Below are 72089 nucleotides of genomic sequence, written 5' to 3'. Positions count from 1 at the left end.
GCCGAGGAATCCCAATACCAGCAGGTTGGGGTGTTGGACAAGTAACTGAAGGAACGCAGAAGAGGAAGATGCAGAGCAGAAGGTTAAAGATGCAGTTCCTCTGATCATGGCCAAGCAACAGCTGCTGAACGGCCTTGACAGCAATGAGGAGATGAAAGAGCTTGTGAAGATAATGGGCAAAATCGATGTGCTCTGTAGGATGATTGTCTCTTTATTTGCAGTGTATGTAGCACTCGTGATGTATTCAGTGGCTACGACATGAGCACTTTGCTGAAACTAGTAATGAATGAAACCTGTGTAGCAGGCTGGGCGTAGTGTTGTGAACATCTAATGATTTCTATTAACGGAAATCAGGGGGTATCCCCTTTTGCTCATATAAATAAATAAATAGCAGAGGCCCTGTCGGGTCAGCTTTGTTCTCATTCGAAGACGTCGAGCAAATTGCAGTCCAACAGCAAACTATGTCATCAAATTCAAGTTTCACAGCCAAATATGAGTACAACTAAACAACAATGTCATCATGTTTTAGTTGTCATACAATCACCAAACACAAATCAGCATACATAACAAGTGATGTTCTCACAGCAAAATACTAAACAACATGTTCATCAGGTTTCAGTTGTCATAGCAAACACAATTTCACATAGTAGATAAAAAACGTCTTCTGACAGGCAAATACGACAAAAGCAATGTAATCATCATCCGCAGCAGCAGCGTCAACATCTTCGCCATGTGTATCAGTCTGAATCGTAATTCCCCACGGTGTCATCTTCTTCTTCGTCCTCAACGTCCTCGAACGTTGGCTTCTTCTTGATCAACTCTTGTATGTCCACAGCACGACAGGCAATCTTTTCGCCGGCGTCATTGACGTGATGGTTCTCAAAGATATTAGGAACATCTGTGTTATCTTGTACATCAGGAGCAGTGTAAGCATCATCTTGTTGTGCAACTTCATTAAACGAATTCCTCTGCTCAAACCTTTGCAATACTCTCCAGTCATCGCTACGTGCAAATGTGTCTTCCAAGAAAAATATCTGTGTTGCTTGATTTGCCAAAATAAAAGGCTCGTTGGTCTGGTACGCCGCCTTGACATTGATGGATTTGAAATAATCATCAGCTCTGGGTTTTGCGATCCTGGAAAACAGGTTATACCAACGACAGCACAACAGAACCACACACCGATGATCCTCGAAACTGGAGATATACTGCAACTGAATAATGTCTGTTATGTTAGCATACATTTCAGTTGTCTCTTTGTCATACGTATCCGTGCTCATGATGGCACTGTTTTGTGTCTTCCTGCCTTCGTCTCGTGCAAGGGTGTTGTAGCGCACATCTCCAACAACGCAAGATTCATAATGTCTTACCCGAGTATCAGGACCCATTGCTAGTGAGTAAAGGGCATCATCAACTGCCTGCCCATCCTCCCGCATCTTCTTAACCTATGGTTAGAAAATAGACAAGCTGATCATCTTATGTACTCAATATATTAAAAAAACTGACAGTGCACTTCAAAAGCTTACATGGTTCTTGAACCATTTCGCAAATCCTGCCATAACCAGTTTGTCAATGTTTCTTGGATTTTGCGGCAGTAACTCCTCTTTGTAGATGCTGCACAACATAGTGATCGCGTCAAACATCTAAATATATAAGAATGTGCTGCAAGTTTAGTAGATTACGATGTATAAGCTGCAGTACTGCACTTACTTGATATAAGGTAGTATCTCAGGACAGTTATTCAACACATACCAAACCATTTTGTCCAAATCTTTAGGTTTGTCCTCTTGTCGACTCTTCCCTGTAACTCGAACAGAATAATCGAAAACATTGAGCCCGGGATTGTCTTCACCCACCTCTTTGCTAAGCTGATCAGCTGTTTCAATGTATTTTGAGCAGAATGTCAACGCTTCTGTAGCAATGTAGGCCTCTGCAATGGAACCCTCGGGTCTAGCTCTGTTCCTAACATAGCCCTTGAAAGTGCCTAGCCACCTTTCAATAGGGTACATCCAGCCATACTGTACTGGACCTCTAAGTAGTGCCTCATCAGGTAGATGAACAGCCAAATGCACCATCACATCAAAGAAGGCTGGAGGATATATCTTCTCAAGGTCGCATAGGATAGTTGGTATCTTGTCTCTAAGACGCTCCAAAGCATCTATCCTAATATTCCTACTACAGAGTTCCCTGAAGAATTGTCCCAACTCTGGAACTGCTCTGTATAAGTCAGGGCGACCCAATCCTCTAAGGATAACAGGTAAGACCCTTTGAAGTAGGACGTGGCAGTCATGAGTTTTCAACCCTTGTACCTTGTTTCCATCTGCGCTGACTCTCCTTTCAGGGTTGGAAGCAAATCCATGTGGGAATCTCACACGTGACAGGACCTCGCAGAATTCTTTTCTTTTTACCTTGTCCAAGACGTAAACAGCTGGTGCCATATCCCATGGTTTACCTTCATCTTGCACCTGCAAATCCTTTCTGATACCCAGGTGTGTCAAATCAATCCTAGATTTTAAGGTATCTTTCGTCTTGCCTTCAATATTAAGAAGTGTGCGATAATGCTGTCACATATATTTTTCTCGATGTGCATCACATCAAGATTATGCCGCAGATCCAAATCTTTCCAATACTCCAAGTCCCACAAAGTGGACCTGCGGGTAAACAATAATCTCTCTTCTACCCTGCCACGCTTCCTTTTCCTGCTACCATTACCAGGATGGTTTCCTGGTGTAATATGCCTGACCTTCTCTAATTCCACTTGCAACTCATCGGCGGTGAGCCTCTTTGGCGCATCACGGTTTTCATGCTTTGCATTGAACACATGTCTTCGGTATTTTCTAGGATGCGGCTTGTCCTTGGCAAGGAAACGGCGGTGTCCAATGTAACAGATCTTGCTAAGTATTGCGTATGACAGCGGATTCCTGTCACAGCGAACACATGCATTGTAACCATGTGTCGTTCGCCCTGACATAGTGCCCAAAGCCGGATAATCATGGATGCACCAAATTATAATAGCACGCAGAAAGAAATCAGCTGGTGGGCTGCTATATAGGTCTCGAGTGAGAACACCCTTCCATAGCTGTTGAAGTTCCTCCACAAGAGGCTCCATGAACAAATCAAAATCCTTTCCAGGACTTTTTGGACCTGGGATGAGCAAGGCCATCATGTAGTTTGATTCTTTGGTGCAGACATTTGGAGGCATGTTGTAAGGGATAACAAGCACTGGCCACATGCTATATGTGGCGCTCTGGTGGCCAAATGGGTTAAATCCATCTGAAGCTAAGCCAAGTCTAATGTTTCTCGGGTCAGCAGCAAACTCTTTGTGTTTATCATTGAAGCTTTTCCACTCACTACCATGAGATGGATGGCTCATTACATTCTGATCTCTGTACTCCTGGTTCCTAGAATGCCACAGTACATCCTCTCTTGTTTCAGCATCATGAAACAACCTCTGCAATCTTGGTGTAATTGGAAAATGTCTCAGAACATTATGAGGAATCCTCTTCACAGCATCGCCATCTTTCCATCTTGATGATTTGCATTTCGGGCATTCACTTAAGTTGGCATAATCCTTCCGGAACAGAACACAATTATTCTTACAAACATGGATCATATCATATCCAATTCCAACTGCACGAAGGAAATTCTTCATTTTACTGTAGGTGTGTGGCAGCTCAGACGCATCTGGGAAAGATTCGCGGAAAGCAGCCAACATCGCATCGAATGATTTGTTGGTCATCCGCTCAGATGTCTTCACCTGAAGAAAGGTGACCATAGCTGAGAATACTGACAGCTTATTTCCTGGGGTGACAACAACGTTGCATTGTTCCAACATGCGGGCCCACCGTTTTTCTTCTGCAGGTGAAAGTTCACGGAATGCACGAGCATTTCGTAGCATTGTTTCAATGTTGGTCAAACTCACTGGCTCCGCCACCACCACCTCCTCCTCCTCTTCCACCTGAGCATCAGGCAGATCAAGATGGTGATCTGCTGCTTCCACGTAGTCAATAACATTGACGTTCACAGCTTCACCATGATGAACCCACCTAGTATATGTGACCGACATCCCATACAAGTGTAGATGATTTTGCACAGTTGACTGGGGTCTTGTAACTGAATTCATACAACTGCTACACGGGCAGAGCACATCTGATTTCGGACCACCGTACTCAGCTCTGATAAAGTTCATGAAGTTTTCAACCCCTCGACATATGCAGCGGAGAATCTTCGAGCAGAAGTTATCCAAGTCCTGTCCATCTGTTAGACATACAAATTAGTTCTTCTACTAGATATTACAGGAAAAACATATATGCTTTTTTATGAAGTCCAGAAAAAAATACCTAGGTCGATGTCTAAAGCTATGGCAAGATATTTGGACGAGCAGATCTAAGTAACGAAATATATGTAAAGCTAATTCAGCAAACAGATTTGAGTGCCAAATTATGGCAGGCTGTTTCAGCAGTCAATGAGGCCGAGCACACAGCCATCAAACTATCGAAGGCCATCGCAGCAACAAAGATCGAGTATAAAATGGTGTAGAGCTATTTCAGCTAACAGATTGGCTACTAGACCATGGCAATCTACGTCACAATAAATATATGGCAGGATATTTTAGCAACTAATCGGCCTTGGCATGCCATCTCAGCTAAGCAGATTGAGTGCAGAACAGGGCAAGGAAGCTTCTTAAGCAGAGCATATTGACAGTAAACTACTTCGGCAAACAGTGAGATTAACAGCGTCTATCAGCTAACATTCAGCGCTACACCGACATGAACGGGGCCTCAGTCTAGAATGCGCGTACCGTGGGAGAAGCTGACCGCCGTGCGTCTCCACACGAACATCGCCAGCGGTGGCGGCGCTGACCGCCGTGCGCCTCCACAAGAACGTAGCCAGAGGTGGCGGCGCGGCTAGAGGACGGCAGTCTACGAGAGCGTACTGTGGGAGCGAGAGGATCGCCGAACCGCGGCGCCGACGTATCGCGCGGCGGGGAGGGCGGCTTTGGCGGAGCGAATGGAGTGGAGGGGGACAGGGGGAGGGGGGTTTGGGGAATATTATTGGCTAGTTGGCCGAAGGGCGGTTGAATCGGATTTGGGGGAATTTTTGGGTGTGGGGGGGGGAGGATTTTCGCGCGGTGGGCGGGGGGAGTTTGGCGCATGGTCGGTTTCTCCAAGTGCAGTCCCACGTGTCAGTGAAGAGGCAAGCCGAAGCGCGTTCCGTTTGCGTGAGCCGTGTGCAGGACCGAACGTGTGTGGGGTGCAATGCGACCGCGACAGGAGTGCTGTGAGTGTACCGTATTTTTTCATTTTAAACTAGGTGCTTCGCCCCCTCAAAAAAACCTGTTGCTTCACGCGATCCATCGATACTACTACTAGTAATCCGGTAATCCCGACTAAAACGGCGCGGCCGGGTCTTTTCCCGCGCGATATGCTGGGAGGTTGGCTTAGTTGGGTTTTTTAGGACGAGTAATGCTACACCTACGTAATCCCAGTTACGTAATTAACGTAATGTGAAACGTGTGAGCTGTTGATTGTAGATTGGGGGGAGGGAGGGGCCCACCACCATGAAAATCAGGGGAGGAGAGAGAGAGGCAATTTACGTTAACCCTTTCGTAGGTTCCCGTAGATGTAGAAAGATGTGTCCGATCCTGCAATATAGGCCGTCCGATCTATATCTAACGGATAGGAAGGAAACTATGACAATTTACCCGCACTCCTCTCCACATTTGCAGATAAGGCTTTCCCTCGTTCATCCTTTTCTCCCACAAGATCTTGATCTTCCGTGCAACGCACGGGCATCTTGCTAGTACTCCTACAATATGTATATTATTGTGAAAGTTCATATACACCGGCCGAGATTAATGCAAACACGCAGATTTTCATTACATTTCGAACTTTTATAGGACAAAAAAATAAAAGAAACCCGACCCTAAACCTATTCTACGGCGGCGACCGACGTCCTCCATCTGTGATCTCCATGTACGGGGGCGGGGTTCAAGACCCGTGAAGTGAAGGTGCGGTCTCCGGCGAGGAAAAGTAGAACACGGGAGACGGACCGGCCAGTTGGCACACCATGCCCTGCCGCCTCCCATGCCCTACTCATCCTCGAGGAGTCCCCGACCTCGGCGGTGCCGGACGTTGGACGGCGGCAAGTAGGACGCGTGGCTGACGGTGCTCCCGTCGTCGGCCGCCAGCGTGGCCACCGCTTGTGCGGCGACTTGAGCGAGGGCGGCGACCTCGAGCTCCATCCCCGAAGACAAGCTCTCCCGCAGAGCGTTCGCGCTTGCGGTCATGGCGGATGTGGTTCCAGGTAGGAGGACGATGTGCTATGGTGTGGAGGTTAGCTGGGCGTTGCCGCTTTAAGTAGCGCATTCCGGTGAGGCCAAGCGTCCGGGTGCGTCATTAAGTCGCCGGAGTTGGTTCCGCGGGCACCGAGCCTCTTAATGACGACATACGAACGGACGACATGAATGCGGGCAGCTGGCGCCGGCTGGGAACGCACCGCGCGACGGCGCGAGGGATGAGGGTTTTGGTGTGCCAGGGTAGTCAGCTGCGGTCGTGGCAACGTTGGAGATGCCCTTTGCTCACATGCGATCCCCGCATGTCATTGAAAAAGCAAGACGACCCGGCATGGTCTCAGGTCCAGAGGATGCAGTTGGCCGCGCTACACCACTCCGCGGACGCGTCGCGGCGCCCCGTGCATCCTCGACGAGCCGGGTGTTGGGGTGTGTTTGGATTGTGGCCAAAGTGCACCTTGCCAAAATTTTGGTCATGACCAAAAGATTGGTCTTTGTTTGGATGGTTGCCATTTTTTTGGCACGCCAATGAACTCTAGCCAACTCTAGTTCATTTTTCTTGCCAATGTCGACCAAATCATGGGCAACCAATACCTCAACCAAAATTTTGGTCATGACCCAAAGATTGGTCTTTGTTTGGATGGTTGCCATTTCTTTGGCATGCCAATGAACTCTAGCCAACTCAAGTTCATTTTTCTTGCCAATGTCGGCCAAATCATGGGCAACCAATACCTCAACCAAAATTTTGGCTACCCAATGCTTTGATGGGGCAACCTTGGGCACAAACCAAACATACCGTTGGTCGTGCCACAACACTAACGCCACCCTCGGCAAACTGAAACCGACCGTGTCTAGCGACGATATGAGCGTGTCGCTCACCGCGGTCGCCGTGTCCAGAGGCGGTGCTGGAGCTGCGCCCCGTTGTTGGCCCCAACGACCCACATGAACGGTTGTCGGTGGCGAGGAGGTCGTGGGCCAGCTCCTCCATTGGACTAGTCTGCGCTACGTCGTCCCGACGGGTGTGCCCCACATGTCTGTTTCCCTGTTTTCCCGGCCATATTCGAGCGTCAGTGCTCCGCGTTGCGCATTAGGCCTTTCACTATGTAGGCCAAGCGAGACAACTTATTGTTTATTTGAGCCGTTCAAGTATAATCATGTGGCGTTTGCTTATTTCTCATTCCTCTCCAACCCTCTTCTCCATCGATCATGTCGCCCTCCAGTCGAGTCCATCCTCCCGCATGCCTCATTTGAACATTCCGCCGAGTATCATTCGCATGTACCCACCCTAGTCCTCTTTCAATAGATCTCCGGACCCCGAGATGAAATCGAGAGGGAACGAGTGGGGGCACGTGATACCTAAGGCGGATTCAAAATTTTGAACCGGTGATCATAGCATCCGCAAATCATATATAAAGGGTATTCAATGTTCGTTTCGTTTTTGAACGTACAATATACTCCCTCCTATCCTTTCTAGTTTACATATAAGTTTTATGTGTAGTCAAAGTATATCTACTTTGATCAAAAAGGTATCAACATTCAACAACGCCCAATCAATATTGTTAGATTCGTACGTACTCCTAGATTTGTACTCGAGATGGTTTCCAATTTGACTATTGACAAGATTAATAGTACATGAGATGTATAATGTGAAAATTATATCATTGGAAACTCCTTTCACATACGAATTTGACCGTATGCTTTGTGTAAGTTGCATGTCATATATTATTACTCTAACATTTGGTCAAAGTTAGCCTCGAAAAACGCATTAGACCCTGTATGCTTTGTGTAAGTTGCATGTCATATATTATTACTCTAACATTTGTGTAAGTTGCATGTCATATATTATTACTCTAACATTTGGTCAAAGTAGTATAGTGGAAGTGGATCCTCTGACGTAGGTATCCCTGCCTTACCCTCCCTTTCGGTCACTTACTGGCGGACCCCATGCTTGCTAGGCCCCGCATGTCAGTTACTCAATGGGTTCGGCCACGTCAGGGGATCCTCATCCGTAGTATACTCCCTCTGTTTTTATTTACTCCGCATAAAACGGAGGGAGTGGTGGTATAATAAATGACGCGGGCGGGGGAGGGGGAGGGACGTCGGTTTGCTCTCAACTGCGGTCCCACAAGCGAGCGAAAACGCAAGACGAAGCGCGTTCCATTCGGTGAGCGACATGGAGGGTCCAGCGTGCCGGGCTGCAACACGAACGCGACAAGAGCGATGTACAGTCAAAACCGATTGACCGGTCGTCACCGGAACCACTATTCACACCAGAACCTTCGCTGCTCGGCCTACGCCAGCCACTGCCCTAAAACCACACCAAATCTCCAGCCCATTCCCCCACCTTTCGATCCCCTAGCCCGCATCAAGCGTCCCCTAGTTCGCCGGAAAGCCATGGTGCGCCGCAAGATCACTTACTACAAGATGCTGACGCCGGAGCGCCGCGCAGAAATCGCGGCGGCGGTCGGCGCCACAGACCTCCGTTCCCAAGCTCGCTTTGCGGCGGGCCAATCCCCGAGTTCTCTGGAGCCAAGCTACGAGGAGGAGGAAGCCGATCCAATGTTCATGGCGGAGGTCGCGGCGCAGAAGGCCCCCGATGGGTATGAGACGATGGACGTCGACTTCGTGCCGGCGTCCGAGTCCCCCATGGTGCAGGCGGACCAGCGGTTCAACATGGCGATACTAAAGGAGGACCGGGAGGCAGAGGCTCAACTCGACGCGGAGCGCGCGCATGCCGCTGCCATCGAGGCTCTCCTGCAGGCGGAACCGGATGTCGTGGATGTGAACCGGGCGGCGGAGGCTCAACTTGAGGCGGAGCGCGCGGATGCCGCTGCCATCGAGGCCCTCCTGCAGGCGGAACCGGACGTCCTGGACTTGAACCGGGCGGCAGAGGCTCGACTCGACGCAGAGCGCGCGGATGCCGCTCTCATCGACGCCCTCCTGCAGGCGGAACCGGACGTCCTGGACTTGAACCGGGCGGCGGAGGCTCGACTCGACGCGGAGCGCGCGGATGCCGCTGCCATCGAGGCCCTCCTGCAGGCGGAACCGGACGTCCTCGACTTGAACCGGGCTGTGCTCTCGTCCGTGCAGAGCGCCCGCACGCTCCGCTTGAACGAGTAGCTGGAGGCCGAGGACAACCACGGTGCGGAGACACACGTCGGCAGCGACGGCTGGTTCGCGCCGGCAGCCAAAGACGACGAGGTCGTCTCTTTCCGCGAGCAGTGATAGTTTTTCTTTATGTTGTTGTTTTTATGGATCTTTTGCTGTGTAAAAACATATATTTGTTATGCAAGTCGCCTGACTTGGGTCAGTCTACCATTTCAGGCGGTTGGATGAATATCCTACGTCTCCTAACCCTTCTTTCCTTCTTCCTCACCTCTTCTTCTTCCCCAACAGACCACCGCACGGGCCGTACGGATACTCCCCAACATGCGGTTGGATAAACATACTCTATGAACGAAAATTATGTGTCAGCGATAGGATGGCTGAGTTTGGTGTGTTCACATGCGACAGCACGTGTCAGTGAGGGTGCGTTCCCTTGGTTGGGTTTGCGGCGTGCAGGAGCGACTGTGTGAGGGTGCGGTGCGACCGCGGCGTGCAGGAGCGACCGTGTGAGGGTGCGGTGCGACCGCGATAGCCGTGCGCAAGTGTACCTCCTTCTCATTTTGAAAACTTTAGGCAAGCTTGGCAAAAATGTGTGGCGAAGTTTGGCAATGCAAGGCCTAGACCCAAACAGGATAAGTACGTACGTACTAGGAGTACTAGTGTTAAAAAAGAAAGGCTGGGTTTTCCTTCGCGGGATTTAATCGATACAAATCCTCGTTTCACGTGTCAATTAATGCGTATTTTTTTCTCCAAAGACCAAAGAGCTAACCATCTCACTCCTCATCGCTTGATTAATGCAGCGCCATGCAAACCAACCTTCTCACTTCCGCATGCATGCAGGGGATATTAATGTCCTTGGTTGCTAACCCCATCAATTTTGCCTCGATTAGTGTTAGTGGCCCTTTGCAAATTGTAATTTTGATATACTGGCCTTGTGTACAAAAAAATGGAGGTAGTAACTATATTTGACTTCCTTCCCCATTGCGGTGACGTCGACGATATTTTTTTGGTGGTTTGGCGAAGTGCGTTCGACGGAGAACACCATTGAGGGAGACCACGGTAAGTCGTTCGCAAGTGCCGCCTGCAAGCCGAGACAACCGCCTTATTTGCATCCAGGAAGTCCTTTACTAGTACTACTAGGAGTAACTAATGCGGTGAGATGGCTTCTCGAAGAAGACGATGGAGAAGCGGAGTCAGCGAAGAGTGAAATGATGGTTGCTTCGTCCGTGCTTTTGTGATTTGACGCCTCACTGCTTTGTGATTTGTGATAGAAGGGACAGGGGAGTAGACTCTGTGCTCTATACTGTACTACATGCGTCCAAGCATGGGAGAAAGAGGAGAGACGTTGCATTTTTCTATTCCTTCAATCAATCAATCAGGGAGCTTCGGTTCCATCTTTTTGGCTTTGGCAACACCGTCCACAATGGTTCCCACGATGCCAAAAGCTATTTTCACATTTGGCTACACATTGTGGATGCCCTTAACCGTACCACTTGGTTTTGCTCCTGTGTGCTATCTATACAAATCTCAATTATATTGATCTAAAAAATTATAGAATCGAGATTAGTAAAAAGGAGGTGATTTTGCCGCGCGGATGGCGGGGGAGGTTTCTTATTTGAGCAATGCTACATCCACGTAATGGTTTACGTAAAGTTACGAACTGATGTGATGTGGGACTATTTGATTGGATTAAAGGAGAGGATTAGGCCCACCCCACCTGAAAATCAGGGGGGCATATATAGATTAGATGGAAAGTATACGTAGCAGCTACGTAGCCCTTTGTAAGTCTAGGATTAGGCTTCTTATTTTCGGAGGACGTTGTCCTGGCGGTTTGCTAACATGCGGTCCCACGTGTCAGTGCTTTACCAAGCCGATCCGCGTCCCACATGAGGCAGAACAACGGCAGAAGCAACACGTGGTTAAGTTGAAGAAGATGAGGGAGAAGCGGATTCAGCAACGAGTGAAATGATGGTTGCTTCGTCCCTCCAACTTAACTGCGGGAAAGGTGCAGCTTTGTGATTTGACGCCTCATTGCTCATTACTACGCCGGCGCCATGACTGGGGTGCTTCACCCCGGCTGCTCTGCACTGTATTCCGGTATGGCACGTGGACCCGGTAGCTTGATGTCCCACATGTCGGCGAAAGGGACTAGAAGATTTATGAAAGCGAGCGCTCCACTCTTACGACGGAGGAGTAGACGACACGACGGCCCAGTGAACTGTCACTTGTACTGTATAGTACTATAGTTTTGCTGTTTCGCACGATCCATCGATACAAACCCGATTAAACAGGAAAGGGCGGGATTTTTCCCGCGCGGTAGATGATACTGGCCATACATTTCAAAGGCAATTTTAATGTATGCAAACTGAATAATTATAAGTAACAATATGATATCTAGTAAAACTAAAAACACATATGATTTATTGTGTTAGAGTGTAGTAGTAGTGCTGTATTGCATAGTTGTTAGATGTAACATGCGAGAACGTGTAGAGATGTAGTTTTGGAGGGCCTACAGAGAGAAAAGCGTAATACGGTCACCGAACTTCAGAATAAGCTGATTACGGTCACTATATACGTTTTGCGGTGATTATACGGTCACTTGCTCACAGCTCAGCATCGGATTGCACTCTGTTGACCGGCCAAATAGTCTGCGTGGCGCCATGTTGACTAGTTAAATTGACCACGTTCGTTGTGGGTCCCACCTGTCAGTTCGCATAGGCAAAAGGTCAGATAAACACAAATTTACGCAGGCGCGACAAGGCTCCAACCCGTGCGCGGGAATCACCTGGTTGTGTATGTGTCTGTCAGGGCCTGATGTGTGCGCATGCACGTGTAGGTTGAGCACTTGAGCGTGAGAGTGTGTGTTGGTCGTGTGGTGTACTGGTGTGTGCATGCATGCGTGCGTGTGTGCGTGTGAGTGTTGCGTGCGTGCGTGGCTGCGTGTGTACGTGTGAGTGTTGCGTGCGTGCGTGGGTGCATGTGTTTGTGTGAGTGTTGCGTGGATGCAGTTTGTGTGCATACGTGAAAGGGGCGTACAGGGGGGTATGCGATGGAGAGAGAGATGCTCTTCGTTTCTCTTTATTATGACTAACTTTGTATATAGTATAAAAATATACAAATTCACAGTGCGGAATAAATATCATTGTGGGCACCATGCAATGCAAATTAGCGTTCGTACTCCTCCATATAACTTTGTAATGTTGTATATATGTAGAAACTCTAAAATAATTTTTTGGCCACACTTTATTCAAAAGGAATGTTGTATGCGAAATAAACGTGAAGAGAGGGCTTTTTAGATCAATGGGGTACGTGATGTAACATGTGTGAATGTGTAGTTGATGCATTTGGCGGGGCCTAGAGAGGTATGTGTGTGTATTACGTATTCGAGAGAGGCATGGATAGAGGGGCCGACGGGGGGGGGCGTGGGAGAGATAGCACGAGAAATGAGAGTGGTCTAGAGAGAGAGACGAATATGACGTCACGACAAGAGATTCCATTCCCTTGAGTGTGTATATGCAAGGGGGAGGGAATAGAGGCACCAGGAGAAATTTTCTGTGTGTGTGGTGTTTGTGTTGGTATGTGTGGGTGTGAGAAGATAATGAGACGTGGGGGCAGAGGGTGTGTCACCGCGTGAGGTCCGGTGGGTCGAGGTGAGGCCCTTCGTTCTGTTCCGTCCTGCGCCACATTGGTCGGCCCGTGACGCATTTAGGAAGACCCATGGATGACTAGTCGTACAAGACAAAGATAGCAGAATTGTGAAGGACTCTGTGTCCACTGACAAAGCCGGCTAGGATTTGTAACCCTAGGTTCTCGGACTAAGGTAACCCCTTTATCTCTGATATTACTATTCATCCAACCTAACTTTAAGGGGCATCCTACAGAATGCTCTGCTAGAATCATACTCGTCGATTAGGAAGAGAGGTGTGAGACAATGCGTGAGAGACAGGCGTAAAGATAATGTGCGTACATGAGACACGTAGGCAGGTCCATGTATATAGAAAGGGTCGATGAGGATTGTGCGTGTGTATGTTTGCGAGAGGAAGAGTGCTTGTGATAAAGGTTAGTGAAAACAGTTGTAAATGGTTACGAGAGGGAGGGAGGGTTATATCTAGAGCATGTGTGCGAGAAAGACACCTCGGGAGAGAGTGTGTGAGCATGTGTGAGAGACCACCGATGGAGAGTGAAACTACACGTAAAAGACTGCTCTACACATTGATTAAAGATATAAATTGTATCCAAATATTAGGATGGGATCATGATATTTGCAATTCGCGTAAGGAGCGGTCATTGATCCATCAGACATCTAGATTCTATCGAATTTGAGCATGTCTATGTTATTATTCGACACAATTGATCCACATAGTTAGTATTTTGAACTCCAGACAATGCATCGCTTTAGCAATCGAATATAAACGTGAGTATAGTTCATGTTGTGTGTGTAAAGCACATTATACATACGAAAGTTACACAATGGACATTATAAATAGCTACTACCTATGAACTAGCATACATTTGAATTCAACTTAAGGTGGTTTAAAAAATCGAATTCAACATGAAGTCCATTCAATTATTTGAATTTGATATCATGGCATTTGTAAACCATACCTAAATTATGGGGGCACCAATCTTTGCTCTGATTTTGTACATAATAGCATATGTAGTCGTGTACAAAATAGATTCAAATTTAGCTCCTCCATTCCAAAATAATCGTAGTTATAGGATTTTCAAGTGTCAAAATTTCAAAAAGAAGCGGATAATTTAATGAGGTTTTCAAACATACAAGGTCAAATATAACGTTGTATATTTAGGTCAATCCTCATAGTTCAAGAGTACTCTAAACGTGAATGCTTGTGTTTCAAAATTTCGAACGAAGCGCCAAAAGAGCCTCTACTCGCCCGAAACCGCGTGAGACCAATGTTTGGTAGTACAAGGAAATTACTTTTCTAATAACTCCGACCCGTGAAACCTACCGGCCCGACGTCCAAAGGTCTAAACCGGGGTAGGTTTGTAGCTTCATCTAGACGCCACGCAACCGCATCCGAAAAACATTCATACACAATGGCCGCCTAAGCACACATGCGCGCGGCCGAAATCGCTCCCGCCCACTATTTGGGACACCTGGGATTACCATCCTACCCCCGACCCGCAGTAGGTCCGAAATTTAAGAGGGGGGCAAAGTTTGTACTTTCCCCAAATTTCAAACAAGCGCGTCCCATCTTCTGTTCAAAAAAGCCAAAAACAAGCGCGTCCCAGACCGAAACATGGTTCCCCCCACCCGTCCGATTCCCCATTCGTACTCCGTGGGCGCCAAAACTACCTCTCCACCAGCCGCGAAACCCCGGCGTCCTCCGTCCGCCACCCCATCCCACCCATCAACCGCCGCCCTCCTCCATCACGCCGGAGCCGATACCCCGACGTCGTCGTCCACCGCAACCTCAACCGCAACGCCCTCCACGGCTAGTAGTTGAAGCCGAGGCCGAGCCGTCCGTACCCGAGCCAGTTCAACCACGCCGTCCTGCGCCTCACCGCTGCCGCTCCAACTTCGCCACCCTCCACCGCACCGGAGCTGTTCCTGCTACGCCGTCCTTCGCCGCCTCGGATCTGCTTCCCCTCCGCCGACATACGGCCATGGCAACACAGTCAACAATTTGGCCATGGGTTCGTCCAAGCCTGCACCCTCCAGAACATCGGTTTCCCCGGTAAAAAGAAGAAAATCGGCGCGACTTGTGGAGGTGACCACACCGGCAACCGAAAAAGGTACTCCTCTTCCCTTATTCGTGCAAATCTTACGTCTCTGCTTGCACGGTATTCATCCCACAGAAGACACTAGTTGACCGCTTCTTCTTGATACTAGATGTTCCTAGTAACTCGCGATGCACAAGGTTTCTCCTCATATACTATTTCACCTTAGCTAGAGGTCCGTCGCCCCCCTGAATTTCAATTTCTGGCCACTTGATTCCCAATTAACGGAAGCATTCCCCGGCGTAACAGGCGCTAGTACGCCTATTACGCCGGGGAAGCAGCGCCTTGGTGTTTATCTTAGGGGCGTGTGCGGCCTAGAGCTACTGGCGCCCGATCTGGAGGTCGGCCGGGATTAAAGGGATGGCCTGGGGGCGCTGCCAAGCACGGCGGTGGTGTGAGGTCGATGGGAGGGCGGGGCGGCGGAGGCAGGGGTCTGGGCCGGTGGTCGCTGGCGGTTCGAGAAAGATCGTCAACAGTGACTGGCGGGAGGTAGACGAAGGCCATCTGCCCGTTCCTTATAGATCGGACGGTTCATTAAAAAAATCGACTGACCTATTTATTTTCAGTCGACTGTTATCTTAGATATGACCACATGTGGTGGTGTGCTGGAGGAGTACCTGCATTTCCTGTGCTCATATATTACAAAATCATACAGAGTAGAATCTAATTTTGTTTGCCATGCAATGTTGTAGAGCTATCATATGTCTCCTGTCATTTATTTTTCAGCCACCTGCTATCTGCTACTTTTACAGTGCACTAGTTCTGCACACACTTCACCCTTACTCTCACTGTTGTGTTTTTATGCAAGGGTATTTCAGACTCTGCTGCCATGAGAGAAGCCAAAAAGAAAAGAGAGAAGTCGCTCCAGTTTGGTGTGCGGCTAGGCAAGACACGTTTCAACGCTTTAAAGGGTGTAGTGTCAGCAGATGGAGACGGGGAACGTAGCTCTGGAGTTGATGACCTCGCTCGCAATGAACCACCATCCCAGGTGCTTGCTTTAACTTCGCGGTGTCATATGTGGTTGCATGTTCCATATGGTGTCTAGCTTGTATTCGAAAGGCCGAAGTCGGTAAGATAAGGAAAGATATTTTTTACATGAACCACCATCCCGTGAGCACCAGAAGACAAATAGCTAGTCAGGGCACTGGCCGAGCCAGTGACAAGCCCAGCAAAGATAGGCATCACCTGGAAGCCAACTAAAAAGCTGCGATGGTGGCGAAGCAGCCCGCCTCCCACCAGGCTCTCAGGTCCTAGATGATCATGCTCACCACTCCAGCCGGATGTCTAGCTTGTATTGCTTCCAATTTGGTTAAATTGCATCTGCTTAGCTTACACATTATACCTTTGAATATGACATGCCTTTCTGTTTTTGGTACATACTAGTACATCTGTGTATTAACCATGTTCTTACATCAAACTAATGTTCTTGTGTATCCCTCATCAATCACTTATGACGAGGCAGGCAGGCAAGGGGACTACTCCTCATTTAAAGAATGCAGCGTCAGCCTCCCGACATGATTCTCAAGAAACAGAAATGCTAGATGAAGATAGTGAACGTAGCTCTGTAGTTGATTACAGCATTTCCCCTACACTAGCATCGCAGGTGCTTGCTCTAACTTGGCAGCGTGATATGTGGTTGCATGTTGCATATGGTGTCTAGATTGTAATTCTTCCAATCTGGTTAAACTGCATGTGCTAGTCTGCTTAGCTTATACATTATACCTGTTAATGTGACATGCCTTCCTGTATTTAGTACATAGTACATCTGTCTATTAAGCATGTCCTTACATAAAACTATTGTTTTTTGTATCCCGCATCAATCAACATGACGAGACACCTTTAGTATATGCAGTGCGATATTAGTTGCATCTTTCATATGATTTATAGCATGCGCTGCTTCTAATTTGTTGAAATTCCATTTATGATGGGACGCTTTTAACTTGGCAGAGTCATATTGGTTGCATCTTTCATGTGGTGTCTAGCTTGCATTGCTTCTTATTTGCTGGAATGGTTTCTGCTTAGTTTACACAAACAGTTGTGAACATGCCATGCCGTCCTGTTTTTCGTACATATTCCATCCTGGTATCATGTGTTTGCCTTACATCAAAGTAGTGATTGTCAGTATCATGCATGAATGAGTTCTGAAGAGAGAATTTTATTGCTTTTTCTTGTCGGTTTTACTTGACAATTCAAAATCAATAAAGCGGAAGGAAGTTAGCAAGGCAGCGGATAAAGGTGCTCCTTCCGAACGGAGGGCCTCTACAGTTTCTACTCCTCCACACCCCCAAGATGATTTCCAAGACAACACATGCATAGACACTCAACAAAGCTGTGTTTATGATGAGCACGTCTCCCCTAGTGCAGCATCACCGGTGCTCCCTCTAACTTGGCACTGTTATATGTGGTTGCATGTTATGTGTGATGTCTAGCTTGTATTGCTTCTAATTTTGTTGAATTCCATCTGCTTACTTTACACATTATACTTGAATAAGACACGTGTTCCTGTTTCTAGAACATACAATATCTGTCTATCACACCATGTTCTTACATCAAATTACTACTGTTGTGTAACCTGCAACAATCACTTATCATAAGACACGTTTGACTTCGGAGTGTGATATAGGTTACATCTCACATTCTTTTCTAGCTTGTATTACTAATTTGTTGAAATGGCACTTATGACGAGACAGTTTTAACTTGGTAGAGTGATATTCGTTGCATCTTTCATATGGTGTCTAGCTTTCATTGCTTCTAATTTGTTGAAATGCCTTCTCCTTAGTTTACACATCATAAGCTGTGAATATGCAATGCTGTGAATATGCAATGGCACTAATGACGAGAGACCTCTAACATGGTAGTGTGATGTTGTTTGCATCTTGCATATGATTTATTTCTTGTACTGCTTCACATTTGTTTAAACGCCATTTATGATGAGACACTGTTAACTTGGCAGAGCGATATTTGTAGCATCTTTCATATGGTGTCTACCTTCCATTGCATTGCTTCTAATTTGGTGAAATGTCTTCTTCTTAGTTTACACATCATAGTTCTGGTTATCTCTTCCGTCCTGTTTTTCATACATATTACATCCTCCTATCATGTGGTTGTCTAACATCAAAGTTCAGTTCGTCTGCATCACGCATCAATTTGTTCTGAAGAACTAAATTGTTATTCATTTTTCTTGTCGGCTTGACTTAACATGGCACAGAGAAAGAGGAAGAAACACAGAATGGCAGGGAATGAGAAGCGGATGAATCCTGCAGATTCTGCTGGTACTGATGGTGCAATAGAAGGTCAAAGTCCAGCAGAAAATTCTACAAACACGGCATCCCATGCTACACGAGTTGCAAAAAAAGACAAACAGAAACAAATAGCTGCCACCAAACAAGCAGAGACAACCCTAGTTCTTGCAACACCTACCACAGTACTACCAGCTGCACGACGTACTCGTGCGTCAACTGAGCTAGCAGCACGTTCCCAAGCTCCCTTGCCACCTGACACTACTTCCCAAGCACTCTTGACACAAGACGAGTTGGCAATATCAGATGAACCTTGTGAGCTTCAACAGCAAGAAGGTAGTTGCTGGAGTCAAGTTACAGTTGCATGCTTCTTTATATGTAGTCTCACAGTTTGATGTACACTAACACTTCCTATGTTTGTTGTTGGACTAGCACCTAGGCGCAAGAGGAAACAAACATCAGGGATAATGCTCGATAGGTTAACTAAATCTAGAGGAGGAAGAATGGAGATCCGTTTTGAGGCAGGTTTAAAAAGGCCACGTGATGCTACAGAGTCAGCCAAGTTAGTATCAGAGGCAGCGGTTGCTGTTAGGTGTCATGTACGTATCCTCCCAACATGGATTCAGTACAGGAATGACAAAGACGAAACCCAGTTCAACATCTTCCTCGACCATTTATCTGTAAGTATGGTTATGTATGGAAACTAGTAATATCGTCTTGCTCTGTCCAATACTTTCTAGGTTGCTGATAATGAGACTCCCATAATTTTCAACAGATGAGGTTCAAGTTGGATAGCCAAGATGATGCAACCAGACAAGCTTGCACCCATGTTTTCAAGTCTGCTCTGCGACAGTATCGGTATAACTTGAGGAAAACTCACTTTGAAGGCAAGGCTAACAGTGAACTTGCCCAAACATCTCCAGTGGAAAATATATCTGATGAAGACTGGAGAGGCCTCGTTAAACACTGGTCCGATCCGAAGTATCAGGTACATTATATATATGTCATCAGATCACATGTTGAAGTCCTATTTACGCATGTGCCACACAAATCTATCTTCTTGTAGGTGAACTGTTCAAAGAACAAGGCCAACCGTACGAAAGTGAAATTCCAACAGACGACAGGATCTCGTAGCTATATTGCACACTGCGAGGCTCTTGTAATTAGCTGCTGTTTCACTCTTTTCGCTGTACCATATTATCAGATCTATATTGACTTGTTCCAAATGCAGAGGAAAGCCCGCAAGGACCAAAAAGTACCTGAACCAAATGATGTGGAAATCTTCAAGGACTGTCACACCAGCAAGAAGAAGGGCATGACTACACCAGTCAAAGCCGCTGTTGTAAGTCCTTAATCCTCATGCCTTTTAACTACTACTTACTCTGACTTGTGCCTTGAACTGCATGGTTTGCAGCCAATGTCTATTACTCTTTTCAATTTTATACACAATTGTCTTAGCATATCATTGCACCTTACAAGGTTTAAAAGAGAGGAGTGATGTTCCTTTGATCTTGACCCGTAATCTAGTTCCGTGCTGGACTTGCCCACACAACATTACAATTGCCTGTTTGTCTGTTCTCAGTTGTTTTGTGATATGAATGACGTCATACTATGCTTACCGTATTATAAACTTCGTCTCTTTATCCTTAGCCCTCAATACAATGTGAAGAAATAGACAATACATTAGCGATGGTACATGGTCATATGTTTGGAACCTGGTTTTATTATGTACTTTGCAATAAAATACAACTAATATTTTACATGGGTTCACCAGAATAAGTTCTGTATATAGACCAAAGCTATTTTGTTTGGTTTTGCTGCCTCCTTAATATCTTCTGTTCTGGTACTACTAATGTAAAACCTCAACTTTTCAGCGAGCTATGGAAAAAATGGTGGAACCGCCACCTTCTGAAGGTGGCGAGGCAACTATAACCGCAATGTCAGCTCTTGCTGCAGTGGGTCAGTACCTGTCCACTAACAGTGCCAAAAGCACGTTCCTGCGTAATACTGGGTTGGTTGTTAAGGCAATATCGTCCAAACTGCCTCATGATCAAGATATGCAAGCTCAAAGCAATGTTGTATCTGCGCTCCAGACACAAGTCCATTCCCTAACAGAGACCCTTTGTGAAACAAGGAGAAACATTGCTCAATGTCGTCAAGATATGCATGGTTTTGAAACCAGACTATCAGACATTTGCTATGTTGTTCAGGAGCCTAGGGGAAATGAAGGCGAGGGTTATGGTGCTCCATCGGACAATACAGCATGAAAACGTAACAGTCAGGTCAAATGAACTGAGCTTCTGAACTTCTGGTGGTGCATTTATCTGCTAGACTGTTAAGTTTTATGCCAACCTTCCTTTTGTTATATAGTTGTAATTTGTTTTGGTGTGATACAAAATTTATTCTTAACGTGTAGCCACCGCCTGAAGAAAACAGCAAGCCATTTTTGTATAGTGTAGGGTGTTCCCTATATTTGCACTGGTGGCGATCTTTGATGCCGAGTGGATGTAATCTATGCAATCGCCTTAATAGCCTAGCGAGTTTCGGCCTTATTTATTTCCTAGTCTTATTTTTCCCTGGTTTGCTAGTGGCCGCAACTACCATGGGCCATATACGGGCCGTAGGATCCATGGGTCTCCTATGGGCCGTCGATAAATGGGCCTGTAATCGGTGGGCCTCGGGCCGTCGGATAAATGGGTCTACATGGGCCATAATCGGGCGTAATTGATATCGGCCCAGCATGGTAAGAGGCCGTTAACAGGTCGTAGGACAACAAAGGCTTAATTCTGTCACAAGCATAACGGGTCGTTAATGGGCCAGAATATAGGACGGGCCAGAAATGGCGTAACGGGTTAACAGGCCAGAAACGGGCCGACTCTTGCCATGGGCCGAATTTGGCCCATTAGGGTAACAGGCCAGTAACGGACCGACTCTTGCCATGGGCCGAATTTGGCCCATTAGTGTCACAGGCCAGTAACGGGCCGACTCTTGCCATGGGCCGAATTTGGCCCATTAGTGTCACAGGCCAGTAACGGGCCAGAAGTAATCGAGGGCCGAAAAGGAGCCCAAGAACGTATGGGCCGTCAATAGGCCGAAAGCTAACACGGGCTGGAAATGGCCCATGTAAATCACGAGCCGTTAATGGGTATAAAGAAAATTACTGTTCATTATGGGCTAGAGTCACCGTGGGCCTGTAATGGGCTGAAAGATACGAAGGCCTCATATAGGCCGAAAGACGTCGTGGGCCATACATGGGCCGAAAGTGAAATGGGCTGGTATTATATTCGACGGCCCACATGACGTTGTTGGGCCGATTTCCTTTAGGGCCTAACGGGCCATGAGTTAACGGGCCGTAAAATGGGCTATTTGCGAAGAGACCGTTAACAGGCTTTTCATGGGCCAGCCCGTTAACTTTTGACCAAGTCAAACGGGACGGCTTTGTAAGCTAAATGGGCCACTGTTGGGACGTGCCACATGCCGACATATCATAGGCGCCTATCTGACCCACTGACGAGCTGACACATGTTTCCTCTAGCCAATGATGATTTTACACATGGAAAATCCCCATTGGTCGGGGCTGTTAACGGGTTATCGGATCCAAAACCCGACCCGATAGCTTAACGACGTTCCGTTACGGTGGATGCCACGTGTCGGTCACCCTTGACGAAAGCACTTCTGTGACGCGCGATTTATCGTCATGGAAGTGGACACTTCCGTGATGATAAATTTGGTAATGTCATGGAACACTTCTACGACAACACATGTATGACTATCTTGATTCTGTCATAAATTTGTCATGGATGTACATGCATGACAAAAGAGTGACCTACTGTGACAAACACGTATCATCACGGAAGTGTATTTTTTTTGTAGTGTTACATCGAATAGATCTCCACAAGAGAGGGGGAGAACATTGTATTGAGATCCAAAAAGAGAGAAGAAGCCATCTAGCTACTAAGTATGGACCCGTAGGTCTGAAATAAACTACTCACACTTCATCGGAGGGGCTTGGATGATGATGTAAAAGCCCTCCGTGATCGATGCCCCCTCCGGCGGAGCTCCGGAACAGGCCCCAAGATGGGATCTCGTGGATACAGAAAGTTGCGACGGTTGAATTAGGTTTTTGGCTCCGTCCCTGATCGTTTGGGGGTACGTAGGTATATATAGGAGGAAGGAGTACGTCGATGGAGCTTCGAGGGGCCCATGAGGCAGGGGGCGCGCCCTCCACCCTCGTGACGGCCTCGTGGCTTTCTTAATGGAGGGTCCATGTCTCCTGGATCTTATCTGATGAGAAAATCACATTTCCGAAGGTTTCATTCCGTTTGGACTCCGTTTGATATTCTGTTTTCCGAAACACTAAAATAGGCAAAAAACAGCAATTCTGGGCTAGGCCTCCGGTTAATAGGTTAGTCCCAAAAATAATATAAAAGTGGAAAATAAAGCCCAATATAGTCCAAATCAGTAGATAATATAGCATGGAGCAATAAAAAATTATAGATACGTTGGAGACGTATCAAGCATCCCCAAGCTTAATTCCTGCTCGTCCTCGAGTAGGTAAATGGTAAAAACAGAATTTTTGATGCGGAATGCTACTTGGCATAATTTTAATGTAATTCTTCTTAATTGTGGTATGAATATTCAGATCCGAAAGATTCAAGAGAAAATTTCATATTGACATAAAAATGATAATACTTCAAGCATACTAACTAAGCAATTATGTCTTCTCAAAATAACATGGCCAAAGAAAGTTCATCCCTACAAAATCATATAGTTTAGTCATGTTTCATTTTCCTCACACAAGAATGCTCTCATCATGCACAACCCCGATGACAAGCCAAGCATGTTTCATACTTTACTAATCTCAAACTTATAAACTTTCACGCAATATATGAGCGCGAGCCATGGACATAATACTATGGGTGGAATAGAATACAATGAGGGGGTTATGTGGAGAAGACAAAAAAGGAGAAAGTCTCACATCAACGAGGCTAATCAATGAGCTATGGAGATGCCCACCGATTGATGTTAATGCAAGGAGTAGGGATTGCCATGCAATGGATGCACTAGAGCTATAAATGTATGAAAGATCAACAAAAGAAACTAGTGGGTGTGCATCCAACTTGCTTGCTCACGAAGACCTAGGGCACTTGAGGAGGCCCATTGTTGGAATATACAAGCCAAGTTCTATAATGAAAAATTCCCACTAGTATATGAAAGTGATAACATGAGAGACTCTCTACTATGAAGATCATGGTGCTACTTTGAAGCACAAGTGTGGTAAAAGGATAGTAACATTGTCCCTTCTCTCTTTTTCTCTCATTTTTTGGGCCTTTTCTTTTTTTATGGCCTTTCTTTTTTTTGGGCCTTCTTTTTTTATGGCCTTTCTCTTTTTTTATTCCTCACTTGGGACAATGCTCTAATAATGATGATCATCACACTTCTATTTATTTACAACTCAATGATTACAACTCGATACTAGAACAAAGATGACTCTATATGAATGCCTCCAGCGGTGTACCGGGATATGCAATGAACCAAGAGTGACATGTATGAAAGAATTATGAACAGTGGCTTTGCCACAAATACTATGTCAACTACATGATCATGCTAAGCAATATGACAATGATGAATGTGTCATGATGAACGGAATGATGGAAAGTTGCATGGCAATATATCTCGGAATGGCTATGGAAATGCCATAATAGGTAGGTATGGTGGCTGTTTTGAGGAAGATATAAGGAGGTTTATGTGTGAAAGAGCGTATCATATCACGGGGTTTGGATGCACAGGCGAAGTTTGCACCAACCCTCAATGTGAGAAAGGGCAATGCACGGTACCGAAGAGGCTAGCAAAGATGGAAGGGTGAGAGTGCGTATAATCCATGGAATCAACATTAGTCATAAAGAACTCACATACTTATTGCAAAAATATACAAGTCATCAAGAACCTCGGTACTATGCGCATGCTCCTAGGGGGATAGATTGGTAGGAAAAGACCATCGCTCGTCCCCGACCGCCACTCATAAGGAAGACAATCAAATAACACCTCATGTTTCAAATTTGTTGCATAACATTTACCATACGTGCATGCTACGGGACTTGCAAACCTCAACACAAGTATTTCTCAATTTCACAACTACTCAACTAACACGACTTTGATATTATTACCTCCATATCTCAAAACAATCATCAAGCATCAAACTTCTCTTAGTTTCAACACACTCATAAGAAAGTTTTATTATTAATCTTGCATACCAAGCATATTAGGATTTTAAGCAAATTAACATGATATTTAAGACTCTCAAAATAATCTAAGTGAATCATGAGAGATCAATAGTTTCTATAAAACAAATCCACCACCATGCTCTAAAGGATATAAGTGAAGCACTAGAGCAAAATTATATAACTCAAAAGATATAAGCGAAGCACATAGAGTATTATAACAAATTCCAATTCATGTATGGCTCTCTCAAAAGGTGTGTACAGCAAGTATGATTGTGGTAAACTAACAAGCAAAGACTCAAATCATAAAAGACGCTCCAAGTAAAACACATATCATGTGGTAAATAAAAATATAGCTCCAAGTAAAGTTACCGATAGAAGTAGGCGAAAGAGGGGATGCCTTCCGGGGCATCCCCAAGCTTTGGATTTCAGGTGTCCTTAGATTATCTTGGGGGTGCCATGGGCATACCCAAGCTTAGGCTCTTGCCACTCCTTGTTCCATAATCCAACAAATCTTTACCCAAAACTTGAAAACTTCACAACACAAAACTTAAAGTAGAAAATCTCATGAGCTCCGTTAGTGAAAGAAAACAAAAGACCACTTCAAAGTACTATAATGAACTCATTATTTATTTATATTGGTGTTAAAACTACTGTATTCCAACTTCTCTATGGATTATAAACTATTTTACTAGCCATAGATTCATCAAAATAAGCAAACAACACACGAAAAACAGAATCTGTCAAAAACAGAACAGTCTGTAGTAATCTGTAGCTAGCGCAAGATACGGAACCCCAAAAATTCTAAAATAAATTTCTGGACGTGAGTAATTTATATATTAATCATATGAAAAAAGAATTAACGAAATATCACTTTCCAAATAGAAATGAAAGCAGTTCTCGCGAGCGCTAAAGTTTCTGTTTTTTACAGCAAGTTCAACAAGACTTTCCCCAAGTCTTCCCAACGGTTCTACTTGGCACAAACATTAATTAAACACAAAAAAAACAACCAAAACAGAGGATAAATAAATTATTTATTTAATAACATCAAGGAAAAATATTGGGTTGTCTCCCAACAAGCGCTTTTCTTTAAAGCCTTTTTAGCTAGGCATTGATAATTTTAATGATGCTCACATGAAAGACAAGAATTGAAGCACAAAGAGAGCATCATAAAACATGTGACAAACACATCTAAGTCTAACATACTTCCTATGCATAGGCATCTTAAAGGCAAACAAATTATCATAGTAAGCAAAAACTAGCATATGCAAGGAAGCGGAAAGAAACAATAGCAATCTCAACATAACGAGAGGTAATGTAGTAACATGAAAATTTCTAAAACCATATTTTCCTCTCTCATAGTAATTACATGTAGGATCATAAGCAAATTCAACAATATAGGTATCACAAAACATATTCTTAACATGATCCACATGTATGCAAAGTTGACACTCTTCCAAAATAGTGGGATTAACATTAACTAAAGTCATGACCTTTCCGAACCCACTTTTAATATTATTGCAAACATTATAATCAATCTCATATTCATCATGGGGTTTAAATAAATTTTCAAGATCAAAAGAAGAATCACCCCAATCATGATCATTTCAAAAAGTAGAGGACATAGTAAAACTAGCATCCCCAAGCTTAGGGTTTTGCATATTATTAGCACAATTGACATTCATAGAATTGATACTATCATCATTGCAATCATGCTTTCTATTCAAAGATCTATCGTGAATCGCTTCATAAAGTAATTCATCACACTTTTCAGATTCACGAATTTCAAGCAAAACCTCATAAAGATAATCTAGTGCACAAAACTCACTAGCAATTGGTTCATCATAATTGGATCTCTTAAAAAGATTAGCAAGTGGATGAGGATCCATAGATCTTAGGTTCTCTGTTTAGTAATAAATAATAAACTATTCCAACCATACGAACAAACAAGAAACAGGCAAAAAGAGGCAAATAGAGAAAGAGAGGGAGGATAGAGAGAGAGGGCGAATAAAACGGCAAGGGTGAAGTGGGGGAGAGGAACATGAGAGGCAAATGGCAAATAATGTAATGCGGGAGATAGGGATTGTGATGGGTACTTGGTATGTTGACTTTTGCGCGGACTCCCCGGCAACGGCGCCAGAAATTCTTCTTGCTACCTCTTGAGCACTGTGTTGGATTTCCCCGAAGAGGAGAGGATGATGCAGCAAAGTAGCGTAAGTATTTCCCTTAGTTTTTGAGAACCAAGGTATCATTCTAGTAGGAGGCTACGCACGAGTCCCTTGTACCTACACAAAAACAATAGCTCAATGCAACCAACGCGCTTAGGGGTTGTCAATCCCTTCACGGTCACCTACGGAAGTGAGATCTGATAGAGATGATAAATAATATTTTTGGTATAGAGATGCAAAGTAAAAAGTAAAAGCAAAGTAAAAGCAAAGAAATAATAAAGTGATGGAGATTGATATGATGAGAAATAGACCCGGGGGCCATAGGTTTCATTAGTGGCTTCTCTCGAGAGCGTAAGTATTCTACGGCGGGTGAACAAATTACTGTTGAGCAATTGACAGAATTGAGCATAATTATGAGAATATCTAGGTATGATCATGTATATAGGCATCATGTCCGAGACAAGTAGACCGACTCCTGCCTGCATCTACTACTATTACTCCACTCATCGACTGCTATCCAGCATGCATCTAGAGTATTAAGTTAAAAATAGAGTAACACCTTAAGCAAGATGACATGATGTAGAGGGATAGTTTCATGCAATATGATAAAAACCCCATCTTGTTATCCTCGATGGCAACGATATAATACGTGCCTTGCTGCCCCTTCTGTCACTGGGAAAGGACACCGCAAGATCAAACCCAAAGCTAAGCACTTCTCCCATGGCAAGAAAAACCAATCTAGTAGGCCAAACAAAACTGATAATTCGAAGGGACTTGCAAAGGTAACCAATCATACATAAAAGAATTCAGAGAAGATTCAAATATTATTCATAGATAGACTTGATCATAAACCCACAATTCATCGATCTCAACAAACACACCGCAAAAAGAAGATTACATCGAATATATCTCCACAAGAGAGGGGGAGAACATGTTGAGATCCAAAAAGAGAGAATAAGCCATCTAGCTACTAACTATGGACCCGTAGGTCTGAAATAAACTACTCACACTTCATCGGAGGGGCTTGGATGATGATGTAGAAGCCCTCCGTGATAGATGACCCCTCCGGCGGAGCTCCGAAATAGGCCCCAATATGGGATCTCGTGGATACAGAGAGTTGCGGCAGTGGAATTAGGTTTTTGGCTCCGTCCCCAATCGTTTGGGGGTACGTAGGTATATATAGGAGGAAGGAGTACGTCGGTGGAGCTTCGAGGGGCCCACGAGGCAGGGGGGTGCGCCCTCCACCCTCGTGACCGCCTCGTGGCTTTCTTGATGGAGGGTCCAAGTCTCCTGGTTCTTATCTGATGAGAAAATCACATTTCCGAAGGTTTCATTCCATTTGGACTCCGTTTGATATTCTGTTTCCCCGAAACACTGAAATAGGCAAAAAAAAACAGCAAGTCTGGGCTAGGCCTCCGGTTAATAGGTTAGTCCCAAAAATAATATAAAAGTGGAAAATAAAGCCCAATATAGTCCAAAATAGTAGATAATATAGCATGGAGCAATCAAAAATTATAGATACGTTGGAGACGTATCAATGAGATACTTAAGATACTCCAAGTACTAGATACTCAAGATGTCCATAACCGGGGACACGGCTAACCATGATTAGTTTGTACACTCTGCAGAGGTTTGCGCACTTTTCAACACAAGACTCAATCGCCTCCGTTGAATTTCTCGCACTACATGATGTTTGAGAAACGGATGACCGAGACACAGTCTTTCAGAAACATTAACTCTCTACTCCGGGCAGACCATACCAAACCTACAACCCACTACCTACTGATCCACCTCTTCAAGAGCTTCACGTAACTTACTCAACTATGCTAGAGCCCATAATAGCTTGTGGCTGCAGACGGAAGTTTCTAGCATGAATCATCTCAGTTCCCTTTGAGCCTGGATGGCGGTCCATAAGAAGATCACACGGGTACTCCGGGATTTCAAAAAATACAGGCAACACTGGGTATTCCAGGTGCCTCAATCCACCCAGATTTGTATTTAAGTTGCCACCTTAAGTTGAACCATTAATTAACACTCTCACATCTGTCATGGATTTCACTCACCCAAACCACGTCTATGAGCATAGCATAGCAATATAAGCAATTGTATAAGTAACTCCCAAGGGTTTGAATGTAACAGGGCAATAGGTTCTACCTCATCAACTACTTTCCAACCCACAAGTTAATGACATCCTAACCATGCAATGTTTGAGGATTGAAACTAATGCATAAAAACTGGGTGATGAAGGGGTATGATCAAAGTGTTACTTGCCTTGCTGACGATCTGCGAAACCTAGAGACCCCAAATAACACTCTTCGCACTCCAGGTATTCTATCGCAAACAAACAATAGCATACATAAGCAATCAAGCAAAGAAACACGGGTAAAACTCAAATAAGAAGGTCTAACCAGAAAGCTCAACTTAAGAACTCCGGTTAGCAAAAAGAATCAAATCAAACGGAGCAACGAAACTCAAACGGTGAAAGAAACAAGATCCGTTTACTAATATGGACCTAGGTCAAATTTTACAGTACCAAAATCTCTTTCAAGTTGGTTAAGCGGAAAGAGGGTCTCGAGACGAAGATCTAGGCGCTTGAATCGTCTGATTTCGACAAACAGATCAGAAATCGCGTTCATAAATAACCGCGGAAAAATTCGATAAAAGAAAACTGACGAATAGGCTAACGAACGAGCGTTCGTTGTGTGTAACTAACGAGTGAAAACCGTTCATTAAAACGAACGTACGGACGAATGTCCGCTAAAAAGAAAAACCGGGAAAAACCTGCGAACCGAAAAAACGAACTAGGGTTTTTCTTTAAAAAAATCGGATCGGTTTTCTTAAAAAACCGGCGGCTACCTCGTCGGTCCGGCGAGACTCGGTGGCGACGGCGGGGCGAGGCGGTGGTGGTGTGGCACGGCAGCGGCGGCGGGGCACGGCGCGAGCGGCGGCTACGGGCGGGGTGGGGTGGTGGTGGCGGTGGCGGGGTGGTGTATATAAAGGGGAAGGGGGTGCCTTGGGGAGTGGGCAATAGGCGGCGGGGAGGAGTCCTAGCTGGACTCCTCGAGTCGGCGGCGGCGGGGCGGCGTCGGTCTCCTGGGAGGAGACAACGTCGCGTGGAGGTGGGCCGGCGGCTGGGCTTCGACCCAGTTAGCCCCTGCGCAACTTTTTTTAAATAATTCCACCGAAACTAAAAAAAATCCTAGAAAATAAAATAAAAATCTAAAAATGCCAAAAAAAATTCACCGTCTAAATAAAATATTTAGAATGAGATGAACATTTTCTTGGCCCTAAAATGCAATTTTGAAAACGTGCAATTTTTCTAATGTAAATAAAATCGCAATAAAATCCAAATAAAAACAAATATTTGATTTTAATATTTTTCCTCCCATATTTCATTTATTTTGGAGAAGTCATATTATCTCCTCTCATATATTTTATTATGAAATATTTTCGGAGTGAAAAATAATTAAAACCAAAAATCCTCGTTTCCAAATTTGATAAAATCAAATTTGAAAACCGGGGAAATCCCCAACTCTCTCCGAGAGTTGCTTAGGATTTCAAGGATCGCGAGACAAAATGCAATAAAATATGGTATGCAAGAATGATCTATGTATAACATTCCAAATTGTAAATTTGGGATGTTACAACCTTCTCCCGAATTGGAAAGTAGTTCATCACAAAAATTAGTTCCAGTGATTCCTACACCAATTAGTGAGGAAGCTAATGATAATGATCATGAAACTTCAGATCAAGTTACTACCGAACCTCGTAGGTCAACCAGAGTACGGTCCGCACCAGAGATGTACGATAATCCTGTTCTGAAAGTCATGTTACTAGACCATGACGAACATACGAACTATGAGGAAGCGACGACGAGCCTAGATTCCGCAAAATGGCTTGAGACCATGAAATCTGAGATGTGATCCATGTATGAGAACAAAGTATGGACTTTGATTGACATGCCCGATGATCGGTGAGTCATTGAGAATAAATGGATCTTCAAGAGGAAGACGGATGCTGATAGTAGTGTTACTATCTACAAAGCTCGATTTGTCGCAAAATGTTTTCGACAAGATCAAGGTGTTGACTACGATGAGATTTTCTCACTCGTATCGATGCCTAAAAGTCTGTCTGAATCTTGTTAGCAGTTGCCGCATTTTATGAAATTTGGCAAATGGATGTCAAAACTGCATTCGTTAATGGATTTCTTAAAGAAGAGTTGTATATGATGCAACTAGAAGGTTTTGTCGATCCTAAAGGTGCTAACAAGGTAAGCAAGCTCCAGCGATCCATCTATGGACCGGTGCAAGCATCTCAGAGTTGGAATATATGCTTTGATAAAGTGATCAAAGCATATGGTTTTATACAGACTTGCGGTGAAGCCTGTATTTACAAGAAAGTGAGTGGGAGCACTATAACATTTCTGATAAGTATATGTGAATGACATATTGTTGATCGGAAATAATGTAGAATTTTCTGGAAAGCATAAAGGAGCGTTTGAATGGAGTTTTTCAAAGAAAGACCTCTATGAAGCTACTTACATATTGAGCATCAAGATTTATAGAGATAGATCAAAACGCTTGATATATTTTTCAATGAGTACATACCTTGACAACTTTTTGAACTAGTTCAAAATGGAACAGTCAAAGAAAGAGTTCTTGTCTGTGTTGCAAGGTGTGAAGTTGAGTAAGACTCAAAGCCTGACCACGGCAGAAGATAGAGATAGAATGAAAGTCATTCCCTATGCCTCAGCCATAGGTTCTATAAAGTATGCCATTCTGTGTACCATACCTATTGTATACCCTGCCCTGAGTTTGGCAAGGGAGTACAATTTTTGATCTAGGAGTGGATCACTGGACAACAGTCAAAATTATCCTTAAAGGACTAAGGAAATATTTCTTGGTTATGGAGGTGATAAAGAGTTCGTCGTAAAGAGTTACATCGATGCAAACTTTGACACCGATCTGGATGACTCTAAGTCACAATCCGGATACATATTGAAAGTGGGAGCAATTTGCTAAAGTAGCTCCGTGTAGAGCATTGTAGACATAGAAATTTGCAAAATACATACGGATCTGAATTTGGCAGACCCGTTGACTACACTTCTCTCACAAGCAAAACATGATCACACCTTAGTACTCTTTGGGTGTTAATCACATGGTGATGCGAACTAAGATTACTGACTCTAGTAAACCCTTTGAGTGTTGGTCACATGGCGATGTGAACTATGGGTGTTAATCACATGGTGATGTGAACTATTGGTGTTAAATCACATGGCGACGTGAACTAGATTATTGACTCTAGTGCAAGTGGGAGACTGAAGGGAAATATGCCCTAGAGGCAATAATAAAGTTGTTATCTATATTTCCTTATATCATGATAAATGTTTATTATTCATGCTAGAATTGTATTAACCGAAAACTTAGTACATATGTGAATACATAGACAAACAAAGTGTCACTAGCATGCCTCTACTTGACTAGCTCGTTAATCAAAGATGGTTAAGTTTCCTAGCCATGGATAAAGAGTTGTCATTTGATAAGCGGGATCACATCATTAGAGAATGATGTGATTGACTTGACCCATCCGTTAGCTTAGCACGATGATCGTTACAGTTTCATTGCTACTGCTTTCTTCATGACTTATACATATTCCTCAGACTATGCGATTATGCAACTCCCGAATACCGGAGGAACACCTTGTGTGCTATCAAACGTCACAACGTAACTGGGTGATTATAAAGATGCTCTATAGGTGTCTCCGATGGTGTTTGTTGAGTTGGGATAGATCAAGATTAGGATTTGTCACTCCATGTATCGGAGAGGTATCTCTGGTCCATCTCGGTCATGCACATCAATATAAGCCTTGCAAGCAATGTGACTAATGAGTTAGTTGCGGGATGATGCATTACGGAATGAGTAAAGAGACTTGCCGGTAACGAGATTGAACTAGGTATTGAGATACCAACGACCGAATCTCAGGAAAGTAACATACCGATGACAAAGGGAACAACGTACTCCCTCCTTCCATCTATATGGGGCCTAATGCGGTTTTAAGACCGTCTTTGACTATTGAGAAGATTAATAATACATGACATGCACAATGTGAAAATTATATCATTGAAACCTACTTTCACACAAGAATTTAACGGCGTGCTTTCTGTAAGTTGCATGTCATATATTATTGTTCTAATATTTGGTCAAAGTTTGCCTCGAAAAACGCATTAGGACCTATATAAATGGAAGGAGGGAGCATGTTGTTATGCGGTTTGACCGATAAAGATCTTCATAGAATATGTAGGAGCCAATATAAGCATCCAGGTTCCGCTATTGGTTACTGACCAGAGATGAGTCTCGGTCATGTCTACATAGTTCTTGAACCTGTAGGGTCCGCACGCTTAACATTCTGTGACGATTTGTATTATGAGTTATGTGATTTGATGACCGAAGATTGTTCGGAGTCCCGGATGAGATCGGGGAGATGACGAGGAGTCTCGAAATGGTCGAGACATAAATATCGATATATTGGAAGGCTATATTCGGACATCGGAAAGGTTTTGAGTGATTCGGGTATTTTTCGGAGTACCGGAGAGTTACAAGAATTCATATTGGGACTTAATGGGCCATACGGGAAAGGATAGAAAGGCCTCAAGGGTGGACGCACCCCTTCCCCATGGACTGGTGTGAATTGGACTAGGGAAAGGGGCGCCCCTTCCTTCCTTCTCCTTCTCCCTTCCCTTTTTCCTATTCCATGTGGGAGGTGGAATCATACTAGGACTAGGGAGTCCTAGTAGGTCTCCACACTTTGGGTGCGCCCTATGAGGGCCGGCCTCCTCCTCCCTCCATCCTTTATATACGTGGCCAGGGGGTACCCCATAGACACACTAGTTGATCATTGATCTTTCTTAGCCGTGTGCGGTGCCCCCTCCACTATAATCCACCTCGGTCATATCGTAGCGGTGCTTAGGTGAAGCCCTGCGTCGGTAGCTTCATCAACACCGTCACCACGCCGTCGTGCTGAAGAAGCTCTTCCCCGAAGCTCTACTGGATCGTGAGTTCGTGGGACGCCACTGAGCTGAATGTGTGCTGAACGCGGAGGTGCCGTACGTTCGGTGCTGAGGATCAGTCGATAGTGAAGACGTATGACTACATCAACCGAGTTGTCATAACACTTCCTCTTACGGTCTACGAGGGTATGTATACAACACTCTCCCCTCTCGTTGCTATGCATCACCACGATCTTGTGTGTGCGCAGGAAAATTTTGAAATTACTACGTTCCCCAACAGCACATGCTCCGGTGCATCCAACATGGGTTGTAAAATCATATATGTGTCCATGGGTTTATGCTTATGTCCCATGCAAGAAATGGGGATGAATTTCGAACACCACGACACCGTGGCTCTCCGGCAAACGTTGAGGTACTCGCTTTTGTAATTCTAGTAAATCCAAAACCCATATGAAATTCATGAACCTTGGCATGCTATCATGGAATGGCATCAACATGCTGGGGTAAAAAAATATTATCCCATTTGGGGGAGGTTATGGTATAGGCTTCTCACAAACTAGAGCTTCTCACAAGAAGCCTCATGGTTCCGTTAGGAAAACATATCACCTTTGTGGACAAAACGATATTCGTTGCCTCTTCTTCCTTTCAATTTTTTTCCTGGTGTCAACATAGAACAACAAGAGTGTCGTGTTAAATTTTGGATTTTTTGGGGATCATTTGGACATTTTTATACGTTAATTGAGTTTTCTAGGCATTTATGTGCATAATTCAAAATTGAACTACATGTACATGCTCTAGTCCATAAAAATGGGTTGCAAAATCAAATGTTTGTCCTTGGTTGCAAGCTTAGGTCACATGCAAGAAATGAGAATGAATGTCAAACACCTTGACACTGTCGCTTGGCCGCTAACACTGAGATACATGGTTTTAAAATTCTAGTAAATCGAAAACACATATGAAATTCACGAAACTTGACATGATATCATGGAACGACATTGACATGCCATGGTAAACATATTGTCCCATTTGGGGTAGGTTTGTCTATAAGCTTCTCGCAAACCAGAGCTTCTCTCACAACAAGCCTGATGGTTTCGGTAGGGAACGTGCCACCTTGGGGGACGAAACAATATCTGTTGCCTCTTCTTACTTCAAATTTTTCTCGTGTCAACATAGAACAACAGGAGTATTGTATCAATTTTTGGGATTTTTCGGGGTTCGCTTGGACATTTTTATACATCAACTGAGTTTTCTATGCATTCATGTGCATAATTCAAATTTGAACTACATGCACATGCTTCAGTGTAGATAAATGGGTTCAAAATTGGAATGTGTGTCCTTGGTTACATGCTTAAGTCCCATGCAAGAAATGAGAATGAATGTCAAACACCTTGCCATCGTCGCTCGACCGCTAACATTGAGATACATGGTTTTTAAATTCTAGTAAATCGAAAACGTGTCTGAAATTTATGAAACTTGACATGATAGCATGGAACGGCATCAACATGTAGTGGTAAAAATATTGTCCCATTTGGGGTAGGTTGGGGTATATAATCTTCTCACAAACTAGAGCTTCACAACAAGCCTCATGGTTACGGTAGGGAATGTTTTACCTTTCTGGACGAAACGATGTTTGTTGCCTCTTCTTGATTTCAATTTTTTTCTGGTGTCAACATAGAACAACACGAGTGTTGTGTTAATTTTAGGAATTTTTTGGGGTTCGTTTGGACATTTTTATACATTAATTGAGTTTTCTACGCATTTATGTGCATAATTCAAATTTGAACTACATGCACATGCTCAAGTGCATGTAAATTGTTTGAAAAATCAAATCTGTGTCCTTGGCTGCATGCTTAGGTCCCATCCAAGAAATGGAAATGAATGTCAAACACCTTGCCACCGTCGCTCGGTCGCAAACATTGAGATACATGATTTTTAAATTCTAGTTAATCCAAAACTCGTCTGAAGTTCATGAAACTTGACATGCTATCATGGAGCAGCATCAACATGTTGTGGTAAAAAAATTGTCCCATTTGAGGCAGGTTTGGGTATAAGGTTCTCGCAAACCAGAGCTTCTCACAACAAGCCTGATGGTTTCGGGAGGGAACATGCCACCCTTGGGGACAAAACGATATCCGTTGCCCCTTCTTGCTTTCAAAATTTTTCTAGTGTCAACATAGAACGACATGCGTGTTGTGTCAATTTTTGGGATTTTTCGAGGTTCGCTTGGACATTTTTATACATTAACTGGGTTTTCTAGGCATTTTATGTGCATAATTCAAATTTGAACTACACACACATGCTCTAGTGCAGAAAAATGGGTTGACATATGAAATGTGTGACCTTGGGTGCATGCTTAGGTCCCATGCAAGAAATGGAATGAATTTCAAACACCAGGGCACTATTGATTGCCGACAAAAGGTTGAGATACTTTGTTTTTAAATTCTAGTAAATCCAAAACTCGTCTGAAATTCATGAAACTTGGCATGCTATCATGGAATGGACCCGACATGCTGTGGTATTTTTCGTGTCCATTTTGAGAGAAGGTGCACTCGAGTAATAGCCAACAAAGGCATTTTGAAAAAATAGGTGCCACTTTAATATGTCAAACATTTGTATAATTCAAATCATGTGTGTTCTCTTAACCATTCATGTGACGCCATGTGTCTTGGTTTTAATGGCTATAGGTGGTGTCTTGCGGACAGCTGCTTGACTGAACGGGAGGCGTGCGAGCTCAGTCCGGTGCGCAGGCTGACCGAGAGGCATGCAAACTGTCCTCCAATGCGCAGGCTCACCGGGAAGCGTGCGAGCTATATGCTGCGTAGGCTCATGATAACCCACAAGTATAGGGGATCAATTGTAGCCTCTTTCGATAAGTAAGAGTGTCAAACCCAATGAGGAGCTAAAGGTAGAACAAATATTCCTTCAAGTTTTATCGACCACCGATACAACTCTATGCACGCTTGACGTTTGGTTTACATAGAACAAGTATAAAACTAGAAGTACTTTGTAGGTGTAACAGGATAGGTTTGCAAGAATATAAAGAGCACGTAAATAAAAACAGGGGCTGTTTTAGGTAAAGAAACAATAAAGTTAGTATAGCGAGTGTGGAAAAGTGGTGGTAGGAGTTGGGAAATTGTCCCTAAGCAATTGACTACTTTACTAGACCGATAGCAAGTTTTATGTGGGAGAGGCCACTGCTAGCATGTCATCCCTGACTTGGAATTCTATGCACTTATGATTGGAACTATTAGCAAGCATCCGCAACTACTAACGTTCATTAAGGTAAAACCAAACCATAGCATTAAGATATATTGGTCCCCCTTCAATCCCGTATGCATCAATTTCTATGCTAGGTTGAAGCTTCTGTCACTCTTGCCCTCCAATACATAGTCCTATCAACATACAACTAACCCTATGGTGTGATCCACGTGCGCGCTCATATGATGGGTGATACGTCCATTTTGCATCAGGCTTTTATATCGATATTTATTGCATTATGGGCTGTTATTACACATTATGTCACAATACTTATGCCTATTCTCTCTTATTTTACAAGGTTTACATAAAGAGGGAGAATGCCGGCAGCTGGGATTCTGGGCTGGAAAAGGAGCAAATATTAGAGACCTATTCTGCACAGCTCCAAAAGTCCTGAAACTTCATGGAAGTCATTTTCAGAATATATAAAAAATACTGAGTGCAAGAAGTTCCGGAGGGGGGCCACACCCTGCCCACAAGGGTGGGGGCATGCCCCCTGCCTCATGGGCCCCCTGGTGGCCCTCGGATGCCCATCTGCTACTATATGGAGTCTTTCGATGAGGAAAAAAATCATAAGCCAGCTTTCGGGACGAGACTCCGCCGCCACGAGGCGGAACCTTGGCGAAATCAATCTAGGGCTCCGACGGAGCTATTCTGCTGGGGAAACTTCCCTACAGGAGGGGGAAATCTTCGCCATCGTCATCACCAACGATCCTCTCATCGGGAAGGGGTCAATCTCCATCAACATATTCACCAGCACCATCTCCTCTCAAACCCTAGTTCATCTCTTGTATCCAATTCTTGTCTCTAAGTCCGGGATTGGTACCTGTAGGTTGCTAGTAGTGTTTATTACTCCTTGTAGTTGATGCTAGTTGGTTTATTTGGTGGAAGATCATATGTTCAGATCCTATATGCATATTAATACTCCTCTGATTATCAACATGAATATGCTTTGTGAGTAGTTATGTTTGTTCCTGAGGACATGGGAGAAGTCTTGCTATTAGTAGTCATGTGAATTTGGTATTCGTTCGATATTTTGATGAGATGTATGTTGTTTCTCCTCTAGTGATGTTATGTGAATGTCGACTACATGACACTTCACCATTATTTGGGCCTAGAGGAAGGCATTGGGAAATAATAAGTAGATGATGGGTTGCTAGAGTGACAGAAGCTTAAACCCTAGTTTATGCGTTGCTTCGTAAGGGGCTGATTTGGATCCACATGTTTCATGCTATGGTTAGGTTTACCTTAATACTTTTGTTGTAGTTGCGGATGCTTGTCCAAGTAAGGACAGAACCCAAGCACCGATCCACGCACATATCAGATTATCAAAGTACCGAACGCAAATCATATGAACATGATGAACCCTAGCTTGACGATAATTCCCACGTGTCCTCGGGAGCGCTTTTCTCTATATAAGAATTTGTCCAGGCTTGTCCTTTGCTACAAAAGGGATTGGGCCACCTTGCTGCACTTTATTACTTTTGTTACTTGTTGCTCTTTACAAATTATCTTATCACAAAACTGTCTGTTACCTATAATTTCAGTGCTTGCAGAGAATACCTTGCTGAAAACCGCTTATCATTTCCTTCTACTCCTCGTTGGGTTTGACACTCTTACTTATCGAAAGGACTACGATAGATCCCCTATACTTGTGGTTCATCAATGGGCACCAAAGGATAGCAACATAACCACAAGAAAATTAAACCAATCATAGCAATTCACCAATTACCGATAGGACAAGGAAAATCTACTCAAACATCATAGGATGGCAACACATCATTGGATAATAATATGAAGCATAAAGCACCATGTTCAAGTAGAGGGTACATCGGGTTGCGGGAGAGTGGACCACTGTAGATAGATGGGGGAAGGTGATGAAGATGACGAAGGTGTTGGTGTAGATCGCCGTCACGATGATGGCCCCGGCGGCGTTCCGACTCCACCGGGAGAGAGGGGAAGAGAGCCCCCCTTCTTATTATTCCTTGACCTTCTACCTAGATGGGAGAAGGGTTTACCCCCTGGTCCATGACTTCCATGGCAGCGGAGGGGCGAGAGCCCATCCGAGATTGGATCCGTCTCTCTGTTTCTGTGTTCTAGATTCTGGCCTTTCACCGTTTCTTATATTCTCGGAGATCCGTTACTCCAACTGGGCTGAAATTTTAACATGATTTGTATCCGGATATTGGCTTTCTTGCGGCGAAAGAAGGGCACCAACCGCCTTACGGGGTGGCCACGAGGGTCAGGGGCGCGCCCACCCCCCTGGGGCGCGCCCCCTGCCTCGTGGCCCCCTCGGGCATCGTCTCGTGTTGATTCTTCTTCCCAAAAATCACATATATTCCAAAAAAATCTCCATAAGTTTTTATCCCGTTTGGACTCCGTTTGATATGGATTTTCAGCAAAACAAAAAACATGCAACAAACAGGAACTGGCACTAGGCACTGGATCAATATGTTAGTCCCAAAAATAGTATAAAAAGTTGCCAAAAGTATATGAAAGTTGTATAATATTGGCATGGAACAATAACAAATTATAGATACGACGGAGACGTATCAGCATCCTTGAGCTTAATTCCGGCTCGTCCTCGAGTAGGTAAATGATAAAAAAGATAAATTTTGATGTGGAATGCTACCTAGCATAATCTTGATCATGTAATCTAATCATGGCATGAATATTAATACACGGGTGATTCAAAGCAATAGTCTATCATTTGACATTAAGACAATAATACTTCAAGCATACTAATAAAGCAATCATGTCTTTTTAAAATAGCATGGCCAAATAAAGTTATCCCTACAAAATCTTATGGTCTGGCTATGCTCCATCTTCACCACACAAAGTATTCAAATTATGCACAACCCCGATGACAAGCCAAGCAATTGTTTCATACTTTTGATGTTCTCAAACCTTTTCAACTTTCACGCAATACATGAGCGTGAGCCATGGATATAGCACTATCGGTGGAGTAGAATATGATGGTGGAGGTTGTGTGGAGAAGACAAAAAGGAAGAAAGTCTCACATTGACACGACTAATCAATGGGCTATGGAGATGCCCATCAGTTGATGTCAATGTGAGGAGTAGGGATTGCCATGCAACAGATGCACTAGAGCTATAAGTGTATGAAAGCTCAAACTGAAAACTAAGTGGGTGTGCATCCAACTTGCTTGCTCATGAAGACCTCAGGCATTTGAGGAAGCCCATCATCAGAATATAAAAGCCAAGTTCTATAATGAAAAATTTCCACTAGTATATGAATGTGACAACGTAGGAGACTCTATCTATGAAGAGCATGGTGCTACTTTGAAGCACAAGTGTGGTAAAAGGATAGTAATATTTCCCCCTTTCTCTTTTTCTCTTTTTTTTTTGTTTTTTGGTGGGCTTCTTTGGCCTCTTTTATTTTTTTGTGGGCTTCTTTGGCCTCTTTTATTTTTTTGTAAAGTCCGAAGACTCATCCCAACTTGTGAGGGAATCATAGCTTCCATCATCCTTTCCTCACATGGGACAATGCTCTAATAATAATGATCATCACTGTAACACCCCGGATGTAACCTTCCCTATTTGTACTCCAACTCTTGCTGTTTCCGGCGTTAAGTTATATTTATTTCCTCGGGTTTGGGTTTCGTCTCCGTGTGTTGTTGTCGTTGTCATGCACCTCATATTATGTCATCATGTGCATTGCATTTGCATACGTGTTCGTCTCATGCATTTGAGCATTTTCCCCGTTGTCCGTTTTGCATTCCGGCGCTTCGTTCTCCTCCGGTGGTCATTTCTAGCTTTCTTTCGTGTGTGGGGATTAAACATTTCCGGATTGGACCAAGACTTGCCAAGCGGCCTTGGTTTACTACCGGTAGACCGCCTGTCAAGTTTCGTATCATTTGGACTTCGTTTGATACTCCAATGGTTAGCCGAGGGACCGAAAAGGCCTCGTGTGTGTTGCAGCCCAACACCCCTCCAATTTGGCCCAAAACCCACCAAACTCTGCTCCATGTCCTAGAGCGTTCCATCACGATCGCGTGGCCTTAAATCTCACATCATTTGGACTCTCCTAGCTCCACTTATGCCTATAAATAGCCCCCCCGTTTTCGGATCTCTCTCCCTCTCCGAAACCCTAGAAAAAAAAACAGATCCCGCCGCCGACGGACGTGTCCGCGCCAGGCCGGACAACGTTCGCCGCCCCGCCGCCCTCTCAGCACGTGCCACGTGGCACCCCGGCGAACCGCCGCCGCCCGAGGCCCGCAAGCCCACCGCGGGCCCTCCCCGGCCCGAAGCCGCCTCGCCGCCCGCGCCCTTCGCCCGCCGCCGTCGCCCTCCACTCCGGCGCCGCGCCGCCGCGGCCCGCCCCGCCGGCCGCCGTCGCCACCTCGTCGCCGGGCCGCCGCAGCCGCCGTCGCCGCCCCGAGCTGCCGCGGAGCTCGCCGGCGTCGCCCGGCCCGCAGCCGACCCCGCCTTCGGCCACCGCGGCCCCCGGCGCCGCCGCCCCGGCCACCGGACGTCGCCCCCGCCGGCCGCCGTCCTCGTCTTCGCCGGAGTTGCCTCGGGAGGCGCGCCCCGCCCCGGTTGCTACAGTGATCCGAAACCCTAGATCCAGATCTGGGTAGTTTTTTTTACTAAGTCCTCAGAATTTTTACTCCATATACCCATGTTCGTGGCTCCGTAACTTTGCATCCGTAGCTCTGATTTATGCATATAGCATATCAAAATGTTCATCTCAGAGAGTGCATCATTTCATTCCATTGCACCATTTTAATTTGAGTTCATCTTGATGCCTGAAATGCTGTTAGAAGAGGGCTTCGTGAGTTAATTATCAGATCTGCTAGTTCATCTTAGACTTTTGTCTTTTTTGCCATGATTATTGTGTGCATGCTATGCCTGTGAGTCCTTCATATGTTTTGTTAAGGATTTTGTTATCTTTCTAGGGGTGCAACCCATGCATTTTTAGGATGTGTGTGGTGACTTGTGCAAGCTTGCAAAGTGAGGCACCCGGTAAATCTATTTTCAGGGACTTAGTAGTTTTCACTAAGTCTGGGTTTATTTAGTTCATGATGCCATATGTTCGTGTTGTTTCCTAGTGATCCGTGCCTCTTTTGAGGATGATCAGTAAGGGAGTTTTGTTAACCTTGTAGTGATCTATCCATCCATGTCTTTGGTTGGAATTTTGGAGCACCCTAGCTTGAGTCAATCGAGCTGTACTTTTGCTTCGTTGTGAATCTGGACAGATCGTCAACTCGTTTGCGATTTTGCCGATGTTATTGTGGTTGACCCGTGCATGCTATGCCATTATTCTTGCCATGTCTAGCTTGTATTTTGTGCCTTCTTAATGGATGTATGCCTGCCTTGCCATGACTTGCACCATAGTGAGTGCATCGATCTCGTAAACGTGCCTTCGTGAGTTATATTTCAGCATGTCCCAGTTTTCACTAAGTCTGAAAACTGATTATGTTTTTGCTATGTTCGTGTGCTTGCTAGTATATTTTGTGATCCCTTTTGGCTCAAGGTCACTAAGGGACTTTTGTTAAGCTTGTTGTGTAGCTCCATGCCATGTCTTTCTTTGTCATGTTCAGGCCCTGTAGCATGTTGTTTTGTTACTCCGAAGAGGGCTATATGATATGAAATTCCAGACAAGTGTTAATTTCACTAAGTCTGAGATCTGTTTTGCATTTGCGTTTTTGCCATGCTTGTTTGAACCTCATAATGGATGAATTGGCCGTAGCTCAGTGCGAGACTTCTGTTAAGCATCTTGTGTGCATCCCTGCCATGTATTTTGTTGTCATGTTTGGTGGCTGTAGTATGTTCTTTTCGTTGCATTTAGATGCCTACTTGTTGTAAATCGTAGACCGTTGTCATTCTTAAATCGCTTGCCATTTCCAAACCGTAACTCTGATTCCGGCGTTCTTTATATCGTTTTCAAGCGATTTCATCTCATCTTTCTAGTGGCACCCTTGGAATTCCAAGTTGAGGCCAGCTTCATGCATTTCCTGTCATATCTTGCATTTTGCATCCCGCATCGCATCCCGCATAGCATATCATCATTGCATCATGTCGCTTGATCCTTGCACGTGGTTGATTGTATCCTTGTTACTTGTTTGTCTTGTTTGGGTAGAGCCGGGAGACGAGTTCGCTAATGAGGAGCCCGTTGAGTTTGCTTTTGAGGATCCAGTCAACTCTGACAACTGTGCAGGCAAGATGATCATACCCTCGAAATCACTACTATCTTTGCTATGCTAGTTTGCTCGCTCTTTTGCTATGCCATTGCTACGATGCCTACCACTTGCTTGTCAGCCTTCCAAATTGCCATGTCAAACCTCTAACCCACCATTGTCCTAGCAAACCGTTGATTGGCTATGTTACCGCTTTGCTCAGCCCCTCTTATAGCCTTGCTAGTTGCAGGTGAAGATTGGAGGCCGTTCCTTGTTGGAATATTTATTTACTTGTTGGGATATCATTATATTGCCATGTTATCTTAATGCATCTATATACTTGGTTAAGGGTGGAAGGCTCGGCCTCTCGCCTAGTGTTTTGTTCCACTCTTGCCGCCCTAGTTTCCGTCATATCGGTGTTATGTTCCCGGATTTTGCGTTCCTTACGCGGTTGGGTTATAATGGGAACCCCTTGATAGTTCGCCTTGATTAAAGCTTTTCCAGCAATGCCCAACATTGGTCTTACCATTCACCACCTAGCCTTTTCTTTCCCTTGGGTTCTGCAGACTCAAGGGTCATCTTATTTTAACCCCCCCGGGCCAGTGCTCCTCTGAGTGTTGGTCCAACCGAGCGATGTCCGGGGCTACCAGGGGCAACTCTGGGCTGGCCTACCCGACGTCTTGCTCATCTGAGTGTGCCCTGAGAAAGAGATATGTGCAGCTCCTATCGGGATTTGTCGGCACATTCGGGCGGTGTTGCTGGTCTTGTTTTAACTTGTCGAAGTGTCTTGAGTTACCGAGATACCGAGTCTGATCGGAATGTCTTGGGAGGAGGTCTATTCCTTCGTTGACCATGAGAGCTTGTCATGGGCTAAGTTGGGACTCCCCTGCAGGGATTGAACTTTCAAAAGCCGTGCCCGCGGTTATGGGCAGATGGGAATTTGTTAATGTCCGGTTGTAGATAACTTGAACCTTAACTTAATTAAAATGAATCAACTGAGTGTGTTACCGTGATGGCCTCTTCTCGGCGGGGTCCGGGAAGTGGACACGGTGTTGGAGTAATGTTTGCGCAGGTTGCCCTCTAGATTCTCGCTCGCGCTTTGCCTCCTCTTCTCACTCTCTTTTGCGTATAAGTTAGCCACCACATATGCTACTCGCTTGCTGCAGCTCCACATATATATTGCCTTACCCTTCCTATAAGCTTAAATAGTCTTGATCGCGAGGGTGCGAGATTGCTGAGTCCCTGTGGCTCACAGATACTATAACTCCAGATGCAGGTCCAGGTGATTCCGCTCCAGGTGACGAGTACGAGCTCAAGTGGGAGTTCGACGAAGACTCTCAACGATACTACGTTTCCTTTCCCGATGATCAGTAGTGGTGCCTAGTTGGGGTTGATTGGGACCGTTGTCGCATGTTGGGTTCTCTTTATTTTGGCGCCGTAGTCGGGCCATGAGTATTTGGATGATGTAATGTTATTTATGTACTTGATTGACGTGGCGAGTGTAAGCCAACTATGTTATCTCCCTTTTATTTTATCATATTACATGGGATGTTGTGAAGATTGCCTAACTTGCGACATATGCCTTCAATGCGATTATGTCTCTAAGTCGTGCCTCGACACGTGAGAGCTATAGTCGCATCGAGGGTGTTACAAGTTGGTATCAGAGCCTTCCCTAACCTTAGAAGCCCCATTGCTTGATCGTTTTAGCGGCCGAGTTGTGTCTAGAAAAAAATGTTTTGAGTCTTTTAGGAATTATATATCGGAGAGTTTAGGAATTCTTTTTTACTTCCCAGTCTCCTCATCGCTCTGGTAAGGCATCATGACGTAGAGTTTTGACTCTTCTCTTCTCAAATTTCACAAAAAAAAATTTAGGATCACGCGAGTATCTTGGAATCGTTCCGATGGCTTATGATGAGAACATTGTCTTGGTGCCTCCTGTCAGGGGTTTAGTGGAAGTGTCCCGGGGAGTTGAGCTTTGAGGTGTTGTCATCATAATTTTATCGTTGCAATTCTGGAATACTTGAGTTTAGTACGCCAACATCGAAAATCTCTTTTATGCAGTTCGTTGGTGAGATAACCTCGACGCCACCCAGTACTGGGGCGGGAATTCAGGAGTATCGCCATAACTTGTATAACAGATGCTTTTCGAAGGTTGAGGTAGATGGTTTCCGAAGTTTTCTTTGTTATGTGTTGAAGGATGGATACAGCTGGATGTAGGAATTGCTAGTTTGGGTGAGATATTATGCTTCCCCTGTATCCCCAACACCTGATTGCATAACCGGAAAGGTTCGGGAGTTTCATAGGTGGGAATTCTAGTAGCTCTAGTTCTTCTTCCACGAATATTGGTTTGAGATTGGGATTTCTTACCGATTATTCGTTCTTGATCCGTACCTTGTTGATTTATTTCTCTACCTTAATTCTACGTGGCTTCTCAATTTATGGATATGTGACCATTTGAAGAGGAATGCATTCGTTCATTTTGTTCGGATGTGAAGACTATATGTTGCAATTTTTCATTCCGTTGGATTCAGCTTCAATATTTATCTGTCAATGTGCTAATGGTGGTCAACCTCTTTAGGATGGCTCCTCCAACGCGCACGACTCCGAATCTTGATCCGCCACCACCTCCACCTCCTCCGAAGGCATGGCAAGCTGTGATGGCCGCAACCAATGCAAACACACAGCTGATCATGCAAATTCTTCAAGAGCGCAATCAAGGCAGTCAAGGGAATCAAGGCAGCAATCAGAGTCACTTTGCTACACTCAACCAGTTCCTTGCTAACGGGCCAAAGACTTTCAGCAATTGTGTTGAGGCAACCGATGCTGATGATTGGCTTGTGGATCTGTGCAAGCATTTCGAGTGCAGTAATGTCAGGCCTGAGGACTTTGTCAAGTTCGCTTCCTTCCAACTCAAAGATCAAGCTGCAGAATGGTTCCATCAGTACAAGGACTCCAGAGGTGGACGTGTTATCACTTGGGATGATTTCCGTCGAGATTTCCGAGCTCATCATATTCCCCAGAGCATGGTTGAAAGCAAGCATGAGGAATTCTGCAATCTGAAGCAAGGCTCTTTGTCTGTCTATGACTACAACAAGTTGTTCCAGAAGCTCGCCCGCTTTGCCAAGCAGGACGTACCTGATGAGAAGAGCATGATATATCAGTTCAGGGGTGGTCTAAGAGAAGAAATTCAGCTCTCTCTTGTTCTCTTTGAGCCCTTGAGGTACGATGAGTTCTACAACATGGCACTGAAGCAAGAGGCTGCTCAGTTGAGGTGTGATGCTTCCAAGAAGCGAGTCAGGGATGTTACTCCTTCTTCCTCTACTCAAGTGGCCAAGCAGCAGAAGTTCTGGCTTCCTCCTCCTCCGTTTCGTCAGCTGTATCAGCAGAAGAGCAAATGTGGCAGTGGTTCTTCCCACCCACCCAACCCTGGCTTTCAGAACAAGACTTCGTCTCAAGCTCCAAGATCGAGTGCTCTGTATCATCGTCTGCTTTCAGAGGTCATGTGCAACAAGTGCCAATAGAAGGGTCACTATTCCAACAAGTGTTTCAACCAGAGGCGTCTTCCTCCTCCTCCTCCTGTCAGATCGGCAAGTACAGCTGTGGTCAAGCATAACCCCAAGTCCGCCAAGGTCAACTTGCTGAATGCAGCTCAGGCAGAGGAATCACCAGATGTGATCATGGGTAACCTTCCTGTTAATGACATTCCCGCAAGAGTTCTTTTTGACACTGGTGCATCTTTATCATTTTTGTCGAAGCCTTTTGCATCCATGCATGATGTGCATACTATTGATTTGCCTAAGCCGATAGCGGTTTCTTCTCCGGGTTTGTTCATGAACACCAAAATGATGGCTCCGGATGTTACTATCACATTGGGCGACTACAAGTTCCTTTCTTCTCCTATGGTGCTTGGTAACTCAGATATTGATCTTATTCTCAGGATGGATTGGCTTTCTAAGCACAAGGCTCAGCTTGATTGTGCAACTAGGCAGATTCAATTGACTCATTCGTCTGAGGATGTAATTGTCTTTGCCGCTCGTGATGATACTATCCGTCTGTTTTCTCTCAATGAGAAGGGTGAATTGGATGCTATCGCTCAAATTCCAGTCGTTTGCGAATATCAAGATGTCTTTCTAGAAGAGCTTCCAGGAATGCCTCCGCACCGGCCAGTTGAATTTGTTATTGATCTTGAGCCTGGCACGGAACCTGTGTGCAAGCGTCCTTACAAGCTTGGACCTGAAGAGTTGAAGGAGCTGAAGAAGCAACTCGATGAGCAAGAGAGAATGGGTCTCATCCAGCCTAGTTCTTCTCCGTGGGGTTGTGGTGTTCTTTCTGTGAAGAAGAAGGATGGAACGGACCGACTTTGTGTTGATTACCGTCCAGTGAACAAGAAGACCATCAAGAACAAATACCCACTTCCCAACATCAATGAGCTGTTCGAACAACTCAAAGGTGCTCAAGTATTCTCCAAGCTTGATCTCCATATGGGCTATCATCAGATTTGCATTCGTGAAGAAGATATTCCCAAGACAGCATTCAGAACAAGCTTTGGTTCATATGAATACACTGTCATGTCTTTTGGCCTCGCCAACGCTCCTCCGACGTTCTCTCGCATGATGAACTTCATCTTCAATGCCTACACCAATGACTTTGTTTTGGTCTATCTCGACGACATTCTAGTTTTCTCCAAGAACAAGGAAGATCATGCCAAGCACTTGCGTTTGGTTCTCGATAAGCTCAGGGAACATCAGTTGTATGCCAAGTTCTCCAAGTGTGAATTTTGGCTCGATGAGGTTCTTTATCTTGGTCATATCATCTCTGCCAAGGGAATTGGGGTGAATCCTGAGAAGGTGTCTGCAATTGTGAATTGGGAACCTCCTCAGAATGTGAAGCAACTCCGCAGTTTTCTCGGTCTCGCAAGCTATTGCTGAATTCGTTGAAAACTTTTCTAAGATCGTGAAGCCTCTCTCTAATCTTCTTCAGAAGCACGTCAAGTACGTTTGGTCTCCGGAGTGTGATATTGCTTTCAACACTTTGAAAGAGAAGTTGATCACTGCTCCAGTTCTGACTCCGCCTGATGAATCCAAGCCGTACGAGGTCTTTTGTGATGCCTCTCTCCAAGGTCTTGGCGCAGTTTTGATGCAAGAGAAGAAAGTGGTTGCTTATACATCTCGCCAGTTGAAGCCTAATGAGAAGAACTACCCCACTCATGATCTCGAGTTGGCGGCAGTTGTGCATGCTCTTTTGACTTGGAGACATCTTCTATTGGGAAGAAAAGTGGACATTTTCACTGATCACAAGAGTCTCAAGTACATCTTCACTCAGCCTAATCTCAACCTCAGGCAAACTCGATGGGTCGAAATGATTCAAGAGTATAATCCGAGTATCGAGTATACTCCAGGCAAGGCCAATGTGATTGCTGACGCTTTGAGCAGAAAGGCTTACTGCAACAGTCTGATTCTTAAGCCTTATCAACCCGAGCTTTGTGAAGCTTTCCGCAAGCTTAACCTGCAAGTCGTTCCTCAAGGTTTCCTCGCCAACCTTCAAGTCTCTCCTACCTTAGAAGACCAGATTCGCCAAGCCCAGCTTCTTGATGCTATGGTGAAAAAGGTGAAGATTGGGATTGCCAAGAGTCAGTCCAAGTACAAGTGCTACCGCCTTGATGATAAGGACACTCTCTTCTTCGAGGATCGTATTGTTGTGCCCAAAGGTGACCTCCATAAAGTGATTATGAATGAGGCTCACAATTCTCTCCTCTCCATCCACCCTGGGAGCACGAAGATGTACCAGGACCTTAAGCAAGCTTATTGGTGGACTCGAATGAAGCGCGAGATCGCTCAATTCGTGAATGAATGTGATGTCTGTAGAAGAGTGAAGGCAGAACACCAAAGGCCAACAGGTCTCCTCCAACCTCTTGCCATTACTGAATGGAAGTTTGACCACATTGAAATGGACTTCGTGACTGGATTTCCTAAGTCCAAGCGTGGCAATGATGCTATATTTGTTGTCATCGATAAACTCACCAAAGTGGCTCATTTTCTGCCTATCAAAGAGTCGATCACTGCAGCTCAATTGGCGGAACTCTATACCTCTCGCATTGTCTCTCTGCACGGTATTCCTCAAGTGATCTCTTCAGACCGTGGCAGCATCTTTACCTCGAAGTTTTGGGATTCTTTCCAGAAGGCCATGGGCACTAACATCCGCTTCAACACAGCTTTCCATCCTCAAACAAGCGGTCAAGTCGAGCGTGTCAACCAGATTCTTGAAGTTATGCTCAGGGCTTGTGTGATCTCCTTCGGCATGAAGTGGGAGGATTGTCTTCCTTATGCTGAATTCTCATACAACAACAGTTTTCAAGCAAGTTCGGGCAAGGCCCCTTTTGAAATTCTGTATGGCAGGAAGTGCCGTACCCCTCTCAACTGGTCTGAAACCGGTGAACGTCAGCTTTTGGGTAATGACTTAATCACAGAAGCAGAAGAAATGTGCAAAGTCATTCGTGATAATCTCAAAGCAGCCCAATCCCGCCAGAAGAGCTACTATGATAGTAAGCACCGTGATTTGGCTTTCGAGATCGGAGATCATGTTTACCTCCGCGTCTCTCCTATGAAAGGTACTCGTCGCTTTGGTATCAAAGGGAAGCTTGCCCCTAGATACGTGGGACCTTTCAAGATTGTCAGTAAGAGAGGCGACCTCGCCTATCAACTCGAGCTTCCTTCAAACTTCGCAAATGTTCATGACGTGTTCCATGTCTCTCAGCTTCGAAAGTGCTTCAAGACTCCTGACCGCACCATCAACTTCGAGGACATTGAGCTCCAAGAAGATCTCTCTTATCGTGAGCACCCAGTTGCTATTCTTGAAGAGACTGAACGCAAGACTCACAACAAGTCAATCAAATTTCTCAAAGTCAAGTGGTCACACCGTTCCGACCGTGAAGCTACCTGGGAACGCGAGGATCACCTCCGTTCTGAGTACCCGGAGTTCTTTCAGTCCTAGATCTCGGGACGAGATCCTTTCGTAGTGGTGGAGTGTTGTAACACCCCGGATGTAACTTTCCGTATTTGTACTCCAACTCTTGTCGTTTCCGGCGTTAAGTTATATTTATTTCCTCGGGTTTGGGTTTCGTCTCCGTGTGTTGTTGTCATTGTCATGCATCTCATATCATGTCATCATGTGCATTGCATTTGCATACGTGTTCGTCTCATGCATTCGAGCATTTTCCCCGTTGTCCGTTTTGCATTCCGGCGCTTCGTTCTCCTCCGGTGGTCATTTCTAGCTTTCTTTCGTGTGTGGGGATTAAACATTTCCGGATTGAACCGAGACTTGCCAAGTGGCCTTGGTTTACTACCGGTAGACCGCCTGTCAAGTTTCGTATCATTTGGACTTCGTTTGATACTCCAACGGTTAGCCGAGGGACCAAAAAGGCCTCGTGTGTGTTGCAGCCCAAAACCCACCAAACTCTGCTCCATGTCCTAGAGCGTTCGATCACGATCGCGTGGCCGAAAACCGCACCTCATATGGACTCTCCTAGCTCCACTTATGCCTATAAATAGCCCCCCCATTTTCGGATCTCTCTCCCTCTCCGAAACCCTAGAAAAAAAACAGATCCCGCCGTCGCCGGACGTGTCCGCGCCAGGCCGGACAACGTCCGCCGCCCCGCCGCCCTCTCAGCACGTTCCACGTGGCACCCCGGCGAACCGCCGCCGCGCGAGGCCCGCAAGCCCGTCGCGGGCCCTCCCCGGCCCGAAGCCGCCTCGCCGCCCGCGCCCTTCGCCCGCCGCCGTCGCCCTCCACTCCGGCGCCGCGCCGCCGCGGCCCGCCCCACCAGCCGCCGTCGCCACCTCGTCGCCGGGCCGCCGCAGCCGCCGTCGCCGCCCCGAGCCGCCGCGGAGCTTGCCGGCGTCGCCCGGCCCGCAGCCGACCCCGGCTCCGGCCACCGCGGCCCCCGGCGCCGCCGCCCCGGCCACCGGACGTCGCCCCCACCGGCCGCTGTCCTCGTCTTCGCCGGAGTCGCCTCGGGAGGCGCACCCTGACCCGGTTGCTACAGTGATCCGAAACCCTAGATCCAGATCTGGGTAGTTTTTTTACGAAGTCCTCAGAATTTTTACTCCATATGCCCATGTTCGCGGCACCGTAACTTTGCATCTGTAACTCCGATTTATGCATATAGCATATCAAAATGTTCATCTCAGAGAGTACATCATTTCATTCCATCGCACCATTTTCATTTGAGTTCATCTTGATGCCCGAAATGCTGTTAGAAGAGGGCTTCGTGAGTTAATTATCAGATCTGCTAGTTCATCTTAGACTTTTGTCTTTTTTGCCATGATTATTGTGTGCATGCTATGCCTGTGAGTCCTTCATATGTTTTGTTAAGGATTTTGTTATCTTTCCAGGGGTGCAACCCATGCATTTTTAGGATGTGTGTGGTGACTTGTGCAAGCTTGCAAAGTGAGGCACCCGGTAAATCTGTTTTCAGGGACTTAGTAGTTTTCACTAAGTCTGGGTTTATTTAGTTCATGATGCCATATGTTCGTGTTGTTTCCTAGTGATCCGTGCCTCTTTTGAGGATGATCAGTAAGGGAGTTTTGTTAACCTTGTAGTGATCTATCCATCCATGTCTTTGTTTGCAATTTTGGAGCACCCTAGCTTGAGTCAATCGAGCTCTACTTTTGCTTCGTTGTGAATCTGGGCAGATCGTCAACTCGTTTGCGATTTTGCCGATGTTATTGTGGTTGACCCGTGCATGCTATGCCATTGTTCTTGCCATGTCTAGCTTGTATTTTGTGCCTTCTTAATGGATGTATGCTTGCCTTGCCATGACTTGCACCGTAGTGAGTGCATCGATCTCGTAAACGTGCATTCGTGAGTTATATTTCAGCATGTCCCAGTTTTCACTAAGTCTGAAAACTGATTATGTTTTTGCTATGTTCGTGTGCTTGCTAGTATATTTTGTGATCCCTTTTGGCTCAAGGTCACTAAGGGACTTTTGTTAAGCTTGTTGTGTAGCTCCATGCCATGTCTTTCTTTGTCATGTTCAGGCCCTGTAGCATGTTGTTTTATTGCTCCGAAGAGGGCTATATGATCTGAAATTCCAGACAAGTGTTAATTTCACTAAGTCTGAGATCTGTTTTGCATTTGCGTTTTTGCCATGCTTGTTTGAACCTCATAATGGATGAATTGGCCGTAGCTCAGTGCTAGGCTTCTGTTAAGCATCTTGTGTGCATCCCTGCCATGTATTTTGTTGTCATGTTTGGTGGCTGTAGCATGTTCTTTTCGTTGCATTTAGATGCCTACTTGTTGTAAATCGCAGACCGGTGTCATTCTTAAATCGCTTGCCATTTCCAAACCGTAACTCCGATTCCGGCGTTCTTTATATCGTTTTCAAGTGATTTTATCTCATCTTTCAAGTGGCACCCTTGGAATTCCAAGTTGAGGCTAGCTTCATGCATTTCCTGTCATATCTTGCATTTTGCATCCCGCATCGCATCCCGCATAGCATATCATCATTGCATCATGTCGCTTAATCCTTGCACGTGGTTGATTGTATCCTTGTTACTTGTTTGTCTTGTTTGAGTAGAGCCGGGAGACGAGTTTGCTAACGAGGAGCCCGTTGAGTTTGCTTTTGAGGATCCAGTCAACTCTGACAACTGTGCAGGCAAGATGATCATACCCTCGAAATCACTACTATCTTTGCTATGCTAGTTTGCTCGCTATTTTGCTATGCCATTGCTACGATGCCTACCACTTGCTTGTTAGCCTCCCAAATTGCCATGTCAAACCTCTAACCCACCATTGTCCTAGCAAACCGTTGATTGGCTATGTTACCGCTTTGCTCAGCCCCTCTTATAGCCTTGCTAGTTGCAGTTGAAGATTGGAGGCCGTTCCTTGTTGGAACATTTATTTACTTGTTGGGATATCATTATATTGCCATGTTATCTTAATGCATCTATATACTTGGTTAAGGGTGGAAGGCTCGGCCTCTCGCCTAGTGTTTTGTTCCACTCTTGCCGCCCTAGTTTCCGTCATATCGGTGTTATGTTCCCGGATTTTGCGTTCCTTACGCGGTTGGGTTATAATGGGAACCCCTTGATAGTTCGCCTTGATTAAAGCTTTTCCAGCAATGCCCAACATTGGTCTTACCATTCACCACCTAGCCTTTTCTTTCCCTTGGGTTCTGCAGACTCAAGGGTCATCTTATTTTAACCCCCCCGGGCCAGTGCTCCTCTGAGTGTTGGTCCAACCGAGCGATGTCCGGGGCTACCAGGGGCAACTCTGGGCTGGCCTACCCGACGTCTTGCTCATTTGAGTGTGCCCTGAGAAAGAGATATGTGCAGCTCCTATCGGGATTTGTCGGCACATTCGGCGGTGTTGCTGGTCTTGTTTTAACCTGTCGAAGTGTCTTGAGTTACCGAGATACCGAGTCTGATCGGAATGTCTTGGGAGGAGGTCTATTCCTTCGTTGACCGTGAGAGCTTGTCATGGGCTAAGTTGGGACTCCCCTGCAGGGATTGAACTTTCGAAAGCCGTGCCCGCGGTTATGGGCAGATGGGAATTTGTTAATGTCCGGTTGTAGATAACTTGAACCTTAACTTAACTAAAATGAATCAACTGAGTGTGTTACCGTGATGGCCTCTTCTCGGCGGGGTCCGAGAAGTGGACACGGTGTTGGAGTAATGTTTGCGCAGGTTGCCCTCTAGATTCTCGCTCACGCTTTGCCTCCTCTTCTCGCTCTCTTTTGCGTATAAGTTAGCCACCACATATGCTAGTCGCTTGCTGCAGCTCCACATATATATTGCCTTACCCTTCCTATAAGCTTAAATAGTCTTGATCGCGAGGGTGCGAGATTGCTGAGTCCCTGTGGCTCACAGATACTATAACTCCAGATGCAGGTCCAGGTGATTCCGCTCCAGGTGACGAGTACGAGCTCAAGTGGGAGTTCGACGAAGACTCTCAACGATACTACGTTTCCTTTCCCGATGATCAGTAGTGGTGCCTAGTTGGGGTTGATTGGGACCATTGTCGCATGTTGGGTTCTCTTTATTTTGGCACCGTAGTCGGGCCATGAGTGTTTGGATGATGTAATGTTATTTATGTACTTGATTGACGTGGCGAGTGTAAGCCAACTATGTTATCTCCCTTTTATTTTATCATATTACATGGGATGTTGTGAAGATTGCCTAACTTGCGACATATGCCTTCAATGTGATTATGTCTCTAAGTCGTGCCTCGACACGTGAGAGCTATAGTCGCATCGAGGGTGTTACAATCACACTTTTATTTACTTACAACTCGATATCTAGAACAAAGATATGACTCTATATGAATGCCTCCGGCAGTGTACCGGGATGTGCAATGATCTAGCATAGCAATGACATCAAAAAAGTACAAGCCATGATAACATCATGCTAGCTATCTTACGATCATGCAAAGCAATATGACTATGATGCTCACGTCATGTATATGAAGATGATGGAAGTTGCATGGCAATATATCTCGGAATAACTATGGAAATGCCATGATAGGTAGGTATGGTATTTGTTTTGAAGAATATATAAGGAGGCTTATGTGTGATTGAGCATATCATATCACGGGGTTTGGATGCACCGACGAAGTTTGCACCAACTCTCAAGGTGAGAAAGGGCAATGCACGGTACCGAAGAGGCTAGCAATGATGGAAGGGTGAGAGTGCATATAATCCATGGACTCAACATTAGTCATAAAGAACTCTCATACTTATTGCAAAAGTCTAGAAGCTATCAAAACAAAGTACTACATGCATGCTCCTAGGGGGATAGATTGGTAGGAAAATACCATCGCTCGTCGCTGACCGCCACTCATAAGGAAGACAATCAATAAAGGTGGTGATATAACAGTTCACCATACGTGCATGCTACGGGAATCACAAACTTCAACACAAGTATTTCGACAATCCACAACTACCACTAGCATGACTCTAATATCACCACCTTTATGTCGCAAAACTATTGCAAGGAATCAAACATATCATATTTAGTGATCTACAAGTTTTATGTAGGATTTAATGACTAACCATGTGAATGACCAATTCATGTCATCTCTCTAAATAGATATAAGTGAAGCAAGAGAGTTTTAATTCTTTCTACAAATGATATGCCCACACTCTAACAAATATAAGTGAAGCAAAAGAGCATTCTACAAATGGCGGTTTTCTATGTGTAGGGAAACAGGCAATCCAAACTTCAAATGATATAAGCGAAGCACATGAAGCATTCTATAAAGCCATACTCAAAAGATATAAGTGAAGTGCAAAGAGCATTCTATAAATCAACCATGGACTATCTCATACCAGTATGGTGTATCAAAGAAAAGTGAAAACTAAATGCCAAAGATGCTCCAAGATTTGCACATATCACATGAACGAAACGAAGACGAAAACATACCCATACTTGTTGAAGCAAGATGGGATGCCTTCCGGGGCATCCCCAAGCTTAGACGCTTGAGTCTCCTTAAGTATTTACTTGGGGTGACTTGGGCATCCCCAAGCTTGAGCTCTTGCCTCTCCTCCTTCTCCTCATATCGAGACCTGCTGAATCTTTGATCACTTCATCCACACAAAACTCAACAGAAAGCCCAGTAAGATTCATTAGTATAATAAAGAAAATCACTACTCTAAGTACTATTGCAAACCAAATGATATTTTGTATTTTCATTGTAGCTATTGTAATATAACTTTTCCATGGCTTAATCCACTGATAGAAATCAATAGTTTCATCAAAACAAGCAAACAATGCATCAAAAATAGAATCTGTCTTAAACAGGACAATCTGTATTAATCTGAACATTCACCATACTTTTGTTACTCCAAAATTAGGAAAAATAAACAATTTGTATAGAAAGACAGTGCAAAAAGTTTCAGAACCATTTGACGTTCCAGTAAAAAATGTAAAATCGCGCACTACATCCAAAGTTTCTGTTTTGCACCGCACAAACCAATAAGCAATGTAAACATCCTAAAGGCAAATCTTGGCACATTATTTTTATAATACAATGAAATTTTACAAGGCGATAATTATTTTTGTTGAAAAGTTTCGGTAATCAAGAATCACAAAGTTTCCGTGAGCATGAACAAAGTTGAAGGAGCCCCCACTTTAACAATGCTCATCTTTCTCACTTTCGCTTTTCTTTTTGAAAGAGTTTTTGGTTACCCTCTTTATTTTTTTGTTTTTAAACTTTATAAAAGCACACAACAGAAATAAATGACTCTCTAAAACTTCCAGGTTGTCCCTGGCAGCGCTTTCTTTAAAGCCATTAAGCTAGGCATATAGTGCTCAAGTAATGGATCCACCCGGATATCAAAGCCAATTTTAAGTAACAATGATTTGTGATTTAGTAGTGAGCACAAAGGAACATATACTCCCTCCATCCGGAAATACTTGTCATCAAGATGAATAAAAGGAGATGTATCTAGATGTATTTTAGTTCTAGATACACCCCCTTTTATCCATTTTGAGGACAAGTATTTCCGGACGGAGGGAGTATCATGCAACAACCAAGTCTAACTCTCTTCCTATGCACCGGCATGCCATAAAAGAACAATTCATGCACACATAGTAAAGGCCAATGCATAGTATAAACAGTTTCTTGCAATTTTATCATATTGGAACACATGGAGAGGAGGAGATGTAGTTCCTCTCTCATAATAACTGCAAGTAGGAGCAGCAAGCACATGCATATTATATCTATCAAAATCATCATGTGTAGTAGTAAAACGCAACCCATCAATATAATCTTTAATAAGGGCAAACTTCTCCGATATAGTGTAGTCAGGAGAATTCAAAAAGATAATAGGACTATCATGCGTGGGTGCAATAGCAACAATTTCATGTTTAACATAAGGAACTATAGCAAGTTCATCTCCATAAGCATAATTCATATTGGCATCTTGGTCACAAGCATAGCAAGCATCATCAAAAAGGGATATTTCAAAAGAATCAACGGGATCATAACAATCATCATAGAATTCATCCTTCGGTAAATTTGAAGGGAAATTAAAAAATGTATGGGATAAAGAGTTACTCTCATTAGATGGTGGGAACGGGTGATAAATCCTCTCTTCCTCCTTTTGTTCTTCTCTCTCCTCGTCATCTTTTTCATCCAATGAGCTCATAATGTCATTAATTTCTTCTTCCATAGACTCCTGCAAATTATTAGTCTCTTATTGGACAGCAGAGGAGTCCTCAAATATATGGTTTGATATAAGGATTAGAAGCATAATTATCATAGCAATATTTAAGTATGACCAAATTTTTAGATTTTTAGAGAGTAGTATCACACTCTTCAATAAAAGAAGCAATTTCACAAGTACCCCTGAAAGCAACAAATTCTTAAATTTGTTGAACATCATAGTAATTATAAGCACCCTTAGTATACGAAGATACGATTACATTATAACTAAACTCACATTGGTAAGGAAGGTGTTTCTTAGGGTCTTTAGAACAACAACTACAATCATATATTTCACATAAATTCCAAGCATAGCACTGCAAACGATGAATTTGATCCAGTAAATGTTTCCCTTTTTCAGATATGTGGTGTCGCACATAATAAGAATGCTCATCTAAATATTTTCCCTCAACTAAGCTAGTTGGGGTTTCAACCCGAGCACATAGGGATCGAAGATGATCCAAGTAAAAAGCTTCAGTAGTGTGATAGATTTTGAGTGGTTCTTCAACCATTGGTTCAGTAGGTACCACTAATTTTTTTGGTATTTTGCGTTTCCTACCCATAACTAAAGATAGAAAACAAGAGCATGATGAACCACAAGTATAGGGGATCTATCGTAGTCCTTTCGATAAGTAAGAGTGTCGAACCCAACGAGGAACAGAAGGAAATGATAAGTGGTTTTCAGCAAGGTATTCTCTGCAAGCACTGAAATTATAAGTAATAGATAGTTTTGTGATAAGATAATTTGTAACGAGCAACAAGTAACAAAAGTAAATAAAGTGCAGCAAGGTGGCCCAATCCTTTTTGTAGGAAAGGACAAGCCTGGACAGACTCTTATATGAAGGAAAGCGCTCCCGAGGACACATGGGAATTATCGTCAAGCTAGTTTTCATCACGTTCATATGATTCATGTTCGGTACTTTGATAATCTGATATGTGGGTGGACCGGTGCTTGGGTGCTGCCCTTAGTTGGACAAGCATCCCACTTATGATTAACCCCCATTGCAAGCATGCACAACTACAACAGAAGTATTAAGGTAAACCTAACCATAGCATGAAACATATGGATCCAAATCAGCCCCTTACGAAGCAACGCATAAACTAGGGTTTAAGCTTCTGTCACTCTAGCAACCCATCATCTACTTATTACTTCCCAATGCCTTCCTCTAGGCCCAAATAATGGTGAAGTGTCATGTAGTCGACGTTCACATAACACCACTAGAGGAGAGACAACATACATCTCACTAAAATATAGAATGAATACCAAATTCACATGACTACTAATAGCAAGACTTCTCCCATGTCGTCAGGAACAAAGGTAACAACTCACAAAGCATATTCATGTTCATAATCAGAGGGGTATTAATATGCATATAGGATCTGAACATATGATCTTCCACCAAATAAACCGTCTAGCATCAACTACAAGGAGTAATCAACGCTACTAGCAACCTACAGGTACCAATCCCAAACTTAGAGACAAGAATTGGATACAAGAGATGAACTAGGGTTTGAGAGGAGATGGTGCTGGCGAAGATGTTGATGGAGATTGGCCCCCTCCCGATGAGAGGAGCGTTGGTGATGACGATGGTGATGATTCCCCCGTCCCGGAGGGAAGTTTCCCCGGTAGAACAGCTCCGCCAGAGCCCTAGATTGGTTCCGCCAAGGTTCCGCCTCATGGCGGTGGAGTCTCATCCCGAAAGCTTGCTTATGATTTTTTCCTCAACGAAAGACTCCATATAGCAGAAGATGGGCATCGGAGGGCCACCAGGGGATCCACGAGGCAGGGGGCGCGCCCAGGGGGTAGGGCGCACCCCCACCCTCGTGGCCAGGGTGTGGGCCCCCTCTGGAACTTCTTGCGCTCAGTATTTTTTATATATTCTGAAAATAGCTTTCGTGAAGTTTCAGGACTTTTGGAGCTGTGCAGAATAGGTCTCTAATATTTGCTCCTTTTCCAGCCCAGAATCCCAGCCGCTGGCATTCTCCCTCTTTATGTAAACCTTGTAAAATAAGAGAGAATAGGCATAAGTATTGTGACATAATGTGTAATAACAGACCATAATGCAATAAATATCGATATAAAAGCATGATGCAAAATGGACCTATCAACTCCCCCAAGCTTAGACCTCGCTTGTCCTCAAGCGAAAGCCGAAATCAAAAAATAAGTCCAAATGTTTAGAGATAGAGGTGTCGATAAAAATAAAATATGTCCAAACATCGTTGTATGGGTAATGTCATGAAATTTTTCCCCTTTACCTAATTGGTTATCTACTTACTATCCTGTCATGGATATCTTGCTCTGCTTGTCCTTGGGAAGAATATACCCTTGAAATATGTGTTTAAACACATTTTCCTTTCCATTGTTCTGTTTAAACCTAATAATCACTTTTCCTTTCCATTGGTTTGTTTAAACCTTCTTGTGATCTATATTGTATAAGCAGTAATATTTCCCTGCTTATATCAACACCTCATTATATCTCTGTGTCAGTAAGACCTTGTTACTATTGTTGATGACATTCCGGTAGCCACCGATGGACGAGAACTTTGCCTAATGGCCCGCCTTGTTCAACAAGCAGGATAATGGTTCTCTTCGTCCCTCGCCCTTGGTACCAACGTTGTTGCCGACATAACTGATAGGCTACCCTCTGACATGCCTTGCTATCATAACCGTGCAAGATGCCAGCACCCTTCCTACTTTTAACCCACATGGTGGGCCCATAACCCACAGTTCCATAGGATCGAAACCTGACTCTCCTGTATACCCATGTTTCCAAAGTTATTCCTCACGCTTATGTAAATCATGGGCCACCTTCCTAGTTATCTATAATGGTATTAGATGCAATGCTTATTCCATTGCTCTGAACCCCCTTCACACTCTACTTCAGGAATCGGACGATTGCTTACCCGTTTGAAACTTTTGTACCCTCTTATACTGCTCTTGATGTGTTTCTTGTAATCAAGTCGAGAGATACTTTACGCTTCTTCCCTAGAGTTAACCGTCCGATACTCAATCTTGTTAAAATCCATCCTCATAGAATTTCCCTCCTCTTATCCTTTCGTAAGTACAGTGAAGATCCTGAAGGAAGGACGACAACTTCATCATGACACATTGACGAAGAGGAATAAAGACATCAACGCTATCGATCAACCTCTTCGAGAAGCGCAACCAAAAACGGGAAGATCCGTTAGAAGTTCGAAACTAGAACTTTTCCCCTTACTCCACCTCTTAAAATCTCGGGACGAGATTTCTTGTAGTGGACGAGATTTGTAACACCCCGGTAATCACGCTACAGTAATTCCAACCTAATGGTGCCATGTCACCATGTTTGCCAAGCTTAATTGCCCCTTGATAAAAATCAAACTTCAATTCAAAATCAAATTGCAAGTCAAATCATTAATTCTTTAATCAGTAAAAAATGTTCATATTATTCTATAAATTCCCCTGATCAATTCTCATGTTGAAACCAACTTCATTTGGCTCACAAATAAATTCCTAGTAATTTAACAAACTGACCAACAGTAAATTAAATGGCCTTTTCAAAATAAACAAATGAATAAACCTTCCCAAATAAAATGGAACCTTGTGTGTAACACCCAAAATGTTGTATTTGAATTATAGGTGTAGTATCTTGTAGAACTAATATCATTTAGTGCCCAACATAAATGGAAAACTGAGACAAAAAATTTGACAGAAAAGAAAATGAGGAAGTGCTGCTCTGTACTTTGGGCTGTATGAACAGTGCAGTCCAAGCCCACCACCGGCCTCTCCCCTACCTCTGTACTGTACAGAGGGGAGGCAGCATGGCCGTGGCGGCCATCCGCCGGTCGTGACCACTTGCGTGGCGGCCATCCGATCCCTCCCGGCGTCCTACTTGACCACGAGCACTCCCCTTGGACAAACCCTAGGCCGCACTCGATCTCCTCCTCTGTTCGATGACAAGCGCTTCCATCGCCGTCACCGCGTCGATCTTGCGGCCACTAGCCAGCCCACATCCTCCCGCCATGTTCATGATGTCAGCGGGAACGACACCTATGGGATCACAAGAATCCCTACTGTGGTTAGCGGGGCGCGGGGACGTGAGAAGAGCGGATCAAACAGATAGCACACGGTTCGTTTATCCAGGTTCGGGCCGCGAGGATGCGTAAAACCCTACTCCTGCTTTGGTGGATTGTATATCTGTGTTCTTGAGCTAGCTATGGGGCGTGAGGAGCTCCAAAAAGCCGAATCCCTCCTCTGGTCGCCTCGGGCCTCCTTTTATAGAAAAAGGGGTTGCCACAGTGGCACACAGGAGGTGGAAAGGGTATAGTGATGCGAGGTTATCCCTCGCATTACATGACAAGGCGCATTTAATGCGTCTTGCTTAGGTGTCCTTACTTTATTGGGGACGGAGGAGGAACCTGTCTCGTCCGTCGCCGCTCCTTCTTGTGTCGACACGCGCCCTGGCCAACGACGCTTGCGATGCCATGTAGGTAGGCAGGCAGCTGAGGTGGCGCAGTGGTGGGTCTTTATGAAGATCTGCTTGCCGCCACGTAGGTGCCTGCCCAGCTGGTTGGGTCGGCAGCTGCATGCATGCGGTGGTGGAGGTTTAGTCAGCGTGGGCCTGATGGTGGCCCTGCATGAGTCCTTGGTAAGGGCGTTGCCGGGGCCCCGGCAAGGGTCTTGCTGGGGCGCCTGCTGTCATCCCCAGCAAGGCGCTTGCCGGGGGCCTTGTGGTCTTCCTCAGCTGGGATCCCGCCAAGGGTTGTCGTATCCTTAGTGCGTATCTGATCTTGAATGTCTTCACAAAGATCTGCATGCCGCCACGGGGATGTCTCCCAAATCCTTGCCCTTTGGGGGCAGTGGACTCAAGGGTGGTTTGCTCCGTAGGCGCGGGACGAGTTGCCGCGGCAAGGGTCTTGCCGGGGCTACTAGAACTGTCTCCCGGCAAGGATCTTGCCGGGGGAGTCCGCTTCGTCCCCTTCTTGGCCTTGGCGTTGTTCTAGTTCTCTTGAGCTTCGGTCTTACCCTAGCTTACCTCCCTTGCCTTGCTTGGCATGGTGGTGCCCGTGGCTCAGACTGCCCGTGCACAGTTATAGGGGTACAAAAAGTGTACCCCTCTTTTTGTACACCGACAGGAGCCCCCGGGCCTGGGCCACACATAACACAACGCGTTGTTGGGCTAGGCCCAAAAACGGTGCGCGGGCAAGCGGGGCGGTTTTTACCGCGGTAAGGTTCTTCGCGCGCTGCGCTTCCCACGAATCCCGCGCGTGGCGCAGCGTGGGGAGGTGCGTGTGACGTGGGCGGCATGCGTGGGTTGGTTCCCGCAGGCATGCGTCACATCGTAGTAAAGGGGCGGTTCGCGCCTTCCCCATAAACGGAGGGAGGCGTGGAGGCGCGGCCCATTTACTGAATGGGGCCGAGGCGTGGTCTTCAAGGCATCCACTCCCCACGATCACGGGGTGGGGAGTGGTCGTCTCACCCGTCCCCTCAGTTCTGCACGTCCGCCACGTGTCTCCCATGCGCCTGGGGTGGCAAACGGTGGAGGAGGGAAACCGGGCCATCGCTGGTTGGGGCGGCGGTTCGGTCCTGGCTCCCTGCGCCTTCCGTATCTTGATTGTCCGAGCGGGGCGGCCGAGCCCCAACCCCGATCCTTTATAAAGAGTGGGAGGGGGGATGGCGTCCCACATTCTTTCATCTCCTTCTTCCTTCAGCTTCTGCTCCTCCCTTCCATCCGTCATGGAGAGAGGGAATCCCGGTCCTTCAATAGTGGCGGCGAGGGTCGCCGCTCGACAACGCGTCCCTCCTTCTCCTGCGCCTACGATGGCAGAGCCAACCGCGAGGCGAAGGGGGAGGGGGCGAGGCCGTGGGCGAGGCCGGGGCGCTCGGGGAAGAGGGGGACGGGGCGGCGCGCCGGCCTCGCCTCTGCCAGCAGCTCCTCCTCCAATGGAGGGCCATGTTGGGGATGACCCTTGTGAGTTCTTCGTCAGGCTGCGCCGGCCGCCGCGCCGTCGCCTTCATCTCCCGACTCCATTTGCGCAGGAGATGGAGCTGGATCCGCCGGAATCGTTGCGGCTGCACATGAGGGGCTGCGGGATCAGTGGCACGCGGGTCCGCGTCGACTTCCCCGCCCCTCACGTGATGTATCTTTGTCGAGGATGGAAGACGTTTGCTCATATCCACCGCTTGACGGAGGGGCTCACTCTCCATTTTAAGCTGATGGAGGGTGGCCTTCTCTCCGTCATGGTCTTCGGGTGCTTTGGGACCCATGCAAGGTGCTGCGTGGAGAGCTCTTCTGATAGTGAAGACTCCTCCTCGGGCGGGAGTGACGAGGAGGGCAGCAACAGTGACAATGAGGGTAGTAGGCGGCAAGATGACGGGTCCGACTAGGTGTCGGGTGCCGCTCTGTGCGGCACCGTCGACCCCACGATCCGTGTCGCCGGCTCCTTGAACTTCTCGGGGTCGTATCCTTGGGCGGCTGGCGTTGGGAGGCCGCGGAAGAGGAAGAGGGCGGGCGGCAAGGCCGTCAAGTCGGAGTACGCGGGCACCGACGCCTTCGACGCGTGTTGACGTCCTGCCGCCTCGTCTTCGAGCTCTGCTTCCGGCGCCTCCATCACCATCCAGCCTTTGGACGGCCACCAAGATGTTCTCTTGCTGTCTTCTGCCACCCGTAGCTCGCCTAGGCGCTCCTTTTGTCCCTTTCGCCTCCTTGACCTGCCTCCTGAGGAGAGGGACAAGAAAGGGATTACGGACACCTTATCTCTTTTTAGTCTGTAAGCCTTCGGGCCTTTGTTGAATTTAAAACTTGTAAGCCCATCATTCATGTTTTTCATTCCCTATGGACTGTACCTGAGTGGAATGTTTTTTAATGAAAAAGGAATGCTTGCCGGGTCATTTGTTTGCGGGTGGAACCCACAACAAGGAGTAAATCCTTGATATCTTCAAGATAAACATTTCCTTGCCCGGCAACAGGCCTTGCCGTCTCCCCACTTCTCTCAACCTTCCTCATGCCTTTGGCAGAGGCAGGGATGAGGCGGGTTCAGGCTCCTTATTTCATCCTTTCGCTGCCGCGACTACGACCAAACTTGGCCCCAGGAACGAGCCCTAGGGCCTAGAGTTATGGGAGCACGGTAGCTTAGGGGAAAACAAGGTTTCACATACCTCAGTCCATAATGGAATGCATGATAAGGGATGAAGAACTTATCTGAAGCTGCAGTCCCCGGCAACCCTGGTTCGCCGTGGGTGAATCTTTGCTCTTGCAGCCCCCGACAATACTGGCTTGCCGGGGGCTAGATGCTAGTCTATTCCTCTTTTTTTCTCCCCAAGTGGTTCGGCACGGATATCTGTGTGTCCTGTGAACCAAAGAAGACAAAAGAAAGACAAAGAGACGCACACTCGACCTCTAAGCTAGGGGTTAGTCGCCGCTAAGCACTATCAACCCTAACCAAGGACGAGACTCGACCTAGCATGCATGCTATAACTTAGGGCGCCAGCGCTTCATTTATTTATGCTCAGGGTCTGCGCCTGGCTTTGTACAAAGGGTTACATGCGTCATCGGCAAGGCTCGTACAAAAGGTGGCTTGCCGGGGGGCCCGGCAAGCCGCGCCTCATGGGTAAAACTTGTGAAGATGCTCAATGTTCCAGCAGTTACTCATCGAAACGGCATCTTCGGTCTCCAGGCGGACTACGCCGGGCCTGGTGACTCGTATTACCCGATAAGGGCCTTCCCACTTTGGCGTCAACTTGTTGGAATTCTTGGCTGATTGAACACGCCGAAGAACAAGGTCGCCTTCCTCAAAGCTTCGGGCATGAACCTTGCAGCTATGGTAGCGGCACAAGGCTTGCTGGTAGCGCGCTGCTCTCACAGCCGCCCGAAGACGAGCTTCCTCAAGGAGCGTCGCGTCATCTTGCCGCAATTGCTCGTCATAAGCGAGTACTCGAGGTGACCCGTATATGAGTTCCATGGGGAGAACTGCTTCTGCCCCGTATACCAGGGCAAAGGGTGTCTGGCCGGTGGCTCGATTTGGTGTCATTCTGATTGACCAAAGAACTGCCGGCAATTCATCAATCCAGTGCCTTCCACTCTTGCGCAGTCTGTCAAAGGTCTTTATCCTCAGGCCTCGCAGTACTTCAACATTTGCCCTCTCAGCTTGACCATTGCTTCGTGGGTGAGCAACGGAAGCGAAACAGAACTTGCTGCCGAGGTCTTGAATATATTGCATGAAGGTGTGGCTTGTGAACTGCGTGCCGTTGTCGGTGATAACCCTATTGGGTACACCAAAACGGCACACCAGTCCTTTGAAGAACTTGACGGCTGACTGTGCTGTGACCTCCCTCACTGCTTCCACTTCCGGCCACTTTGTGAACTTGTCGATTGCAACGTACAAGTACTCAAAGCCCCCGACAGCGTAGGGGAAAGGGCCCAGTATGTCGAGCCCCCAAACCGAGAAAGGCCAGGAGAGAGGAATGGTTTGAAGGGCTTGAGCTGGCTGATGAAGCTTCTTTGAATGGAACTGACACGCTTCACACTTGGTGACTAGTGTCGTCGCATCCTGGAGGGCGGTGGGCCAGAAGAAACCTTGCCGAAAAGCTTTGCCGTCAAGGGCCCTTGACCCGATGTGGGATCCACATATGCCTCCATGTATCTCCGCCAACAGCCCCAGTCCTTCCTCTCGAGGGATACACTTCAATTTCACGCCGTTCGGCCTCTTTCTGTACAGGACGTCATCGACGAACTGGTACATAGTAGAGCGACGGGCTACTTTTTCCGCTTCTTCCTGCTCCTCAGGAAGTTCCCCTGTTTGGAGGAATCGGACGGTATGCTGTGCCCACGCTGGAGCCTGGGGCTCGACGGCGAGGACTAAAGGCATTTCCTCCGCTACAGGAGCGGCTGTCTCGACGGCAAGAGCTTGATGCTCTATCGGAGCCAGCCGTCCTGTGGCGGGATCAGTGTCTCCGGCAACATCCTTGTCGGCGGCTTCGGGGAGCTCAGCGGGAAAGTACTTGCCGGGCCCTGATTTTCTCCTCTTGTTCTGCTCTATTGATGGATCAACGGATGGCTGAGTTAGCCGAAGCACAAAGGTACCTAGTTCCACAGGTAGCTTGAGGGCATCGCGTTTTGACAGGTAATCGGCGATATCATTCTCCGCTCAGGGAACGTATTCTGCCTGTATACCGTCAAAACGCTCTTCTAGCTTTCTCACTTTATCGACGTAGGCCTTCATCAACGGGCTCTGGTAATCCTTGTTGACTTGCTTGACGATAAGTTGCGAGTCGCCTTTGACGACGAGTTTCTTGATTCTGAGGTCCGCCGCAATCCTAAGACCGGCAAGCAGCCCTTTGTACTCAGCCGTATTGTTTGTTAACACCTCCCTCGGGAAGTGCATCTGGATCACCTACTTGAGGTGCTCTCCGGTGGGCGCGACAAGCAACCACCCTTGTCGCGCGGCGGACTCGCGAGCTGGAGCAGAGGCACAAGGAGGCACTCGATGCCTAGGCTCTGGCCCATGCTGGCATAGTAAGGGAGTTGGAGGTGGAGCAGGACGAGCTGAAGGAGCAGGCCCTCAAGCTATCCAACAAGAAGAGCACGCTCAACAGCGTCTTGGTGGAGGTGCAAGGAGTGGTCATCAGCAGGGCTGGGGAGCTCTCTGAAGCGCAAAACTCCGTCAGAGATCTCAAGCTGAAGCTGGAGGATCTCGAGAAGATGTTGTCGGAGAGCAGGGCTCGGGAGGAGACCTTGACCAGGAGTCTGGAGGAGGAGAAGCAGCTGCGGGCGAACAAGGCCGCCTCCCACCAGGAATATGTGGTGGGCGAGAACAGATGGATCAGCCATCTGGAGGACGTTGCCGGCAGGGTCACCTCGCAGTTGGCCACCATGGGGATGCCAAACGTGAGGTATGCCCCTGAGCGCAGCGGGACCGTCAACACCAAGCTGACCCTGTTCTTCGAGGGCGTCCTTGGAGCCTTGGCTTATCTTCACTCCAACCGAGCGGCCACGTTGGCCGGGGAAGCCCGGCGACTTTGCCGGGGGGTCATGACCAAGGTCCTCACCAAGATGGCGTACTGGAATCCCGACCTCGACTTCGATGCCGCGATGGATAGCTTGCCAGATGGTATTGACCTCACGGTGCTCAAGGAGCGCATCAAGCCCATCATCAGCAGCATCGACGAAATCAAGAGGGTGGAAGGCCAGCGCCAGGATTAGGCATCCCGTTCTTCACCGGCGCTTCTGTTTGTAGTCGCTCAAGCGCTGATCTTCCGGCCTCCTTCCCTCTCCAAGAGCCACGAAGACGAAGGAGTGCTGGGCTGATTGCTAGAGCCGATTCTCACAACTGCGCCCCCTACCTGGCGCGCCAGAGATGTCAGCGGGAAACGACACCTATGGGATCACAAGAATCCCTACTGTGGTTAGCGGGGCGCGGGGTCGCGAGAAGAGCGGATCAAACAGATAGCACACGGTTTGTTTATCCAGGTTCGGGCCGCGAGGATGCGTAAAACCCTACTCCTGCTTTGGTGGATTGTATATTTGTGTTCTTGAGCTAGCTATGGGGCGTGAGGAGCTCCAAAAAGCCGAATCTCTCCTTTGGTCGCCTCACGCCTCCTTTTATAGAAAAAGGGGTTGCCAAAGTGGCACATAGGAGGTGGAAAGGGTACAGTGATGCGAGGTTATCCCTTGCATTACATGACAAGGCGCATTTAATGCGTCTTGTTTAGGTGTCCTTACTTTATCGGGGATGGGGGAGAAACCTGTCTCGTCCGTCGCCGCTCCTTCTTGTGTCGACACGCGCCCTGGCCAGCGACGCCTGCGATGCCACGTAGGTAGGCAGGCAGCTGAGGTGGCGCAGTGGTGGGTCTTTACGAAGATCTGCATGCCGCCACGCAGGTGCCTGCCCAGCTGGTCGGGTCGGCAGCTTCATGCATGCGGTGGTGGAGGTTTAGTAGGCATGGGCCTGATGGTGGCCCTGCAGGTGTCCTCGGTAAGGGCCTTGCCGGGGCCCCAACAAGGGTCTTGCCGGGGCGCCTGCTGTCATCCCCGGCAAGGCGCTTGCCAGGGGCCTTGTGGTCTTCCTCGGCTGGGATCCCGCCAAGGGTTGTCGTCTCCTTAGTGCGTATCTGATCTTGAATGTCTTCAGAAAGATCTGCATGCAGCCACGGGGATGTCTCCCGAATCCTTGCCCTTTGGGGGCAGTGGACTCAAGGGTGGTTTGCTCCGTAGGCGCGGGACGATTCGCCGCGGCAAGGGTCTTGCCGGGGCTGCTAGAACTGTCTCCCGACAAGGATCTTTCCGGGGGAGTCCGCTTCGTCCCCTTTGCTCTTCGTGGTCTTGGCCTTGGCGTTGTTCTAGTTGTCTTGAGCTTCGGTCTTACCCTGGCTTACCTCCCTTGCCTTCCTTGGTGTGGTGGTGCCCGTGGCTCAGACTGCCCGTGCACAGTTATAGGGGTACAAAAAGTGTACCCCTCTTTTTGTACACCGACACACGAGCTCCGCCTCGCTCCTCTACTTCGACTACACCGAATAGCTTGAGCTGGGCGCCTCTACATCGTCGGGATCGAGCACTCCTTCATCTTCGGTCGCTGGTGGCGTGCCCAACTACTCTTCTCCGACCGCCTGTGTTTTGGTTGTGTTTTTTTGTGTTTAATTAGTGTTTGTGCCGATTAGAACCGTTGGGAAGACTTGGGGAAAGTCTTGTTGAACTTGCTGTAAAAAACAGAAACTTTAGCGCTCACGAGAACTACTGCCGTTTTTATTTGGAGAGTGCTATTTAGTTAATTCTTTTTGCCAATGATTAATAGATAAATTCCCCACGGCCAGCAATTTATTTTAGAATTTTTGGGGTTCCAGATCTTGCGCTAGCTACAGATTACTACAGACTGTTCTGTTTTTGACAGATTCTGTTTTTCGTGTGTTGTTTGCTTATTTTGGTGAATCTATGGCTAGTAAAATAGTTTATGAACCATAGAGAAGTTGGAATACAGTAGGTATAACACCCATATAAATAAATAATGAGTTCATTACAGTACCTTGAAGTGGTCTTTTGTTTTCTTTCGCTAACAGAGCTCATGAGTTTTCTACTTTAAGTTTTGTGTTGTGAAGTTTCCAAGTTTTGGGTAAAGATTTGATGGATTATGGAACAAGGAGTGGAAAGAGCCTAAGCTTGGGGATGCACATGGCACCCCCAAGATAATATAAGGACACCTAAAAGCCAAAGCTTGGGGATGCCCCGGAAGGCATCCCCTCTTTCGTCTACTTTATCGGTAACTTTACTTGGAGCTATATTTTTATTTACCACATGATGTGTGTTTTACTTGGAGCGTCTTGTATGATTTGAGTCTTTGCTTGTTATTTTACCACAATCATCCTTGCTGTACACACCTTTTGAGAGAGCCATACATGAATTGGAATTTGTTAGAGTACTCTATGTGCTTCGCTTATATCTTTTGAGTTATATAATTTTGCTCTAGTGCTTCACTTATATCCTTTAGAGCACGGTGGTGGATTTGTTTTATAGAAACTATTGATCTCTCATGCTTCACTTAGATTATTTTGAGAGTCTTAAATATCATGGTAATTTGCGTAAAATCCTAATATGCTTGGTATGCAAGATTAATAATAAAACTTTCTTATGAGTGTGTTGAATACTAAGAGAAGTTTGATGCTTGATGATTGTTTTGAGATATGGAGGTAATAATATCAAAGTCGTGCTAGTTGAGTAGTTGTGAAATTGAGAAATACTTGTGTTGAGGTTTGCAAGTCCCGTAGCATGCACGTATGGTAAACGTTATGCAACAAATTTGAAACATGAGGTGTTATTTGATTGTCTTCCTTATGAGTGGCGGTCGGGGACGAGCGATGGTCTTTTCCTACCAATCTATCCCCCTAGGAGCATGCACGTAGTACCGAGGTTTTTGATGACTTGTAGATTTTTGCAATAAGTATGTGAGTTCTTTATGACTAATGTTGAGTCCATGGATTATACGCACTCTCACCCTTCCATCTTTGCTAGCCTCTTCGGTACCATGCATTGCCCTTTCTCACATTGAGAGTTAGTGCAAACTTTGCCGGTGCATCCAAACCCCGTGATATGATACGCTCTTTCACACATAAACCTCCTTATATCTTCCTCAAAACAGCCACCATACCTACCTATTATGGCATTTCCATAGCCATTCCGAGATATATTGCCATGCAACTTTCCATCATTCCGTTCATCATGACACATCCATCATTGTCATATTGCTTAGCATGATCATGTAGTTGACATAGTATTTGTGGCAAAGCCACCGTTAATAATTCTTTCATACATGTCACTCATGAGTCATTGCATATCCCGGTACACGCCGGAGGCATTTATATAGAGTCATCTTTGTTCTAGTATCGAGTTGTAATCATTGAGTTGTAAATAAATAGAAGTGTGATGATCATCATTTTCTAGAGCATTGTCCCAAGTGAGGAATAAAAAAAAGAGAAAGGCCATAAAAAAGAGAAGGCCCCAAAAAAGAGAAAGGCCATAAAAAAGGAGAAGGCCCAAAGAAAAAAAAGAATGAGAGCAAAAAAAAAGAAGGGACAATGTTACTCTCCTTTGCCACACTTGTGCTTCAAAGTAGCACCATGATCTTCATAGTAGAGAGTCTCTCATGTTATCACTTTCATATACTAGTGGGAATTTTTCATTATAGAACTTGGCTTGTATATTCCAACAATGGGCCTCCTCAAGTTCCCTAGGTCTTCGTGAGCAAGCAAGTTGGATGCATACCCACTAGTTTCTTTTGTTGAGGTTTCATACATTTATAGATCTAGTGCATCCGTTGCATGGCAATCCCTACTCCTTGCAATAACATCCATCGGTGGGCATCTCCATAGCCCATTGATTAGCCTCGTTGATGTGAGACTTTCTCCTTTTTGTCTTCTCCACATAACCCCCCTCATTATATTCTATTCCACCTATAGTGCTATGTCCATGGCTCATGCTCATATATTGCGTGAAAGTTTATAGGTTTGAGATTACTAAAGTATGAAACAATTGCTTGGCTTGTCATCGGGGTTGTGCATGATGATAGCATTCTTGTGTGACGAAAATGAAACATGACTAAACCATATGATTTTGTAGGGATGAACTTTCTTTGGCTATGTTATTTTGAGAAGACATAATTGCTTAGTTAGTATGCTTGAAGTATTATCATTTTTATGTCAATATGAACTTTTGTCTTGAATTTTTCGGATCTGAATATTCATACCACAATTAAGAAGATTTACATTAAAATTATGCCAAGTAGCACTCCGCATCAAAAATTCTGTTTTTATCATTTACCTACTCGAGGACGAGCAGGAATTAAGCTTGGGGATGCTTGATACATCTCCAACGTATCTATAATTTTTGATTGCTCCATGCTATATTATCTACTGTTTTGGACATTATTGGGCTTTATTATCCACTTTTATATTATTTTTGGGACTAACCTATTAATCGAAGGCCCAGCCCAGACTTGTTGTTTTTTGCCTGTTTAGGGTTTCGAAGAAAAGGAATATCAAATGGAGTCCATACGGAATGAAACCTTCGGGAACATGATTTTCTCACCGAATACAAATCAGGAGACTTGGACCCTACGTCAAGCCAATCAACAGGAGGCCACGAGGTAGGGGGGCGCGCCTGCCCCCAGGCATGCCCTCCACCCTTGTGGGCCCCCTGTTGCTACACCGACATACTTCTTCCTCCTATATATACCCACGTACCCCCAAACGATCAGATACA

The sequence above is a fragment of the Triticum aestivum genome, chromosome 2A (assembly GCF_018294505.1).
Source record: "Triticum aestivum cultivar Chinese Spring chromosome 2A, IWGSC CS RefSeq v2.1, whole genome shotgun sequence".
NCBI lineage: Eukaryota > Viridiplantae > Streptophyta > Magnoliopsida > Poales > Poaceae > Triticum > Triticum aestivum.
The sequence above is the reverse complement of the archived record's forward strand: the minus strand, read 5'-3'. Positions refer to the sequence as shown.